Below are 72,089 nucleotides of genomic sequence, written 5' to 3'. Positions count from 1 at the left end.
GAGATCAGGGAACTCTCGGACTGAGTTTTGAGAACGCAAAGGGACGGTCTCCAGAAGAAAACAGAAGCTCTGGTTTTAGGGTTTCTTGAAAGAGTAATGGCGTGTGTAAAAAGAAAAAGGGAACTTCAGAGATGTTATATATAAGTTTGTCTGTGGCATTAAAAGGGATTAATCATCAGTTTCCCCTTTTTCGAAGTATGGGGAAGCGGGATAGCCGTCAAATTATTACTGGGGAAACGAAAAGTCATGATTAGACAAGAGTAGGTTTCTTTTTCCAAGAACACACGAAGGGTTCTGACACATATGGCGGGGTCACCGAAGGGTCGTTTCCTCAAAAGTTTATTTATTGCTCGTAATAAATAAACTTGGGGGGCAAATGTTATCCAAAAAACTGGCATAGATGACGTGGCAAGTGATTCCTGGACACGTGGCTGACACTTGAAGGAACTCTGCTAGGATATCGACCAGAAGGCACATTATAAGCAGTAGGCGGCCTAGTCTTACCTGCGACCAGTCTGGTCGATGGTTCCGCATGCAACATGACGTTTCCATAAAGATCTTTGTAAATCCCGAAATTGACTCCCACAATCTCCTGAATATCCGATTATTTAGGAGAGAATATCTGTAACAAACTCATGTAATCCCCCTTGAGCCTATAAATAGAGAAAGATAGCTCAAGGAAGGGACTTTTGGCTTTCGAATCATTTGAGACTAGAGTAATCATATTTGAGATATTGTATTGTTCTTCGGAGGTTAGTTAAACTCATTGAACCCTAGTTCTTTGATCACTCCTTTGATCCTCACATCAATAACAATCTAAGTGGACGTAGGTTATTACCAGATTCTGGGGCCGAACCACTATAAAATATCGTGTTCTTATTATTTTTGTCATCACATTCTTTTCAACGCATTCATCCACGTCAAGCGTATTTTGACTCCGTGTCAGTTGACCAAAATCAGGGTCAGCATAAGAAATACCCTGTAAAAGAATACCAAGCATATAGCAATAATATTGACTGGTGGAGCAGAAGGATTTTAACCTTTGAACCACCTAAAAACGTAATTGTGTCACCAGCCCATTTCTCAAAAGATCATTCATCTATTTCGATTCAACATAAGCACTAAGCCCTTCCTCTTATTTTCTTAATTACCTGTTGGCGAAGAACCGCGTCAACAGTTTGGTGCAAACATCCAACTATGGTAACCACTCGATCCAGGCACGGTAACGAGACAGAATAGCATGATGGGCAGGAGGCTCATCATATCGCCATCCCCAGTGAACAAATTCTTGAGGTCCAGCAGCGGCCGAACAAGCAGCCGGCGGGCCAAGATGACACTGGAAGTTCGGCGCCCCGGCCACATAATCCAAACCCAGATTTTTACATTGCGGTAGAGATGGAAAACGCTCAGCTGAGGAGCCAACTAGCGAAAGCTAACCAGCAGATCAAGAATATGTTGGCCCGACTACCCCCTCTTACAACCGACGTTAACTTCGGAAAGAGGCAAGGTGAGACTCATAAGTCCCGCCGGGGTAATCGGTCCAGGCCTAGCCGCTCGGACAGACCTCCGGCAGCCAACTCTATTCCCTCATCGCACCGTCGAAAGGCAAACTTCGAAGAAATTCCTAGAGCCGAACAACAGCAGTACAGCCGTTCGGTCCGAACTTCAACTCCCAGCTCCCAACCAGCCTCGAGCGCGCCCAGGAGAGCTTGAGGAAATTCCAGAAGGAGATCCGGGGAGGGCTCACAGCATCAGCCCGTCCCCACCAGCCGTCCTGCGCCTCGTCCAGATCGCCAGGCGCGGGACCCGCAGGTTGGCAGGGCCGCAAGGCCCCCACCTAACTTGATCCGCCCTGATGGAACCAGGATCGCATCTCCGGTCAGGAATCCTCCCTCACCAATAAGATATCCATCTCCACCTCGGCCCATCCGAGATATCCCAGCCTACGGAAGCAGTAGGAGAAACCCGCCGTCCGTAGAACCTTCCCGACGTAGCAGGGCGCCGAGAGAAAGCCCGGATCCTCACCCCCAAAGGCGGACTCCGAGCCTCTCTAATAGGAGCTACTGGACCGGCAGTCGCCAGAGTGACTTTTCTGGTGGAGACCTGCGTCAGCGTTTAAGTTCGGCACAAAGTCCTCAAACCACCCAGGGGGGCGACCTGTGAGATCGCCTTAACTCTCATAGAGGGGAACCAGTAGGAGGTGACAGCCATGCTCGCTCAGGGGGAGACCTGTCCGAAATACGTAACGGCGGGAATGCCCCAAATAACCTATCTCAAGATAGGAGGGGCAATAACCCACCAAATATGTACAATGGATCCGGAGCTGTTGAGCAGCCCCGGAATAACCAAGGAAATCAGGACAAAACCCTCGAGCGCTTGGCTCAGATGGAGGAGCTGATGAGGAAGCTCCTGTCGGAGAAAGAGAAAGATGAATATGATTCGGGGGACAAGATGGAGCTCTTCGCCCCCAGCATAGCAGCAACGGCTTACCCACCCGGTTTCCGTATGCCGCACCTGTCCAAATTCAATGGAGACGGAGATCTGTCGGATCACCTGGGGATGTTCAACACCCTGATGATGGCCCACAACATCGGCCCCGAGCTGAGGTGTCTAATATTTCCCTCCACACTGACTGGACCAGCCAGGCAGTGGTTCAAGCAAAGAAAAAGACAATCAATCAGCTCTTGAAAGACTTTCTCGGCTGACTTTGAAAGGGCATTCCGAGCCTCCCAGGCTGCCTGCGTCAAGGTCGATTCTCTGGCTAACGTGAGGCAGCAGCCCGACAAACCTCTGAAGGCTTACCTAGGCAGGTTCGCGAGCGTCGCTGCTTGGGCCAGAGATGCGGATGATAGCTCCAAGCTCATGGCCTTGAGGACTAGGATCCTCGTCGGAGGGGGACTCTGGAAAGATATACAAATGAAGGGAGTTAGCTCGGTGAATGAGTTCCTAAATAGGGCCCAGGAATGGATAAACTTGGAGGAGGTCGAATCCTCAGCTGCAGGGACCAGCCAGGCCCCTGAGCAGCCCGCTGGAGTGGGGACGGAGGTCGCGACAGCGACCCAAAACATCACACAGAACAACCAGCTCGGTGGAGGCAAAAGAAAGGGGAACGACGAGGGCAGCCAGCACGGCCCAAAGAAGAATAAGTCCGTAGACAAGTTCAAGCTGGTCTATGTGACTTATACAGAGCTCACCCACTCTAGGGAGAACATCTTCCTAGCTAACTCTACTCGCCTCCCCTGGAAGAGGCCGGAGCCATTGAAGCACCAAAAGGGGAAGAGAGACACCTCCAAGTTTTGCCGTTTTCACAACGATGTTTGCCACAATACCGATGATTGCAGGCATTTGAAAGATGAGATCGAGACTCTCATCCGAGCCAGCCCCTTGGCCCAGTACGCGCGAAACAGGGTTCCAGTAAGTCGACCTGCTCCAGAAATCCTGGTCAGTTAGCCCGGGTCTCGGGTAGATCAGGATGTCCCTCCTCCCGTGATAGGAGGAGAGATATCCACAATCTCTGGAGGTCTGCATTTAGCTGGCGTGAGCAGGGGTGCCCAGAAGAGGTACGTAAACGAACTCAAGGCGCATAATGGAATAGAGTTCGTCCCAGAACAGCGTCTGCCAAAGCAGCAGCGATTGGAGAGGCCATCGATCATTTTTACGGAAGAAGATGCGGGCCATGTCCAGCTCCCTCACAACGACCCTATGGTCGTAGCAATTCAGCTCGCTAATCGAAGAGTTAGGAGGGTGCTGATCGACAATGGTAGCTCGGTAAACCTTCTATTCCGATCCACATTGGAGAAGATGGGTTTGACTATCGCCGAGCTGAAGGCGACCTCCATGATGCTGCATGGTTTTTCAGGAGAAGGATCAGCGGCTATAGGGACTATCGAGCTGGTGATCACCCTAGGAGAAGGACCTCGGACTGTCTCCAAACTCCTCGAGTTTATGGTCATCGACTGCTCCGCTGCGTACAACGCAATTTTGGGACGACCCACGCTCATAGCTTTTGAGGCCATCACTTCCATTCGCCACCTCGCGAAGAAATTCTCTACTTCCACGGGAATATGCACTGCCCGTGGCGATCAGCTCGCTGCCAGGGAATGCTACAGCATTTCCATGAAGGGAAAATCGAAACCCGGGCAGCTAGCAATGGCCATCCAAGGTGGTGGAGAGGAATCTCAGGAACCCTTAGCGGATCCTGAGATTGAAAAACCTCAGAGCGCCAAAGGGGAAAATATCGTCTTAAGTGAGGATATTGACCCCCGAATAGGCGAGGACAGGTCCAAGCTCCAGGCTATCGAGGAGCTCGAGGAAGTAAACATCGATCCGCAGAACCCTTCACAGATGGTCAAGCTCGGGAAAAACCTCTGTAGCAAGAGGAAGGCGGAGCTGACTAAATTTCTGCAGGACAACCTGGATGTGTTCGCATGGTCCCACAAGGATATGGTGGGAATTAGCCCGAGTGTCATCATGCACACCCTTCATCTGGATAAAAGCGTTCCTGCAAAGTCCCAGAAGCAAAGGCGCCTTGGAACAACCCAGGCTGAGTCCTTAGAGGAAGAAATAGCCCGGCTCAAGAAATGCGGCTTTATTCGTGAAGCAAAGTTTCCGATTTGGGTGGCCAACCCCGTGCTGGTCCCGAAGCCCAACGGGAAGTGGAGGACCTGCATCGACTTCTCCGACCTGAATAAAGCCTGCCCCAAGGATTGTTTTCCATCGCCAAGGATTGACCAATTGGTGGATGCCACGGCGGGGCACGAGCTCATGTCCTTTATGGACGCGTACTCAGGCTACAATCAGATCGCCATGAATTCGGCGGACCAGGAGCACACCAGCTTCATGACCCCGACTAACGTTTATTGTTACAAGGTCATGCCATTCGGGCTGAAGAACGCCGGTGCTACATACCAAAGGTTAGTAAACAGAATGTTCGCAAACCAGATCGGGAAGAACATGGAAGTGTACGTTGATGACATGCTAGTCAAGTCAAAGACCGCCGATAACCATGTTTCTGACCTGGAAGAATGCTTCAAGATACTACGGGAGTATGGCATGAGGCTTAATCCGTAGAATTGCACTTTTGGAGTCGCATCGGGAAAATTCCTGGGTTTCATCGTCAATACCCGAGGAATCGAGGCAAACCCCGACAAGATCAGGTCATTGCTCGAGCTTCCCTCACCCAGGTCGCGCAAAGACGTCCAAGGCCTGACAGGAAGGGTGGCTGTAATGACCCAAATTTCCTAATAAGGTTTAGGACCTTGATTAGGAGGCCGGGAGGGCCATAATTGATTTATTATGATATTTAATGATTATATGCATGTCTATGTGAATTATATTATTATATGATGGTGAATGCATGCATATGGGCTCATATTTTAAATGCAAGGGCATTTTGGTAATTTGGCCACTGTGGGCATAATTGTATATTTTGGGTGCATGGTTGAGATTAATTATAATTTTACCACATTGTATGTGGATCGTTTCAAGCTTTTCGACATGAGACGATCATGAGATGTAAGTGTTTGGTCTAGTCATAACGGGCTTAAGTTCGGGGCTCGGGGTGAGTCTCGGGGTGATATTAATGATTAGAGCATTATCGGGAATTAAAGGGTAATGGGATGTGATTTATTGGTATTTGAGAATATGGAGATTAGTGGGAATCGGGAAGCGTTAATTATGATTAACGGGATAGGCGGAAAGTACCAATTTTACCCTTGAAATGGTTTAGAGGCTTTTGTTGGCTTAAGGGTATTTTGGTCATTTTGGGTTTTGGATATATATAACATAGGAAGGCTATGGAAAACAGAACAGAAACAGAGTTTATCTTCATCCTTCTCCCTTCCTTCCCGTACAAGTCTTCCTTCACCCTTTTCTTTGAGTTTTGAGAGCCTATCTTGAGGAAGCAAGCTAGGGGGTCAATCTTGGGGAGGTTTAGCTTGAGTACAGCCATTGGGAAGGATTCAAATCGTGTTGGAGGTAAGTTTCTAGCATTAATTTCTGGTGCATACTCTGTTTTGATACTAGTTTTCAGCTTGTGTTTTTATGGAGGGTTGTTGGAATTGATGGAGGTTTTAATTAGGGTTTGTCTTGGGTTTTGCTAAGGGTGTGATATAGAAAAAGTTTAAGGATTGAATTGGAGGTTTGAGTGGTGTTTAAACTGGGTTTGATGGATTGGTTCCAAGAGAAATCGTAGGGGAAGAAAAACAGGGGTTTTGGCTGAACTGGGGGTTGCGCCGCGGCATGGCCAGGGAGAGCCGCGGCCCTTGGTGTAAACTGGGTTTGGGCGCCTCTGTCTGAGGGGCGGGCCGCGCCATGGCCAAGGAGGGCCGCGGCCCTTAAGGTCATTTTTGCCAGAATGGGGTTTTTAGCTTGGGGATTCAAGCCTTGGGCCTCGGGGTTGAACCTACTACCTGGTTTAGTAGTATTTGAGGTCCCGGAGGTTAGGTTTTGGTTTGGGAACATTTTATTATTCATTTTATTAATGGTACTCTATATGATTGGTTATGACTAGGTGACCGCTAAAGGACTAAAAGCTGATCGTTCTCAAAGGTCGTTTCTTTTATTAATTCTCGCTCGGACCCAAGGTAAGAAAACTGCACCTCGTGTGTGACATGCATGGCTATGATTGATGCATGTTGGATGTTTAAATGTAAACATTGATAGCATAATGAATGCTGGGCGATCTTGCCCATTTGCATATGATTATTGTTGAGGCATGCTGGGTGATTAAGTGTGATGCATGTAATGCACGAGAAACATGTGATTAGGGCATGCCATGAATGATGAATATGAGATTGGTCAGGGCTTGAGTCTCTGAGTTTGTGCATGATCATGATTATGCTAGAAACTGTTTAGTAAGCATGCTGAATGCCCTATTCTTGGATAACTGGCATATGATACATATTGATAGCATTGCTTACTTGTGTATGGTACTGACTAATTAGTCAGATTGACAAAAGTGTTAGTATCAGCTGTGAAGCTGTGACTTATTTGTCAGGTTCGGCAGTGATACTGGACACAGGTCAGGTAGCGCTGACTTATTTTTCATAACGGTCTTAGCGTGGTTCACGCAAGCCAACGGAGATTAGATCTAATCGACTATTAGCATTGAATGACTCAAGGAGCATTAATGCCTGACCGACCCTGAGGGTTGATGAACAAAACAAAGCTTGGAGGTTGGTGGCTTACCTATCAGCCACTCTCTCGCTACAAAACAGAGCTTGAAGGCTAGTGGCTTACCTATCAGCCACTCTCTCGCTAGAAAACAGAGCCTGGAGGCTAGTGGCTTACCTATCAGCCACTCTCCCGCTAGAAAAGAGAGCTTGGAGGCTAGTGGCTTATTTAACATCCACTCTCCCGCTAGAATCATGTGATGTGCACCCATTGGTTTGAAAGCTTTATGTTCAGTGTGATTATAATGATAATCATTTGATAATGTTTATGAAAAGTGTTATGTTTTCTTGCTGGGCTTCGGCTCACGGGTGCTATGTGGTGCAGGTAAAGGCAAGAGGAAGCTGGACCATCCTTGAGTTGGAGAGCTTAGGTGATGACGTGTACATATGCAGCTGCTCGACCGCCACGGCCGAGGTTTAAAGTGGAACTAGGGTTGAACCCTGTTTTGCCGCTTAGAACGACTTGTAGTAAATATTTTCTGTAATAAACTCTGAAATTTATATTTTTGGGATCCCAATGTATATATTAAACGTTCTAATGAAACGTTACATCATAACCAAAGTGTTTAAAACCCTAAACCGCTAATCATACTTAGATCACATTTTGGTCAAATGACTCGATTAGCGAGTTTAGCACTGTTTACAAGGCACACCGTAACGGTCCCAGGAGTTGGGGCGTTACAGTGGCAGCCCTCAATCAGTTTATTTCAAAATCCACCGATAAGTGCTTGCCATTCTACAACCTGCTCCGAGGAAATAAGAAGTTCGAATGGACAGAAGAGTGCGAAAGCGCTTTCCTCGACCTGAAGGCACATCTGGCTGAGCCACCCGTATTATCCAAACCAAAAGCAGGAGAGCCTCTTTTTCTCTACTTAGCCGTCAGAGAGGATGCAGCTAGTGTCGTATTGGTCCGAGAAGAAGACCGGGTTCAGAGACATGTCTACTACATCAGCAAGAGACTTCTCGGAGCTGAGTCCCGGTACCCGTTGATGGAGAAATTGGCATTCTGCTTTATCACAGCCTCTCGAAAGCTCAGGCCGTACTTCCAATCCCACTCAATACACGTCATAACCGATCAGCCTTTAAGGCAGGTTTTACAAAAACCTGAAGCATCGGCCCAGGCGTCGTGGAGGATCTTCGTGGATGGTTCATCCAATGAGAACGGTTGCGGGGCTGGAATCATTTTAATATCCCCTGAGGGGCATAGATTCCACTCGGCGCTGAGATTCGGATTCAAGGCCTCCAACAACGAGGCCAAATACGAAGCTTTGCTGGCCGGGCTAAGAATAGCCCAGGAGCTGAAGGCGAGCTCCGTTCAGTGCTTCAGTGACTCCCAGCTCGTGGTAAACCATGTTCTGGGCGAATATCAGGCACGAGGACCTAAGATGGCTACCTACCTAGGAAAGGTAAAAGTGGAACTGTTCGCGTTTGGGCGAGGCTCAATCGAGCAGATACCTCGGGAACAGAACGCTAACGCAGATGCTCTTGCCAAACTCGCCACCTCCGGGGAGACGAAGGCTCTGGGGTTAGTTCCGGTAGAGTTCTTGGAAAAACCAAGTATAGAAGAAGCCCGGGTGGAGGTCGAGATGATCGATGCTAGGCCGACCTGGATGACCCCCATCCTTGAGTATCTCACCGAGGGGAAGCTACCTGAAGGGCGTAATGATGAGCGGCGGGTACTGTACCAGGCCCCAAGGTTTACGGTGGTAGACGGGGTGCTATACCGACGTGGGCACTCCCTACCTCTCCTACGATGTGTTCTTCCAGGCGAAGCAAAAGCCATCTTGCAGGAAGTGCATGAGGGTTTTTGCAGAGATCACACTGGGGGGCAAAGCTTGGCCCTAAAGGTCCTGAGGCAAGGATATTACTGGCCCACTCTGTCCAAGGATTCGATCTCGTATGTCAAGAAGTGCGACAAGTGCCAGCGATTCGCTGCAGTTGCCTGAGCTCCCCCAATCGAGCTGAAGATGATCTCTTCCCCATGGCCGTTTGTAGTTTGGGGGATCAACTTGGTTGGCGCCCTCCCTACTGGAAAAGGCGGGGTCCGCTACACCGTGGTGGCCATCGACTACTTTACGAAGTGGGCTGAGGCAGAACCTTTGGCAATGATAACTTCCAAAAAAGTCCTCGACTTTGTGGTTAAGAGCATTATCTGCCGATTCAGGCTACCCAAGAAAATCGTTTCCGACAATGGGACTCAGTTCGACAGCGACCTCTTCACCGAATTTTGCGAAAGGTACGAAATTGTGAAAAGTTTCTCCTCCGTGGCCTATCCCCAGGCGAATGGCCAGGTCGAGGCCGTCAACAAGACGTTGAAGGCGAGCCTCAAGAAGAGACTAAACGAAGCGAAGGGGGTTTGGCCAGAACAGCTCCCCCAGGTTCTGTGGGCATACCGGACCTCGCATCGGACTCCTACGGGTCATACTCCTTTCTCCCTGACCTTTGGGAGTGAGGCAGTCCTCCCTGTGGAGATTAAGATACTTTCTCATAGGGTCCAAGCATATGACCAGGACCGCAACCACGAGCTACTTTGCACTTCCCTTGACTTTGTTGATGAAAGACGAGAAGATTCGCAACTCCAGCTCGCACATTACCAGAAAAAAAATGACTCGTTATTTCAACTCAAAAGTCAAAAAGCGCGCCTTTAGCATTGGCGACCTGGTCCTCAGGAGGGTTTTCTTAGCCGGTAAGGATCCCAAAGATGGAGTATTGGGACCGAACTGGGAAGGGCCATATCAAATCATCGAGGTCATTAAAGAAGGAACTTACAAATTAGCTTGGCTTAATGGAGGGGCAGTCCCACAAACTTGGAACGCCATCCATTTGAAGAGATATTATCAATGATTCCCTTGTAAGGCCTAAAAGGCCATTTTTTATGTATTACACAACGAGAATTAACTTTTCGTTTATGATTGTACATATTTACAAGTTTAATCTAAAGTAACCACGAAAGACCCTTTCCCAGTTACTTGGGGGGCATATGGTACCTGGACATAACCAGGTCGCCTTAAAGACTTAGAAGTTGATTCATATCGATTGATCGTTGTTTTTCTTAAAAAATGCGAGATATTGATAAGGGATTAACGCGAACTAAGTCATATCCTGGATTTAACCAGGTCATAAAACTTGGAAGTTAATTTAAATCGATTGATCGTTGTTTTTTTTTAAAAGAGCACGAGATATTGATAAAAATTGACACGAACTAAGTTTTCAAATTAAGTTCCTGGACATAACCAGGTCATAAAACTTGGAAGTTAATTTAAATCGATTGATCGTTGTTTTTCTTAAAGAGCACGAGATATTGATAAAAATTAACACGAACTAAGTTTTCAAATTAAGTTCCTGGACATAACCAGGTCATAAAACTTAGAAGTTAATTTAAATCGATTGATCGTTGTTTTTCTTAAAGAGCACGAGATATTGATAAAAATTAACACGAACTAAGTTTTCAAATTAAGTTCCTGGACATAACCAGGTCATAAAACTTAGAAGTTAATTTAAATCGATTGATCGTTGTTTTTCTTAAAAAGCACGAGATATTGATAAAAATTAACACGAACTAAGTTTTCAAATTAAGTTCCTGGACATAATCAGGTCATAAAACTTAGAAGTTAATTTAAATCAATTGATCGTTGTTTTTCTTAAAAAGCACGAGATATTGATAAAAATTAACACGAACTAAGTTTTCAAATTAAGTTCCTGGACATAACTAGGTCATAAAGCTTAGAAGTTAATTTAAATCGATTGATCGTTGTCTTTCTTAAAAAGCACGAGATATTGATAAAAATTAACGCGAACTAAGTTTTTCAAAATAGTAACTAAAGTGCGTAAAGACAAAAGGAAATAAATCGATTAAAAATAAAATTGATAGTTAGATGTCTCGAGGTGAAAAACCTCATGCAAAGTTACAAAAAAAAAAAATAAGAATAATAAAAGAGTGGGAGCAAAATGGAAAGGCCCTAGGCTCCACCAGTCGGCCCCATGGAGGTCGCCGTCTCGCCCTCCTGCTCAACTGCGCCGGAGACTTCCCCGGTCTTGGAAGGTGCTTCTTTCTCGAGGCGAGCTTTAAACCCCTCCAGCAAGGGCTCCCAGACGTCCGCTCCCAAGAAGGAGAAATCACCGTCAAAGTTGTAGACCCAGCAATGGTAGAGCATGTCCTCCATGGCGGTGCTGGAGGCTGCCTTCTCGGCTTCCAGGGCGGCCTTGGCCTCCTCGGCCCCAGCCTTCGCAGTGTCTAGCTCTGCCTGAGCAGCGGCGAGGGCGACTTTGGTAGCCTCGACCTCTTGAAGCTTGGGACGGGCTTCTTCCAGCTCCGTCTGCAAGGAAGTCTGGTGGGCGGCCACAACCGCCTGATGCTCGCCCCTCATATCCTCGAGTTGGGCCTTGGTCCTGGCTATGCTCCGGTGAAGGGTCAAGGCGCTCTGCAAAAACGGAGAGGCAACTGCCTTAGAAAAAAAAGAAGGGAGAAAGGAAAAACAGGGCAAGGCACGATAATCAAAAATCATAAAAGGGTGAGGTCAGATTGCCGTTAGCGCCATGCCCAATGAAGATTCCAGTACGCCCACCGGGCTCCTTGTTTCGATGGCTCTGAGCTCCCTCTCGTTGAAGCGGTAGAAGTGGCTGACGGCGTAGTTCGCCGTCTCATACACCGTCCCCCAAAAGACGTCTGGAATCTTCTCCAGGTCCTGGGGGTCAACCGGGATGCGCACCTCGGGAGGCACAATCGCCGAAGCCCCGGGCTCCGCCCCTGTGTCTCGGATGAAGGCCGGAGCTCGCGGAGGGGGTGGGGGCATGCTCCCCCCTGCAGCAGGAGGTGCAGTTTCCTCGACCTGGGCGGCTAAGGGCTGCTCTTTCTCCTTTGCAGGAGACTTAGTTGGGGTCCCAGCGGCTTTCTTCGCCATCCGGAGCTTCTTCATTTTGGGCCCAGAGGCCCCAGCTGAGGAGTTCCCCCCGGTGAACACAGCCCGCAGATTTTTTCCCCCAGGCTGAGACATCTCCTCTGGCAAAACAAAGATATGGTTAGTACACAAGTTAGCAGTCATGCAAAAACAAAAACAAAGGGGAAAAAACGAAATTCAAGTATATATATATATACTAAAGGGAATCCTACCCCCCGAGCTAGAAGAAGAATCTATGGTTACGACCATCAGCCCCGGAGCTTCCGCGGAGTAATCTAAGGCAATTATTTCTCGAGCTGGCGCAGGTTCTGGATCCGAGGCTGTCTCAGGACTAGACTCTTCTACGTATTGCCTAAGACCTAAAGCTACGGTACCCTCCCGGAGTGATGGCCATGACCGAAGGTTAGTCCCATACTCCTCGAATAGGACCGACCTAAAAGCTAGGGTGTTGTCTACAACTATGGTACCCCTAGGGCGGCTACTTTCGTAGTCCAGCACGAGCTGGTCGACGCAGTGGAGCAGGGTTTCATCTAAGTCTGGGTCACTTCGATGGCGTTGGACGATCTGTCTGGGATTGAACCTAGCTAGCTGGGGGTCTGCAGTGGCCCTATCTAAGTTCCTAAACATATAAGGGTTACCTTGGCCGGAGGGACCTGCAGCTGCTCCGGACCGGATCCTCTCCTCATCCGTTCTTTGGGCAACCTCCAACGCCCGCTTCCTCATCCTCACGAGGGGCACCTCGTCCTCCTCGTCCTCCTCATCCTCATCCCCTGCGACCTCCTCCACGATGATAGGCCTCATATCGCGGGCTGGGGGAGGCACCCGGGGCCTCCTCAGGTTCAGAGTCTGGCCTGGGGAGATCAGCTTACATGCCAGCATCGTCTCGTCTGTCACGAGCTGGTGATAGTCCTTTTCACTCGGGGGCAAGCCCGCCAATGTCTCGTACTGGCTCCCGAGGATCACAGACTTCTCTGTCCTCGTGAAGATAGCTGCAGAATTATTCTAAGTCAGAAATGGATATAGGGGGAGCTAACCGATACTTAACTTACGAGCTAAGGTTGAAAGGCACTTACGAGAACGGTTGAAGTAGTGCAGCTCGCAGTTTCGGAACTCCGTCGACATAAAGAATTGATCTTTGAAGTCGTTGGGGTGGCTGGGCAGCTCGATGACCGCAGCCGTGTTGGGGAACCGGGTTAAGTAATAGAACCTGTCACCTCGCCCCCGCTGCTCCGGGCTGGCCTTGAGGCAGAAGAAATACAGAATGTCTGCAGGAGTGGGGACCTCCCACTCTTGTTTCAAGAACAAGTATCTTAACCCCGCCAACAAATGATAAGAGTTGGGGGGGAGCTAGAATGGGGCCAACCTCACGTAGTTGAGGAAATCGGCGAAGTACCGGTCCAACGGGAGGAAGGCCCCCGCCTTGAAATGTTTGTCGCTCCAGGCCGAGAACACCTCATCAAGCGGCGCACAGCTCCGCTCGCCTTCTAAGGGAGGTCGAGCAATCATGGTTCCTCTCCCCAGCTCGATGTTGTGGGAGAGGAATATTTTGTTTACCCTCACCTGGTCAGTGATCTTCGAGACGATCCTCTCCGCCTCAAAGAATGCGTCGGGGGCCACCTCGAGCTCCCGTTCCACTGCTGGCCCGAAGTTGGGAATCGGGGATTCAGCCATCACCTCCTTTCCCTTGTTTTGTTGGGAGGACGAGCTTCCTACGAACTTCTTGGGAGCGTTCTTCTTGGGTCCCATCTGGTCACCTAGCGAACAAAAAGAAGAAATTTTAGAAAAAGGCGACCTAAAATGGAGAAGAATCTGAATGTGTTTCCTTGAAACGAATTGAGGTAAGCCCAGCCCGTGGAGAGTGAGACCACGCGGTTCTATGAACACGCGCCTGTGCTCCCAACAGATCCCCGATTACTCAGAATTCGTGTGTCAGGAGGGTCAGGATAGAATTTTCCTTGGAAGGAAAGTTTCAATAGGCGAGAAAGGCAAAACCGCCTGTGAAGCGTGTCCCCTAAGCTACCCGATTTTGCACCCAAAATACTGGGTACCTTAAACCAGCATACCTAAAATCCTACCCAGAAAATTTCCCCAGAAAACGCACTCTATAAACAATGCTCCTAAATGGTTTTCTACTGCAAACGATACCCTAACCTAAAAGGATTTCACTCTTCATGCCCACAAAAAACCAACAAAACCTTGCATGTGGCTACAGTAAATATTTACCTAAGCTACAGTGAAAAACAATTTCAAAACATGCACAGTCAGGAGACTTACAGAATGTTCTGGTTGAGAAGAAGATGAAGGGATCGCCTGGGTTGGGGCTTCGTCGGAGTAGTTGATTCCAAAGCTTCGAAGGAGCCCTTACACCTGAACTTCTTGAGTGCTGGGAATGGCAGCCGGAAAGAAGAGGGTTTTTTCTTTTGAAAATGAAGAGAGAAGAAGAAGAAAATTTTTGAAGAATTTCAAATGAACGGGTGGCCCATGCGTAAGGTGGCCACCCCTTTTATATACGTGAAGGGCCACGTGAGGAGGGCCATTGGATTGCCCTGATGTGGGATCCAAGGCTCTCCACTCAAAAGATGAAACGACGGCTGAGTATAGGCTAGGCCATTAAATGCGGTTCTCGGAAGACGTACCGTCACCAACCACGATGTTCCACGTATTCGGCACCTGCGTAAAATGTGGAATATGAAGAGTTCATAGGGAAGACTAAAAGCCCCTACTGTGGCCCTATGCGACGTCGTGTACCACGAGCAGGGGCTTGGGGGGCAAATGTACGCCCTGGTTTTCCCACGGGCTATTAGCAAGCTGAGATATGACCTAATCATGAGATACGACCTAATCATGTCTACCACGTGGACATCCCCAAGACCGGAGCTACCACTCGAAAGATCCTACCTCCTCAGCTCGAGGTAACCTAAGGGTTCGCCAAGATTAGACTGAGTTTGGACTTTGAAGGCCACAGGTCGAGGGAATTATCCAGCTCATGGTATGAGCTAGAGTTGGAAGTTGTGACCTTTTATAAAGTCAACCACGCAAGGTAAACGTGCATATATCAGACATCACGTGTCTGATATATCCCTGACTTCTCGGACACGCAGCATGAACGTGCGCATTCTGGCACCCACGACTGGGTTGGGCCGTGCGGCCCATTATCCCCTTACCTATTTATTAGACCACACTTCATGTGTCAGGTTTTAGGAATGAATCATGAATGTCACAGAGTTGACATGATAGGTAAGAAGGTCACAGGAAGACCTTCTTACCAACTCCCAGGTGCCCTCTCCTATAAATATGGAGACCCTGGGAGTTGCAAAGGGTTGGATTCTGTATTGTAAGAAATACCCTGTAAAAGAATACCAAGCATATAGCAATAATATTGACTGGTGGAGTAGAAGGATTTTAACATTTGAACCACCTAAAAACGTAATTGTGTCACCAGCCCATTTCTCAAAAGATCATTCATCTATTTCGGTTCAACATAAGCACTAATCCCTTCCTCTTATTTTCTTAATTACCTGTTGGCGAAGAACCGCGTCAACACCTTGTAAGTAATGTTCTTTGATTTTTTTTTTCATTAGATTGATTCACACTAAATACTTTGAAATTATAATTTTAAAAGTGAAGATAAATTCTATATTTATATGATAACTTGAGCTTAAATAGAAAATCTAGTTTGAAGAAGTGATAGTTTGATTAATTTTTTCTATCAATAAAACTTGAGAATCAATATACTTATAAATATTATTAAGCTTATATTTTGTGGATTCTATTATCTTAATAATCTTCCTATTACAACTTATTTGCAAATCATAATTGGTTTATTTCTCTTCTCTTAAATAACTTTGTTTTCAATCTTTTATTTTATTTTCTTGACATTAAATCTTATCAATCTTTGGAGCTAGGTTAGAATTTATTTAATTTTGGTTCAAAATAGTTTCTTTTTTATTTTAGACAACTCCTTTCGGTTCGACATCCTTGCTTACACGAACTCTATACTATATATACGATTCACGTGCTTGCAATTTACATATTTAAAACATACCCATTTAGGGTCCATGAAAGGTCCACCTGTTATTTGTGTGTATATTTTTGGGGGTAATTGGTTACCTTCCCGTTCTTTGTGTGTATATTTCTGGGGGTAATTGGTTACATTCACGTTCTGATGTGTGTGTATATTTATGGGTTCTTTATGGTAACTGGTTACCTTCATGTTCTAAGGTAACAATTATCACAGACTTGAAGATAGAAAAAAAAAAATAGATCCACCCTCTTTCTCTCTCTCCCATCTTCTTCTCTTCCTTCATCAAGAACCATAGCCGTCGCCTGCCTCTCATTGCCGACCCTCCACTCCGACCACCTCCTTGCATCACCTCGAAAATAGAAAAAATATTCAGATCTGAAAATGCCCGGCAGTCAGGGCTGGGACTCGCTTGGGTGCGACAAGGATAGGGTGGAGCTTTCGGGTTCTTGGCTCTCGGCTTGGAGTGCTGGGTTCGGGGTCAGGTTGTAGAGGGGTGGCAATGGATCTCAGGATCGACGATAGAGATGGAGATGAGGAGGGTGGTTCGCTTCTAGGTGTGGGTTGTCGTGGGGATGGGCTCGGAGTTACGCCACGGAGGAGGTGCAAATTCGCACCTAGGTTTGAATGGTGGGGCTCAGGCGGAGCTGGGGTCTCAAACGGTTGGGGCTCTCGAACGAAGGGTCGTCGGAGCTGGAGGGGATGGTGTGACTGGGTTTTGGAGAGAATGGGTTTGTGTGGATGAGTTTGGAGATAGAAATGGTTTGTGTGGCTGGAGTTTGAGAGAGAGAATAGTGGAATGCTAATTTTACAATAGTACACTTGTTTGAATGATATGTTTTGGTTTTAAATTTAGCTTCCATATTTAGTTAGCTTGTAATTGTGTTTCCATAGTTTGTTTTTTTCTTTAATAAATTTTCCCATATAAATTATCAAAAGTATAATCCCCATATTTTTGTACAGTGATGACATAAAAGTTATATTTTTGAAAAATTCTTTATTTTTTAAAAAAAAAAAAGTTCATTTATGTTATTTACCATTTTCTAAGAATGAGTTCTGGTTCAAGAATGATTTAAAACCATTTACAAAACTTAAAACACAAGACTTATGCTAAAAATCACTTTTAAAAAATGTCTACTTTGTAAAAGACATCATTTCTATGAGAGATGGGCAAAAATTGAAAATTTTAAAGAGTACTAGTTACCACGAAAAATTATTAGCATGATTCAGCTTTTATCGTTTACAGTTAATAATTATTTAGTATAAATCCATAAAAAGATGGTATGATTATATGGTAAGGCCACCATTAATTTCATTTTATTTAGACAATCTTCAAAAATAGATTTGCCATATGAATGGTGAGAAATCACTTTCCAAACATACATTACCTCTTTTTATAATAATAATATTCGAGGATTTTTAGCGAATTTTTGCCAGTTAGAAGGCACAGTTTTCTTTCAAGGCAGCCTCCTGGAAATGTCAATATTAAATATTTCATATCTAACAACTAATCGGTATAGTGAACATATATTCTACTCTTTTTGTCCATTTTATGGTATAATCACACGCTGCTCTTTACTCTTAATTGTCACTTTATCTCGTTTTGGGCAGGTTCCATAACCCTTTCTCTAATCAAATCTAAACGTACTTTTCACTTCACTCCCCGATATTGTTTCCCCTTTAAGTTTAAACAAGGAAATGCTATCCTTATCTAATTTGATTCGACTTTTCCCCACTTTTTATACCATTTCATTTGGGCTAATCTGATCTTTAGTCTTTACCACACATGTAATTGAGTGAGAAGCACAACATTATGCTTCCCCCAGTGATTTCAATAGGTACGTAAAACATTGAAACCATGGAAACTTGAAAAGATAAGGCCTACTTATACTCTTAAAATATACACATTGAGTTCTTTCCTACTTGCGAAATTAAACAACACATTCACCGCATCCTTTCCCACTCTAACCAACCCCTCCAACCCAACCAAACATCTTTAACCAAGTGTAAATGTAGAGGTAACCACACTTCAGAGAGTTTCATCTTGCGTCACTTCCATAGTTCCATGCATCCATGTGTAGTTGCTACTCATAGTCTGCAGAGGCTGCAAAATGCAGTCAAGACATGACAAAAGGATTAGACAGATAACCATATTTTCCAGTTAGATATTCAGAGAATGAGGGGATACCGAAATGTCTGCCAACAGAACCCGAGTCCATGTTACCCAGCAAACTGAGCTAGTGGCGTAGAGTCCTACGCAGGCTTGTCCTTCGTCACCAGAGTCGGTGTAACTGAGACAAGTCCTATGAGGAACAAAGTGGCAATTGAATTGAAATCATAGAGATCACCAATGGACTGCAGCTCTCCAAGTGCTATTCCAGCCTGCAGATAGATACCAGTATAGTCAACTATAATAAGTAGTAGCATTTCAATAACATATACGAGCAAATGCACGAGCCATTCAACATTGACAAAGAAAGTGTAATACCTTCACGGTAACATAAGCAGCAGGTATGAGACCAATTAAAGTTCCGAAGAAGAATATATGATAAGGCACATCGACAATTGGAGAAGCAACATTGATAAAAGTATTAGGCAAAGTTGGTGTCAGTCTCAGGAAAAGCATGTAGTTCAACAGCCGTTCTCTTCTTTTAGCCACCTGAGAGTAATCAAAAATAGTTTTAACCATTTTGCATGACTAATTAAACCAGAGACAAACAGGCCGAGTGTGCAATTCACCTGTGCTTGGAAGAAATTCAATTTGTCAGGCCAAAGTGAGAAGACTAGGGGACGACCAATCATCTTTGACAAGAAATAGCAAGAAGAAGCACCGGCAGTGGCAGTAAAAACAACAAGAGCCACGCCTCTGAAGACTCCAAAAAGGGATCCGGCAAGCAGAGACATGAACACAGTTCCTGGAATCATGAAAGTCTGCATGAAAATGTATACCAAGCAATAACCCACCAGGACCTGGGCAGTGTAGTCACTTGTGTAGCTTTCAAGGTTATCTCTGCACAAAAAAAGGAGAAAAGCCAATGAACATCTCAAATGACCTTAGTACATTTTATATGAATCTCATTCCTTTTAAGTCTTCCTTAAATCACGCATAAAAGAGAAAAGAAAGAGTCCCACTCAACTCAAGTTAATAAATGTTCTGAGAAGTAAGCAACGAAGTTCTGGTGTATTTAAATTGAACTTCACACCATCCTAGATACTCTCAAATTTGCTTGAGCTCCAATGACTGATTTTTACCTTTTACCTATGGATATATTTCCAGAATTTTCAAACTTTAGGTCGCTATAGATTAAATGAAACATAACTACCCACTTTTGTATGCTATAAATATATATGTAAAAGGTGCCAAGTTTAATATTTTTATTTTGCTAATTATTATTTTATTTTTTTTCCATTTTAGAACAAACAGAGCAGCGACCCAAGAAAAATATTTCGAAAATACAAGCTGATTTGGTAATATAATCGAAAACCCATATCAACCTTAAATCTGGAACCAAACAAGGTAGAAGTAGAACAACAAAACAACTCTCATTTATTCGATTCAAACTTGAAACCCAAATCCTTTCTCGCCAAAACCAATCATCTTAAAACCCAATTGCAGCATCTAGAAAATCGACGATTATATAAACCTTAAAATGATTACACATTACGATAACAAAAATTAAACATGCATGAATATATTATCACCCCCAAAAAAAAAACAAAAATAGAATAACGAAAAACATACATGCAAACCATAAAAAAAATGAAAAAGGAGAAGGGAGGGAAAAAAAAACTACCTGAGTATTTGAAGATCTTCAAGGCTGCGAGGGAGCTTGAGGAAGCTGTAGTCAGAAGAGGGCATGGTTAGGTAAACCCCAAGAAGACCAGCAATGAATCCCAATACCACAGACGAAGCCACGGCCACCTCCCAAAAGCTCAATGGAAACTTATTATTATCGTTGATATTGTTAGATCCCAACCCAACAACCTTCGCATCTCCCTCATTATCATCAGTCATCATTCTGTCTCTCTTTCTCCCTTCTAAATTTTGCCTTCGATTTCCTTGGGTTTCTCGGGAAAACAGAGAGAAAAGGGTAGAAAGATAATGAAAGCCCCAATTCCCTCTTCTTTCCTTTAGAGGCACTTCTTCCTCCGTTGTCTTCTTTCTTTCCTTTGTTTTCTTTCTTATTTCTCTCTAAGATTAGAGAGATAAATTAAACCAAGGGATGAGGAATATTCGCACTTCTGATATTAACTCCAAAAAGCAACTGCTTTCTTCAAAAATAAGGTTAATATATAATAAATAATTAAAAAAATGTGACATAATAATCCAATAAATATTGAAAATTTATTATTTTAAATATTATTAATTATGATGATAATTATTTTATTTTAAATGGACCCAACAAGTGTCGTGTCATCGTCCGTTACCTTCCTTCTGTCGTACAATCCGAAAAATGGTTATATTTGAGATATTTTGTCGTTTGAACAAAATTATAATTTTAGATATAAAAATCAAAGTAAAACTATGTGAAAATATATAAATTTAATTTATAGGTAACACTTTTGTTTTTTGAAATGTAACACTTTTTTCTTGAAAATCGGATTTTGTTATTTTTTTAAAAAATAATATTTTTCATAGTTAATTTTTTTATTTTTGAAAAATATGATATTAATTGCATTTAAAAAAAAAAATTGCTAAAGAGTATATTAGTGGCCAACACTATAAAAATATGATATATTACTATTAGTGTAATCTAATATTAAATTTTATATACTTAAATTTAATAAATATTATTAAGTATCACCAACTAATTGTAAAGTTACACTTTATGTAGTATTGAGCACGTCTGGACACTTATCAACACTTAAAATCACTCTTTAGAAAAATAAGAATGCCAAATAAGCCACGATACTTAAGATTGCCCAGATATTTTTAAGAATGCCCTGCGTCAACCCTTGCATGTGCGCCGCACTCTTGTCTAGCTTAAACTACTATGTAGTTATAGTGCTCCACCTCACCACAATTTTATTAGTGCCAAACCCTAAAATTCCTATTTCACCCTATTGTCTTTTCTTCACTTCAATTTGTTTTTGTCATTTAGCCACTTTATGCTTGAAATGAGACTACTTTCATTTAATATTCTTGCTCTTTCTCTAAGATTTTATTTCTTATCAAAAAATAAAAAATGATTTAAAAATAAATAAGTAAATAAATATATTTTTATTTTGAATTTTTGTAGGTGAAAAAAAATAAATAATAATATATATATTTTGAATTCTTGAATCATAATTAACAATTTTTTTCTTTGGAAATTGAATTAATTTTGTTACTTATTGAGTTTGAGATTTTTTTATTATTATTATTGTTATGTATTTTGTCACTCCTCTAATTCTATGACAATTTTTCTTTGTTTAATAAATTGATATTTTGTGAGAAGATAACTTGATTGTAAATTAATATTTTTCTAAATGTTTAATTCAACTATTTACAACTTCACAAGTTTATTAATTTGGAAGAAATAAATGTGTCATTCTCCCATTAAAAAAAATAATAACTACCTTGCAAATCAATAAATTATAAATATAATTATTCTTGAAATCTCCAATGAAGTGTAAAAGAAAACTTAAATGAGGAGATTTAATAGAAATAGAAAAAAAAAACTAACACACTTATTACATTAAGTAGTTTTTTTTTTTTTAAAAAACTAACTATATACATTAGAAAAACTTCATAATAATATATTGGAAAGAAAACACCAAGTAAAATATCAAAAGAAAACTAACACACTTATCACACCGATGTAATATGTAAAGAATATATTTCTGTAAAATCTTTTTTTGGCTAAACTTTAATTTAGACAAAATATTTTAATTGTTTAAAGAAAAATCAGTAACATATCTCCATATTGATTTTCGGTTTTATTAGCAATATTTTCAGCTGATTTTGTAATGTGAAAAGATCTTTAAGTGTGAATATATTTGTTGTCTTATTTATCTCAAATAATCAATTTTTGGTAAAAATATATTGTGCAAATATCTTAAGATTATTTTCAGGGATTATGTGGGATTATGTCTATTCTGGAATTAAGTTGGTGTCGAAAATGAACATGGTAAAAAGAAATGACCATGTTCGTTCTGCCAGATGAGACTGACTACGTTGCTGACTCATCAGTTTCCTTTTCTGTCGACACAGAATGTATCTGGCTGGCTGATTTCCTAAATCAAAGGAATTTGCAAATTGATTTCAAAGATACCAGAAAATGATGGCCTTGGACGATTTCCCTGCCTATAAATATCTTGCCAAGGCCTTTGGAATTTTCACCTCTTCCATTTTGAATATTTATAAACATTACGTTATTTTGAAGAGTGTGTTTATTTGTAGAGATTAAGTTTGTTCACCTTAATCTTTGTGAGAGTGCTGAGTGTACTTGTGGATATCTATCTAGTCCATTGTAATCAGATAGTGTCTATTTTGAACGTGTTCATAAGGATCTTCGGGAGAGGATTCTATCTAAGTCTCACTTCGGGAGGAAGTGTGCACTCGCTATTCTTTGAAGGGAGTTCAAGAGAATCATCGTTTCATCAAACCAGATTCGTAGAGAAGAGTACAACAAGATTGCGGCAATAGTTTAAGAGGGAGTCTTCATTGTTTAAGTCAATGCTTTTGTACACTTTGTTTCTTTACTAATTGGTTAATTCTCTGGGCGTGGCCCCAAGGAGTAGGTTATCCGAAAGGGTTTCTGAACCTTGTAAAAATTTGTTGTGTTCTTTAATTTTTGCACTGTCTATTTATTGTGTTCAGTTCTGTCGGGACAAGTTCGGATTCTGTTCCGACAGATCTGCTATCTGTGTAAACAATTAATTACCATTTCACATTTTAATTAATTCATGGTTTAATTAATTTGGTAATTACTAAAAACGGAATTTCAATTGGTATCAGAGAAGGTCACTAAACTCTTAGTGCGATCTTGTATTTTTTCATTTGTTTTGTGCCTTGTGAAATGTCTTTCTTTGGAGAAGGTGGATCTATAAATCGTCCTCCTTTGTTGAATGATTCCAACTATCCTCATTGGAAGGTTAGGATGAGAGCCTTTATTAAATCTCAAGAAGAAAAGGCGTGGAGATCAATCTTAACCGGTTGGACACCTCCATCCGAATCCGATGATGTCACAAAGGTAAAATATGAAATTAACTGGACTGATGCTGAAGATAAATTATACAGTTATAACAACAAAGCCTTGCATGCTATCTTTAATGGCGTTGGTGAAGGTTACATAAAATTAATATCTTCCTGTGAATCTGCCAAAGAAGCTTGGGAAATCCTTCAAACTCAATTTGAAGGAACTGCTGATGTAAAACGCTCAAGGCTTGTTATGTTAACTACTAGATTTGAAAATCTTAGAATGACAGAGACTGAGTCTCTCACGAAATTCTATGAAAGACTGTCTAATATAGCTAATGAATATTTTGCATTGGGAGAAAAATTGGAAAATAATGTGTTATTCGAAAAAAATTAATGTGCTTCCTGACAGGTTTCAAACAAAGCTCACAGCTCGACACAATGAAAGTAGAGGAATTGATGGGTTCATTGCGAACGTTTGAACTCAATCAACAAATTCGCGAAAAGGAAAATCCAAGTGCTCCCAAAGAAAAATCAGTTGCTCTCAAATCATCAAAAATAAAAGATTCTGAAAAAAATGATGGTGAAGACGAAATGGCCTTGTTAACCAAAATTTTTCAAAAATACATGAAAAAGATTGGTAACAAAAAATCCTCGTTCAATAACAATAAAAGAGGCGTGCAATGCAGGGAATGTGAAGGATTTGGTCACATTCAATCTGAATGTACCAACACACTGAAGAAAAATAAAAAGGTAATGGCAGCTACTTGGAGTGATCAGGACTCTGAAAGTAGTGATGAGGAAGATAACCTGAATCTTGCCTTAACCTTTGTTGTTTCTGGATTAACATTGAATTTGTAGGATAATAAAAGGGTTGTTTGTCTGAACAACCCTATACAGGAAGATAATTCTGATTGTGAATCCAGTGAGTCTGATCTAGATGAGGATTCCCTGAAAGAATCATACAAAGATATGTATGATTAATGGTTAAGGGTTTGTTCTGATAATCGCTTAATGGCAAGCAATAATAAATTCTTACAGGAAAAGAATGATGATCTTGTAAACACTGTGAAGAATCTTGAAGAAAAAATTATTGCAAAAGATTGTGAAATTAAGAGATTAGCAAATAAAATTAATCATGTGATTAAAGGTGTTAAAATGCTTAATCCAAATTCCAGGATTTTGGATGATGTTATTGATGCAGGTCAAAAAGCTGGTAATTTTTCTAGATTAGGATCTGATGGTTTTAAATTAAAAGGAAAAACCATTTTTGTGAAATCTGGAATACATTCTGTTGCACCCGCTAACGTTTCTGCAGGTACATCTCAAACAGTTGATTCGACAAAAAGCAAATCTGTTTCCATATCTGTTAAACAGATCAATTTTCTCAAAAGAACCAACACAGATCATTTCATTCCAATATGTCATTTTTGTGGAGTGAAAGGGCTCATCCGGCCCAGATGTTTTACTATGATGAATTTTTTCAAAAACAATTATTTAAATCATTATAGTAAAACAAAACATGTTGTCATAAAACCTTCAAAATGTGTTTGGGTTGAAAAAGCAAGAAAAACCTGTCTTGCTGCTTTTACTTGTCATAAATCTCGTGCCTCTAATTCTTGGTATTTTGATAGTGGATGCTCTAGACATATGACAGGTGATGCAAATATACTCACCAATTTCAAATCTATGAAATGTGGTGGAGTAACCTTTGGTGATGGTATGTCAGGTAATATTATTGGAAAAGGCACTCTAAGTCTTGATGGTTTACCAAAATTGAGAAATGTTTTACTTGTTGAAGGACTTAAGGCTAATTTAATTAGTATAAGTCAAATTTGTGATCAAGGCTTCATAGTAAATTTTTCTCGTGATGATTGCAATGTTGTTGATCAAAATGGCGTAAGTATATTGAAAGAATATAGATCCATTGATAATTGCTATACTCTTTCGCCAACTCTCACATGTCACTCGGCTATAAGTAATACCACTGATTTATGGGATGAAAAACTGGGTCATATAAATTTCAAAAGTTTAAAAAAGATTGCAAGTGCAGGATTAGTTCGTGGGTTACCCAAGTTGGGTAGAGAATCTGCAGGTAAATATGAACCATGTCAGTTAGGGAAACAATTAAAAAACTCCCACACAACTGTCACGGGAATAAATACTTCAAAAGTTCTTGAACTTTTGCACATGGATCTCATGGGTCCCATTCAAGTTGAAAGTATTAATGGAAAAAGGTATATCTTTGTGTGTGTTGATGATTTTTCTCGTTTTACTTGGGTTGACTTCTTAAGGGAAAAATCAGACACGTTTGATGCCTTCAAAAATCTGTGCATTAAATTGAGAGTTGAAAAAGATTGCAATATAGGCAAGATTGTGAGAATTAGAAGTGATCATGGTAAAGAATTTGAGAATGCTGTTTATGATGATTTCTGTAAATCTCTAGGGATCTCTCATGAGTTCTCAGCTCCCAAGAGTTCTGAACAAAATGGGGTTGTTGAGAGAAAAAATAGAACCTTGCAGGAGATGGCCAGAGTAATGCTAAACAGTAAAAAACTCTCCAAACGATTGTGGGCAGAAGCAATATTCACTGCTTGCTACACAATCAATCGAGTTTTTCTTAGGCCAGGTACTTTCAAAACTCCCTACGAAATTTGGAAAGGTAAAAAGCCCAATGTAAGTTATTTTCATATTTTTTGATGCATATGCTATATTCTTAGAGATCGTGAGAATATTGGAAAATTTGATTCAAAAAGTGATATAGGAGTGTTTCTTGGATATTCTATGAATAGTAGAGCTTATCGTGTTTTTAACATGAGAACTCAAACTTTAATGGAATCATCTAATGTTGTTGTTGATGATTTAAAAGATTTTTTTGAATATTCCAATGAAGAAGAAATTGATAGGTTTATTGCAGAAACCTCTCAGACAGAATCTCCTGCAATGAAAATAGATGATGTTGTGCCCTCTCATACCGAATCTGTTACAACAGAAGCTGAATCTGTTCCAACATCATTCGATCGATCAACAAAGGAAGGGCTAGAAATCATCACAGATTCAATATAGAGAGAACTTTCTGCCAGAATAAAAAAGAATCATCCTTCAAATCTCATTCTTGGTGATATTGAAGAAAGCATGGTAACAAGGAAAAGGTATGTGAATTTGGTTCAATTCGTTTGCTTTACATCCAACTTTGAACCAAAAAATGTGAAAGAAGCCTTGAATGATGAGTCATGGATAAAAGCAATGTAAGAAGAATTGGAACAATTCACAAGAAATAAGGTATGGACTCTTGTTCCTAGGCCAATTCATACAAATGTTATTGGTACCAAATGGATTTTCAAAAATAAAACCGATGAATTTGGTACTGTTAACCGAGTTTTTCGGCAACTATCTTAAAGAAGGATATTTACTGATTATAATAAAGAGAATAGAGGATCGACACAAGATTTTTACGTGGTTGGGGCATTAACTAGCCTTAGTCCACGAGTCTGTATATAAGTCTGTATTAGAGCTAGAATAAGCTTTTACAATGGAGTTGTTTAACTGTATTTGAGCAGAGTTTCTGCCTTCTCTCCCCTTTCTACGGTGCATTACAACTTATATTTATAGAATGAGGGGAACATCAGGTTTGGGCCGGGCCTGACCCGGGCCCATTTGGAATATGTGTACAGGGGGCCTTCCTAGTAGAGGCCCGAGCTAAAAAGATATATAGTACATCAAACCCAAACCAGCTCAGGCCCAATTAATTACCCTGAGATGCAAGCATTCTCCCGACAAAACGGCACTTTGGCTCTGACCACTTCGAATCACGAGGCAGATTCAGGGGACAAGACCGGTCAGAGTACTTGGCTGCGCAGTCCTGACACGCCAGCAGACAATCCCAAGGAGACCCTTTCTGCAGGTGAAAAGTGGGGGGACAAGACCCACGCGAAATGAGGCGGCTTCAGTGTCCTGGACGCCTGGCCCATAGCCTGGGGATGAAGCGGTCCAGGTTCGTTTACCTTGGGCCCGCTGCGTTTACTTCGGGCCCGGACCATTCTGGGCCCGGGAGCGGGACGCGATGGCCGCGATGGTCCGGGGCACTCCGGACAGTGCCGGGACCGTTCGAGCCGAATCATGAACCTGGAGGTACTTCCCAGACCCTTCTACACAGGCCCAGTCCGTAGTCCGCGGATTGGGCCCAAATACCGAACCGGCCCCTCTGACCGTGGGCCAGGGCGAGGGCCCAAAACCCTGAGAGGAAATGGGGATAACATTTACCCCCCAAGCCTTCATCCCGGTTATCCGGGTGGAGGGTTGCACCACCCTCGCGGTTCTTGCCAAGTTGCCTCCACAATTTCTGCCAGGGCCAGGAGGCTCGCGGGAAGGCAGTGGCTGGGCCAGGTTACCCAGCCCGGACCATTTGATGTACCCCGGGGACGTTTACCCTTGGCCTGCTTCAAGAATAGCGACACGTGTCGCCATGTGATTGTTGCGAGGGCCTCGAAGAGTTGCCTAGCCTCTTAAAGTCTGCTAGGCCTGGGCTAGGGTGTCAGCGCACGTCACGAGGCGTCTCATCCGCACGGGGAGAGTCATCATTGATTTCCTTGGAAAGGGGCGGACCGTAGGATGGGGCGTCCTTTGAAATCCATCACTCCTGGACCGTCGGATCGGAGGTGCTGAGGATCCAGACCACAAAAGAGCTCATAAATGTCCTCTGCGTGATCCTCGGCCGTCGGATGAAGAGGCATCTGACCGTTGGATCGGGGGCCAGCATTTGAGGGCTGATATAAAGACTCAGACTACAGGCATTCGGCATTTTTCCATTTCCGACCCAACTTAAGAGAAAGAAAAACCAGAACGCTCGCAGAGCTTTGCATGTCCAACCTCGCTGACGAAATACTTCGCCGTTTACTAGTTCTGCGCCACCGCCTGTTTCCTAGGGCCTCAACTTTCGTTCTGCAACCTGACGGTGCTTCTCGGACTTGCCCCGCCGACGAACTGCTACACCGGCTGTGCCACTTCAAGAACGAGGTTTTGCCGTCCTTACGATCGGACAACCGCCAGCTTCAGCCGTCGACACCACACAGTAAGTATTTTATGATTCTGTTGTCAATTTTGTGAAGCTAGGCTCTCTAGACGCAGGCACCTAGGCTCCGTGCTTTAGATTTTGCTAGGAAGGCTGCCCAGTTTGGGCGGCACCGTTTCGGATGATCCCTGGATAAGGGATGGACCGTAGTAGCCTTTCCTCCCGATCAGGGTCCCGGGGCTTTTCGGGGTCCCGGGCCTGATCCGTCGGGACTCCGAGCAGTCCTTAGGAGGCTCCCTGTACCTCGACCGACTTTATTGGGTTCAGGTACTGACTGCTTGGCCTTTCTTTCTTTGTTCCCAGATCGTCACTCATGGCTACGGGCGTCACACTTCACTCCGAAGAGGAGGTTAATAGGGCCCCTGTAGTCGTTCCCAGCTCCAAGACGCCCAAAGGCAACAGGTGGGAGATGGACGTAACGCCCAACCTGTTCCGGAACTACTGGATGATGCAGCTCCTGGAGACGAGGCTGGGCATCGAATCGACTCCGGGCCTATTTCACAATCGTATGCCCAGGTTAGAGGAGCGGGCGCATACGTCCGTGGATGGATTCGGGGCCTGGAGTGCCGGCCACATCAGCGTGGGAGCTACGCTTCCGCTTCATGACTACTTCCTGCGGTTCCTGACGTATGTGGGGATCGCACCATTCCAACTGCTGCCACAAGCATACCGTCTACTCGCTGGGTGGAAGGTGTTTTGTGTCGCGAAAGAGATCGCGGATCCTACCCCGGCGGAAGTCCTGTACTTCTACAAGCTGGTGCCGCAGGTCAACGCCAAAGACAAGAGCCAGGACGGCTTTTACAGGCTGCAGCCGCGGAGTGGCTATCCGGCACCTACCAGTACCTGGAAGCACCCCCCGGATGTCAGGCATTACTGGTTTATGACATCCGGGTTCCTTATTGACGAGAATCCCACGATGCTGCTAGACTTCCAGCGAGTGGGTAAGTACTTCCCCGGACCCTCTATTTCACTCCCCTTTCGTTTTCCATCTCTCATCGTATTTTCCGGGTCGCAAGTCCCTTCCTCCAAACCCCCCTCACCACCTTTCTCCTGGAAAGGAGGAGGTTCTACGCCAAGCTGACCGCGGAGGAGCTGGACGTAGGGGGCTATGTCAATGACAAAAACCTCCGGCTAGTAGGGTTACTCGCGGCCACCCAGACCATTGTAGTCCCTAGCTTCCGGGGCATCCCGTTTGAGAAGAACGTCGAGGTCCGGGAGCAACTAGCCCTTGACCACATCGCTGGGGTGGTGAGAGCGGCGCGGGCCACCGCAGCCCAGCGTAAGAAGAATCAACCCCCGGTGGAAGAGGCCACCTCGGAAGAGCTAGAAGAGCTTTTCGAAGATGCCCTACCAAACGTTGGGACTCCCGGGGCTAGCGTATCGGGGCGAGGTAACTCCCTTTTAGTCTTAATTTATGCCCCTCAAGTTGGGGATTTGGCTAGGGATAGGCTAGAGCTGCCGGGCCCCGCGTTTGGGGCTGATGGGGAGATGAGGCCCTCGTCTCCCATCCCTGTAGGATCAGAAACCCTAATGTTCCTGTCCGGGTTCCTCCAGTATGGGGGGTTTCTAATCCCGGACAACGTAGGAGACCGGATACACTCATTTGCTTTAAGGGAATTGAGTCTCGCCCGGGGCCTAGACGAGGGTTTGTCCCGGGCTTATACTTTCTTCTTACTGTTGTGCTTTCCCGTTCGGCTTATCATACTAACTTTGTTTTTCTGTATTTTTGCAGAGGATTCCAACATGTCTGACCCGGCCAGCGAGATGAGGAGGCTTATCAAGGAAAGATCAGTCTTGAAGGCTGCCAGGAGGCCAAATGTCGTGGCCGGCGCGGAGCTCCCCCCAACCAGTGAAAAACCCGGGACAACGCCCGGCCCAGGCGAGGCACTGGCCGTTGTACCGTTCCGGGCCATGGAGCCGGCCGCAGACGGTCTCCCGGACCAGCCCCCGGTAATCGATTTGGAAGCGGGCGAAGCCACAAGCCAGAGCTCTGGGAAGAGAGGCCCCGGAGATGATGCCCGGGAGGGCAGACTCGGGAAGAGGCCTCGGACGACGTTGTCAGAGACAGCCGAGGAGTCACACGGGGAGAGCAGGCTAACCGCGAAGGAGATCCCTGCTCCGCCTGTCCTTCCCCTCCGCCCAACCCTTCTCAAGGAGGGGGAGTCCGCCCTGCGGGACGAGCAGTCCCGGTTGGTCAACCGGACCTGGGAGAGCGGCCGATGCTGGAGAGACGACGCTTACAAGGCCCTGATGATTCGTCGCCAGGTCGAGTTTTCAGATCGTCCCGCCGAGTTCAGCGCTCCTCAGCCGATCGTAGATCGGCTAGCTGCTGAGGTGGGCTTCCGCCCCAAGCTGGGCCAGGACATTGCCCCCATGGCCGCTGATCTACTCGATCAGGTCGGGAGCACTATGTCTAACCTCCAGCTGAAGAGGTACGCCACGATAGCCAATCCGGACGGGCTGTTCATTTCTCAGGCTCTCCGCCATCAGGCTATCGCGGTAATTTTCAACTCATGTCCTTCAGTCATTCGTTGGTGGTGACTCTTTTTTCTAACTTTCGTTTGTTCCAGGTTGCCTTGTTATCTCAGAGGAGTGCCGATTTGATGGCCGAGCTTGCCCTCAAGATGGAGACGGCCAGGCTGGAATTAGAGGCGGCCGAGAACCAGAGGGAGATCGCCAAGGAAAATCTCAGCAAGGAAACGGCCCGCCTCCAAGAAGAGCTGGCCCGCGCGAAGGCGAAGCGCGAGGAAATTAGCCGTGCCAAGACCGGGGTGGAAGAGGAGTTGTCCCGGACGACGAAGGTTGCTGACGAAAGGGCGACTCTCTTGGAGATGGCTGCGGCACAGTCCGCCCAGGACAAGGAGGAGATCCGGGTCCTGAAAGCCCGTGTTCTTGAGCTGGGTGACTCCCTTCTTCAGGAGAAGGCGGCACACGACACCACCCGTCGGGAGAAGGAGGAGGCCGACAACTTAGTGGATGTCACCTTTAACGAGGCCATTTATATGGCCTGGTGCAAGGACAAGAACATGAACCTCCTTATCTTCCCCGATCCCGACTCGAAGCGTGCCGAGTATGAGGCCAAGGAGAGGGAGGATGCGGACCTCCGGGCGGACGCGCTGTAGGCCCTTGTCTCGGCCTCGTTTTTTTTTGTTAATTAGTTTAGCTTGTAATTTAATTTCAAACACTGCTTCTTCCTTTGATTTTTAAAAGATTTCTCCTTTCACCATTCAGTAAGAAGTTGATGTCGCGACTAACCGATTGCAGGGGGTTTTGTCCCGGTTCCAACGGCCGGGACTGAACCCAACGACTAGTCTTTGCTCTGTTCGGGGCCCTTGGGGCTTTGTTTAACCCGGAGTGTGCTTTCCCTGGAATTTTAGGTCCTGGGTTTGTTCCGGGGTTGACCTGGTGCTTCTGTGCTCCGAGGATCAACAAGTCCGGGTCGGACGGACTTTATACCCCCAGACGGTGCTCGTCCGGGTGGGACCGGCCTTGGGCTCGGTTCCCTTTCATTTTTATATTCCCGAACATCGCTCGTCCGGGGTGGGACCGGCCTTGGGCTCGGTTCCCTTTATTTATACCCCCAGACGTCGTTCATCCGGGGTGGGACCGGCCTTGGGCTCGGTTCCCTTTATTTATACCCCCGGACGTCGTTCGTCCGGGGTGGGACCGGCCTTGGGCTCGGTCCTCTTATTTTTATACTCCCGGACATCGTTCGTCCGGGGTGGGACCGGCCTTGGGCTCGGTTCCCTTTATTTATACCCCCGGACGTCGTTCGTCTGGGGTGGGACCGGCCTTGGGCTCGGTCCTCTTATTTTTATACTCCCGGACATCGTTCGTCCGGGGTGGGACCGGCCTTGGGCTCGGTTCCCTTTATTTATACCCCCGGACGTCGTTCGTCCGGGGAGGGACCGGCCTTGGGCTCGGTCCTCTTATTTTTATACTCCCGGACATCGTTCGTCCGGGGTGGGACCGGCCTTGGGCTCGGTTCCCTTTATTTATACCCCCGGACATCGTTCGTCCGGGGTGGGACCAGCCTTGGGCTCGGTTCCCTTTATTTATACCCCCAGACGTCGTTCGTCCGGGGTGGGACCGGCCTTGGGCTCGGTCCTCTTATTTTTATACTCCCGGACATCGTTCGTCCGGGGTGGGACCGGCCTTGGGCTCGGTTCCCTTTATTTATACCCCCGGACGTCGTTCGTCCGGGGTGGGACCGGCCTTGGGCTCGATCCTCTTATTTTTATACTCCCGGACATTGTTCGTCCGGGGTGGGACCGGCCTTGGGCTCGGTCCTCTTATTTTTATACTCCCGGACATCGTTCGTCCGGGGTGGGACCGGCCTTGGGCTCGGTTCCCTTTATTTATACCCCCGGACGTCGTTCGTCCGGGGTGGGACCGGCCTTGGGCTCGGTCCTCTTTATTTATACCCCCGGACGTCGTTCGTCCGGGGTGGGACCGGCCTTGGGCTCGGTCCTCTTATTTTTATACTCCCGGACATCGTTCTTCCGGGGTGGGACCGGCCTTGGGCTCGGTTCCCTTTATTTATACCCCCGGACGTCGTTCGTCCGGGGTGGGACCGGCCTTGGGCTCGGTCCTCTTATTTTTATACTCCCGGACATCGTTCGTCCGGGGTGGGACCGGCCTTGGGCTCGGTTCCCTTTATTTATACCACCGGACGTCGTTCGTCCGGGGTGGGACCGGCCTTGGGCTCGGTCCTCTTATTTTTATACTCCCGGACATCGTTCGTCCGGGGTGGGGCCGGCCTTGGGCTCGGTTCCCTTTATTTATACCCTCGGATGTCGTTCGTCTGGGGTGGGACCGGCCTTGGGCTCGGTCCTCTTATTTTTATTTTTATGCCTGGGATGACACCCCCCGCAAGTGAGCAGAGACTGGTCTATGGTCACTTGAGATAATAGCCCTGAGGCACACATTTTCATGGAAATAATAGCCCTTTATGACGTTTTGCACACGTCATTTTCATTGTTCTACAAAAGGGAATTAGCCCTGAGGCGCACATGTTATAGCGTAAACATTAAACTCGGACAAGCCCTTAGGCTACTGGTAGTATTTACGGAGGTGTTCTGCGTTCCAGGCTCGTGGAACCTCGGAACCATCGAGCCGCTTCAAGCGGTACGTCCCGGGGCAGATCTCTTGTTGGATCTCATACGGCCCTTCCCAATTGGGGCCCAGAACCCCTACCCCCGGATCCTGAGTGGCCGGGAAGACCCTCCGCAGGACCAGATCGCCGGTTTCGAACTTACGGCTCTTGACTCTGGAGTTGAAGTGCCGAGAGATCTTGCCCTGGTACATCTTTAACTGCACTTGCGACTCTTCCCGGATTTCCTCGATAAGGTCCAGAGATTCTTGGAGTAAGGCATGGTTCTGGGTGGGATCATACGTGTCGCGACGATGGGACGGGATGGTCATTTCGATTGGGATGACGGCTTCGCATCCGTACGTCATTGAGTATGGGGTGTGCCCGGTTGATGTCCGTTCGGTTGTCCGATAGGCCCACAACACGCGGGGGAGCTCTTCGGGCCACTTGCTCTTACAGGCCTGAAGCTTTTTCTTCAGTGTCCCTTTCAGGATTTTGTTCACAGCTTCGGCCTGTCCGTTCGCCTGGGGCCTGGCCACGGCGGAGAAACTCTTCACTATACCGTGCCTCTCGCAGAAATCCGTGAAGTGATGGCTGTCAAATTGTTTCCCGTTGTCAGACACGATTTTGTAGGGGAGGCCATACCGACACACTATGTTGTTAACGACGAAATCTAAGGCCTTCTTGGACGTGATCGTGTTCATAGGCTCCGCCTCAACCTATTTCGTGAAATAGTCTACCGCCACAATGGCATACTTCACCCCTCCTCTCCCGGTTGGGAGGGATCCCACAAGATCGATCCCCCACACTGCAAAGGGCCAGGGACTGTTCATCAAGGTTATCTCTGTTGGGGGGGCCCGAGGGATCTTCGCGTACCTCTGGCATTGTTCGCACCTGCGGACGTAGTCTATGCAATCCCTTTTCATGGTGGGCCAGAAGTATCCTTGGCGCAGAATCTTCTTGGACAAACTGGGTCCGGCTGTGTGGTCTCCGCAAAAGCCTCCGTGGACCTCATGCATGATGGCGCCCAGCTCAGTCCCGGACACGCACCTGAGGTAAGGCATGGACAGTCCCCGGCGATAAAGTTTCCCGTCCATCATGACGTATCGGTGGGCCTGGTACAAAAGCTTCCTGGCCGCGGCTCACTCGTTCGGAACCTCCCCGGTGGACAGGTAGCGGATCAGCGGCCCCATCCATGAATTGGAGTGATCGACGGCATGGACGGTCGGAGTCCCTATGCTTGGGACGGGGAGATGGTTGACGGGGACCAGCCCGGCCAACTCGGCCTCTGCGTCGGTTGCTAACTTCGCTAATGTGTCCGCAAAGACGTTCTTCTCCCGGGGTATCTGGCGGATGGAATGCGCTGCGAACGCTTGGAGCATCTCCCTCGCTTGGGTTACGTACGCCGCCATTCGCTCTCCCTTGGTCTGATACTCCCCCGAAATCTGTCTGACTACCAGCTGAGAATCGCTGTATATTTCGAGGTTCGCCGCCCCTACTTCTCGGGCCAGACGCAAACCGGCTATGACGGCCTCATGCTCCGCCTCGTTGTTCGACGCTTTGAACTGGAAACGGAGAGCGTTTTGTAGCTGATGCCCCTGCGGGGATACCAGGATGATCCCGGCGCCGGCCCCGTTCTCGTTCGATGCTCCGTCCACGAAGACTTTCCAAACGGGAGAAATGCAGGCCGCGGGGGCACTCTCTTCTGGGGTGACCCCGGAACATTCGACGATGAAGTCGGCCAGGGCCTGTCCCTTAATGGCCACCCAGGGCACGTAAGATATATCAAATTGGCTCAGTTCCATGGCCCATTTCAGGAGTCTCCCCGACGCCTCAGGTTTTTGCAACACCTGCCGCAGGGGGTGGTTGGTTAAGACCTTTATCGTGTGGGCCTGGAAATAAGGCCGAAGCTTCCGGGATGCCGTCAGCAGACAGAAAGTCAGCTTCTCGATTAGTGGGTATCTAGATTCGGCGTCTAGTAATCGCTTGCTCACGTAGTACACCGGGAGTTGAGTCCTCTCCTCTTCGCGTACCAACGCGGCGCTGATGGCGTGTTCGGTTACGGCCAGGTATAAGTACAAAAGTTCTCCTTCGACTGGCTTCGCCAGGATGGGGGCCTTGGCCAAGTGCTCTTTCAGGTTCTGGAAGGCTTCTTCGCACTCGGGTGACCATTCGAACCGCTGGCTTCCCCGGAGGACGTTGAAAAAAGGGACGCACTTGTCCGTGGCCTTGGAGACAAAACGGCTTAGGGCGGCCACTCGCCCCGTCAGGCTTTGAACGTCCTTGTACTTCCGGGGAGAGGCCATGTTGATCAGGGCCTTGATCTTCTCGGGGTTGGCTTCAATTCCTCGGAAACTCACGATAAAGCCCAGGAACTTCCCGGATGCGACGCCGAAGGTGCACTTCTTAGGGTTCAGCTTCATCTCGTACTTCCGGATAACCGCGAAGGCCTCCGCCAAATCGCTCGAATGTTCCCGCGACGTCTTGGATTTGACCAGCATATCGTCAATGTATACCTCCATGTTTCGACCCAGCTGGGCCCTAAACATTCAATTGACGAGCCTCTGGTAGGTTGCTCCGGCATTCTTGAGTCCGAAAGGCATGACGACATAGCAGTAGATGCCCTTGTCAGTTTGGAAACTGGTGTGCTCCTGATCTGCCACGTGCATGGAGATCTGGTTGTAGCCTGAGTAGGCGTCCATGAAACTCAAGATCTCGTAACCGGACGTAGCATCCACCATTTGGTCTATTCGGGGGAGCGGGAAACAGTCCTTCGGACACGCTTTGTTGAGGTCCGTGAAGTCGATGCAGGTCCTCCACGTCCCGTTAGGTTTCAGTACTAAGACCGGGTTGGCCAGCCATACGGGGTACACGACTTCACGGATGAAGTTAATGGAAGACAGCTTCTCTACCTCCAGCTTGAGGGCCTCGGCCCTCTCCGTCCCCAAAGGTCTGCGCTTCTGGCGGACCGGGGTCGCGTTTGGGTCAATACTCAGCGCGTGGCATATGATGTTACGGTCGATCCCGGTCATATCGGAGTGGGACCATGCCAGAAGATCCTGGTTTTTCTTGACTTGGGCGATAATGGCGGCCCGAATGTCTTCCTGCAGGCTTTTTCCCACTTGGATGACCCTGGCAGGGTCGGACTCGCTGATGCATACCTCTTCTATTTCGTCCATTGGCTCAAGAGTGCGTTCCTCTCCCAACCGTGGGTCCAGATCGTCTTCGTCCTGGATAGCTTGCTCGGGCGAGCGGAGTGCCGGCCCGACGGGCTCATCCCGGACCATACAAACAGGACGGGCAGAGATATGGTAACACTTCCGCGCGCTTTTCTGGTCTCCGCGGACCGTCCCAATCCCTCCGTTGCTGCACGGGAACTTCATGCATAGATGGCAGATGGAGGTGATGGCCCCGAACTCGACCAGGGCGGGCCGGCCAAAGATGGCGTTGTAAGCGGTTGGGCAATCCACCACCACAAAGGTGCAGAACTTGAACGATTGCTGCAACGCGTCTCCCAGAGTAACAGGCAGCTGGACCTTTCCCATGGGGAGGAGTGCGTCTCCGTTGAAGCCGTAGATTTGGGTCGGACACGACGCCAGATCAGCCTCCGTCAGGCCAATGGCGGCAAAGGCGGATTTGAACAACAAGTTGACGGAGCTTCCGTCATCCACCAACACTCGGGACACCATCTTGTTGGCAATTTGAGCATCTATGACCAGTGGGTCGTGGTGCGGGAAATGGACGTTACGGGCGTCGTCTTCCGTGAACGTGATGGGGAGGTTCATCAGTTTGGGGCGCTGAGCAGGGGCCTGGACGAGGGCGCAGACTTCTTGGTCATGGTCCAGCTCGCTCAGATAGCGCTTTTGATCATTCTTCGAAGGGCCTCCTAGGTGGGGTCCGCCTGAAATGGTCGACACGTGCCCGTCCACTCGAGGGGGCACTGCCCCGGAAGGATAGGGCATCCCAGGACCGGGGGCCTGCGTGGCGACAGCCCCCTGAGGGGTCTGTGCCGGGAGCCCTTGCGCGTACCCTCCCTGGGGCGGGTATGCACGGGTCGTTGCCGGCGCCGCGGACTGCGCGGGATTTGCTGTCATGCCCGGGACGCCTATGGGCATCCTTACCCACTGATGGAGGTGTCCCAGCTTGATGAGGTTTTCAATTTCATCTTTGAGCTGCCGACACTCGTCGGTGGTGTAGCCCACATCTTTGTGATAGGCGCACCGTTTGCTGGTGTCTCTGGGGTTCCTCCCCCCCCTAAACATGGGGCTAGGTTTCCGGTAATGGACCGCTCTTTCCGTAGCCAGGTAGATGTTTTCCCGGGTATCCATCAAGTTAGTGTATTCCGAGTATTGGGGCTCATAGCCCCTCTTCCCTTTTTTGGCCGATTCCGGCCCGCTTACTCCGGGAGGGATTCACGCTTGCCTCGGTTACCCCGGTCTGCGATTGCTGGGCCACGACGGGGGCCATGCTGTGCCCCGCTGGCGCGACACCATACCCGGAGAAGGGCGTTGATTGGGCCGGGGCGTACCCCGAAACGGCAGGACCGTACACCGTAGGCGTGAACTAATGCCGGGCGCGACTACCCCCCCCGGGACGATGGGGGGCGATGCATAGGACTGCGCGGGGAAATGTCCCGCACCTCCCGGAATCGTCTGAGGGACTGGGTGAGGGGCCGAGGGCCACCCGAAGGCCTGGATCTGGGCCTCCTCCCAGTTGATGAATCCTTGGGCCCTCCTAATAAATTCTTCTAGGGTGGCGGCTTTACTATGCTGCATGTCGTCCCAGAGCGGGGACCCGGCCCGGATTCCAGACTGTAGTGCCACCAGGCGCTGTCCGTCGTCGACCTTTGTCTTGGAGGCTTCTTCAGTGAAACGCTGGATGTAGGCCCTCAATGTTTCTGCGGGCATTTGCTTAATATTGGCGAGGGCACTGATTTGCATGTGCATCCTCATGGCGGCCACGAATTGCTTCCGAAAAGCCGACTGTAGCCCGGACCATGTTTGGATGGACCCCGGTTTAAGCCTTTTCCACCACTCTTCGGCGGGACCGCCCAACGTGATGGAGAAGCAGAGGCATATTCCGCTGTCGCTGACGTGAGCCACGGTCATGAGTCGGTTGTACCGGGACAGATGATCCCTAGGGTCCGTGCTTCCAGTGTAGGCGGTGAGATTTGGCATCTTGAACCGCTTAGGCAACACGGCGTCTAAGATATGTCTCGCGCACGGCTCCTTGTCCTCTTCGTCAGAGTCAGTGTCCGCGCCCTCTTGCTTGCGGACCAAGCGGTCGGTGACCTTTTTTAATGCTGCCATTTGCTCCATGAGCTGCCTGGCCGCGCTGTCCTCCAGGGGGATTCTCTCGTTCCGCCTGTCGTTTACGTCGTTCCTGAGGTCGCCGTTTCGAGGAAGGATTTTTTTCTTGCGGGCCCGCTCTTTCCGGGCATTCAGTCCGTCACGTAAATCTACCCGGGAAGTGTCGTCCCCGGAGCTGAGAGCGTCACGATCCTCGCGGCGGGGTCGTTCCCGATGGTTCTTGTTGACCGAGGCACTCGGGTGCAAAGACTTTTCCCTCCCGTTCGCCCTTGGGGCGGGCCGGGGCTGACCTTCCTGCGGCCGTACCCCCTGCGGATCGATTGGGTGGCCTCGTCCTGGGACGGGGCACACCTTCTCTTTCCTAGGTAACGGTCGTGAACGTGCCCCGGCTTTACTGACGGGGGTAGTCTTTTTCCGAGTCGTCCGTCGCTCCTTGTCCGGGACTTTCGGAGCTGTGTCGGGGGGAGGCTCTGGGAAACGGATCGGGCTGGCCCCCCTGGGGCCCTCGGTTTGCGCTTGGGGAGCGGGATGTTGCGTTTCTGGGTGCGGGCCAACTGCGGGGTTGGCCGCCGGGCCCTGCGCGGCCATCAGCGCTTGCAGGGCATGGAGAGACTCTTGCACCCGGCGGTGCGCCTTCGCCTGCTCAGCCATCCTGGCTTCCTGATCCTGGATCTGCTGCCTCAGTCTAGTCACCTCCGGGTCTTGCTGATCGTCGCGAGGGACCTCGGGATCCGCGGCTTCATCATGATTCTCCCCCTCGTTCTCCTCCTCATAGTACTCTTCTTCGTTTCCTACTTTGTACTCCGTTTCATCCTCGTAGTCTTGCAACTCGTCTTGGTGAGATGTCTGAGGAGGCACGTCTTCAGGAAGGTTCTGAGGGATGCGCTGAGAAGGCAGTGGGTTTTCGTTGCCCTGCTCCGGGTTGGCAAGGTCGAAGGTGGTGTTACGAGTGTTCACCATCGTAGTAAAGGCCTGACGTTGGCGCTAGCTTCCTTCAGCTCTCAATGAAAGCACCAAACTGTTAACCGAGTTTTTCGGCAACTATCTTAAAGAAGGATATTTACTGATTATAATAAAGAGAATAGAGGATCGACACAATATTTTTACGTGGTTGGGGCATTAACTAGCCTTAGTCCACGAGTTTGTATATAAGTCTGTATTAGAGCTAGAATAAGCTTTTACAATGGAGTTGTTTAACTGTATTTGAGCAGAGTTTCTGCCTTCTCTCCCCTTTCTACGGTGCATTACAACTTATATTTATAGAATGAGGGGGACATCAGGTTTGGGCCGGGCCTGACCCGGGCCCATTTGGAATATGTGTACAGGGGGCCTTCCTAGTAGAGGCCCGAGCTAAAAAGATATATAGTACATCAAACCCAAACCAGCTCAGGCCCAATTAATTACCCTGAGATGCAAGCATTCTCCCGACAAAACGAAACTTTGGCTCTGACCACTTCAAATCACGAGGCAGATTCAGGGGACAAGATCGGTCAGAGTACTTGGCTGCGCAGTCCTGACACGCCAGCAGACAATCTCAAGGAGACCCTTTCTGCAGGTGAAAAGTGGGGGGACAAGACCCACGCGAAATGAGGCGGCTTCAGTGTCCTGGACGCCTGGCCCATAGCCTGGGGATGAAGCGGTCTAGGTTCGTTTACCTTGGGCCCGCTGCGTTTACTTCGGGCCCGGACCATTCTGGGCCCGGGAGCGGGACGCGATGGTCCGGGGCACTCCGGACAGTGCCGGGACCGTTCAAGTCGAATCATGAACCCGGAGGTACTTCCCGGACCCTTCTACACAGGCCCAGTCCGTAGTCCGCGGATTGGGCCCAAATACCGAACCGGCCCCTCTGACCGTGGGCCGGGGCGAGGGCCCAAAACCCTGAGAGGAAATGGGGATAACAGGTACAATAATAAGAAATAAAGCTAGGCTAGTTGCGCAGGGGCATACTCAAATTGAAGGAGTTGATTTTGATGAAACTTTTTCCCCTGTCGCAAGACTTGAGTCAATAAGATTGCTATTGGCTGTTGCTTGTGTTGTTGGATTCAAACTTTTTCAAATGGATGTTAAATTTGCATTTTTAAATGGAAATTTGAATGAGGAAGCATTTTTTGAACAACCAAAAGGATTTTTAGATCCACATAATCCTAATCATGTTTTTCAACTTAAAAAGGCTCTCTATAGCCTGAAACAGGCTCCTAGAGCTTGGTATGAAAGATTGACTCAATTCCTTGTTTCAAATGGGTATAAAAGAGGAGGAGTAGATAAAACTCTTTTCATAAAAAATGTTGATTCTAATATTGTTATTGCTCAAATCTATGTTGATGATATTGTTTTTTACTCTACTTCTAACACTTTAGTGCAGGAATTTGTCAAACAAATGACGAATGAGTTTGAAATAAGCATGGTAGGTGAGTTAACCTATTTTCTAGGTTTGCAAGTCAAACAATCAGAAGATGGAACCTTCATTTCTCAAATTAAGTATGCAAAAAATCTGGTCAAGAAATTTGGGATGGAGTCTGCCAAACACGCCAAAACACCAATGGGAACCACAATCAAACTAACCAAGGATGAAAATGGTGTTAAAGTAGATCCAACATTGTACATAAGCATGATTGGAAGTCTTCTGTATCTCACAGCCAGTCGTCCTGATATAAGCTACAGTGTGGGGGTATGTGCTCGATATCAAGGCGATCCTATGGAATCACATGTGATAGCTGTAAAGCGAATCATTCGTTATGTAAATGGTACTCAGGAATATGGAATTTGGTACTCAAAGGAAACAAACTCCAACCTTGTTTGTTTTAGTGATGCTAGTTGGGCAGGCAATGCAGATAACCGAAAAAGTACAAGTGGTGGATGTTTTTATCTGGGAAACAATCTGGTTTCTTGGCATAGCAAGAAACAAAATTCAATCTCTTTGTCTACTGCTGAGGCCGAGTACATAGCTGCAGGAAGCTGTTGTACGCAATTATTGTGGATGAAACAAATGATGACAGATTATGGGTTTGATCTTAAAACTTTGACTATTTTCTGTGATAACACTAGTGCTATTAATATCTCAAAATATCCTGTTCAACACTCTCGCACTAAACACATTGACATTCGTCATCATTTTATTAGGGAACTCGTTGAAAATAAAACTTTGATCTTAGAATATATTGAGACTGACAAACAGATTGCATATATTTTTACAAAAGCCCTTGATACAGTCATGTTTGATTCCCTCAGGAAATCCTTGGGGGTTTGTCCCAATTAATTTGGTTTGTGCTGTACCTTATCCCTGTGCTTGAAAAAATTGTGTGATGTCTCCTTGTCCTTGCTCACCGAAAAAGTCCCAATCATTATGTCAAAATATATTTTTACTTCAGGTTAGAAATTATAGTTAATATATTTCATGCTATTTTTCTTTAAAATAAAATTCAAAAAACAAATAGTCCCTCCAATTAATATTCCTTCAATTCAATCTATGTTTTTGTGTGTGAGCATTTGATCCTTGAAAAGTATTTCAAGCTCCATCTTAGAATAGAGCTACCTACACTGTTGTGTAAATTGCTTAACCTTAAGTAAGTTGGAACTATGTAACTAACAATTATGTAGAAGATACTCTACCACTGTTAAAAACAGCCTTCAGTGTAGTGTGAAAGCGTCTAATTTGGGTACTCATTGAGAAAAATGCTAAAAATTGCCACATAGGGTAATGTCCCTGGAAAAAGGCTAAAAATTGCCATACAGGGCAATGATCTCTGCTTTCACAATCACACACAAATGCTTAAGATATACTATTGGACAAAATTTGTAAGTCTCATACACATTGATTGATTTGAGTGAAATATTTTTTGTGCTTGGAGTAAATGTTTTGTGATATTTTAGTTCGAAAAATAAAAGCATGATTTATATTAAATATATTTTTTAAACCTTATAGTAAAGATGTGTTTTGATATAATGATTGTTTCTTTCTCCACATGCAAGGGCACGAAGACAATGAACACTAATAAAAAATGGGATTTTTTTTTTGGTACATTCGGTTATATTACTTAATATAATATAAAAAAAATAATACTAATATATATATTTCTTTTTGAGGGAAATCAAATCTAAGTGTGTCAAAAAGGGAATGTTGTATCTTGATTGTTTTTGTCCTTATCTCATATTTTATTAAGATCAAAAGTTTCCATTTTTGGCTTGTTTCCCAATTTTGTGTCGTGCACTATTGTTGGCAGTTATTATTGAGATATTTGTTTGGTACTTTCCAAAAGTGTTTATCCCTTTTAATATTCAAATAAAGGAATTAAGAATCAAATCCCTACCTTCTTTATTTATTCAGATATCCTTGGGCCCAATTCTTCAACCGTCTCCATCCTTCACTTTTTCTGGTTTCTTATTTTTCCTTGTCAGTTTTTCATCCGCGTGCAACCATGGTGAGAACCAGAGGAAGTGGCTCTCGGTCTGTCAAGACAGTGGCTGGTTCGATGACTGCTTCTCCATCCCTCACCAAGAATAAGGCTCGGAAGAGTACCTTGTCTCATCCCATCCACATTGACGGTTCCATCACCACGAGCAAAGCCATGGTCATTCCAGACCTTGAAGCTCCCAAAGTTCCGTCTGAACCTCCATCATCGGCGGCTCCGCTCGCCTCTGTCCCTGGGTCTTCCAAAAGGAGCCGAGCTTCTCCATCAGAGGATGTCTCTGATCATGACCGTGATCCTGCCAAACCCCATTCTGATTCCTCAGAGTCACCTGATGTGCTTGCACCCAAGAAGAAAAGCAAAGGTTGTTTCCAGGTCTCTTCTTCTCGAAAATCTCCTCGTTCCAAAGGGCATAATCCTTCTGATTCCACGCCAAAAGCTTCGTCTCTCGTGGGTTCCACTCCACGTTCCAAGTTTCGGTCGAAGGTAAAGAAAATTCCTCCACCTTGTTCTTCTTCTGAAACTGACCCTTCTTCAGATTGTGTTCCCTCTGATGACGACCCCTCTCTTGAAGAAAATGTTGGCTCTGAAGAAGAATCTGACCCATCAGAGGACCCTCCTGTTTCACCAAAGGGCAAGAAATCTGTGAAAATTCCTGAGATTTGCACCACTTCTCCTTTGGGTCCCAAAGTCTCTCCAGGTTCTTCCTTTAAGGCTCACTCCTTGAATTTTTGTTTCAATGACAATGAGAAAAATATGAAGCATTATGTGCATCGTGATTTTATCTATGAGAAATTTTTTTCGTTTTCTGCCCATCGAGTGTTTGGGGTCATTAAAAATATTGAGGATCGGGGGTGGTTAGGTTCTTTAACCGGGCTGGATGGTTTTGTTCCTAGAGTTGTTCAAGAATTCTATGCCAATCTCAATGATGATCTGTTTGATAGGAAGTCTTTTATGTTTGGACAAGTTTATGTCCGAGGGAATTGGTATTTGTTTAGTACTGCTGAAATTGCCAAGGTTCTCAATTTTCCACCTTCTGTTGACAATGTTGCTATGGATTTCAACAAAGATAAGGTGCTTTCGGAGTTGGTAGGACAGAATATGGTTTGGGAACCTCACTCGGTTCTCAAAGTAACCGACCTTACTCATTACTATGCCGTGCTTCACAAATTTGCCACCAACAACTGGATTCCCACTACTCATACCTCCACCATTACTTTTGACACGACCTTCTTTCTGTACAAAGTTGGAACTGGTCTCCAAGTTGATCTTGCCTCTCTCATTTTTTATCAGATCACTGCCTTAGGAAATGCCAAAAAGAAAGGTCAATATTTGGTGTTTCCTCATTTGATCTACAAGTTGCTTGATTCCCAAAAGTCTCTTCGATTGGAATATGAAATCTTGACTCCTCCCACTGCCGGTGCAGACTACAAACTCAAGAAGGAACCATCATCCGTTAAGGCAACTAAAGGAATTGCTCTCAAGGGTGGCGATGCTGATTCTGTTGCTACTGAACTCGCTGGTGTCAAGGCCACTCTGGAATCTGTTCAAACAGAAGTGTTCAGCCTCAAGAGTTGTCTCTCAACCATAATGTCTCACTTTGCAGCGGGTCCTTCCAACTAAGTCCATTTGGTTTTATTTTCTTTTGCTCTTTTTTCGTTTTCAATAAATTGTAAAAGAACACTGATTTAGTGTCTTTTTGTTTTTGTTACTCCTTTGGCTTATTGCTAGACAACAAGGGGGAGTAATTGGTTCATTTTGGTCAGTTTATCCTGTTTTAAGCTGTTGATTCTTGTTACATTTGAGATGCTTTTCGCAGGGGGAGTCATGCTATAATTTTTTATCCTTGTTACATTTGTGATCATTTTTGCAGGGGGAGCAATCTATTGCTATTTGCTCTAACCTGTTTTGTCTTTGCAGGTTTTTTCAAAATAAACACTTAAAATATTCTTGTCTATCAAGTTGCCAAAAGGGGAGATTGTAAAATCATTTTTTGGCTAAAATTTAATTTAGAAAAAATATTTTAATTGTTTAAAGAAAAATCAGTAGCATATCTCCATATTGATTTTCGGTTTTATTAGCAATATTTTCAGCTGATTTTGTAATGTGAAAAGATCTTTAAGTGTGAATATATTTGTTGCTTTATTTATCTCAAATAATCAATTTTTGGTAAAAATATATTGTGCAAATATCTTAAGATTATTTTCAGGGATTATGTCTATTCTGGAATTAAGTTGGTGTCGAAAATGAACATGGTAAAAAGAAATGACTATGTTCGTTCTGCCAGATGAGACTGACTACGTTGTTGACTCATCAGTTTCCTTTTCTGTCGACACAGAATGCATCTGGCTGGCTGATTTCCTAAATCAAAGGAATTCACAAATTGATTTCAAAGATACCAGAAAATGATGGCATTGGACAATTTCCCTGCCTATAAATATCTTGCCAAGGCCTTTGGAATTTTCACCTCTTCCATTTTGAATATTTGTAAACATTACGTTATTTTGAAGAGTGTGTTTATTTGTAGAGATTAAGTTTGTTCACCTTAATATTTGTGAGAGTGTTGAGTGTACTTGTGGATATCTATCTAGTCCATTGTAATAAGATAGTGTCTATTTTGAACGTGTTCATAAGGATCTTCGGGAGAGGATTCTATCTAAGTCTCACTTCGGGAGGAAGTGTGCACTCGTTATTCTTTGAAAGGAGTTCAAGAGAATCAGTGTTTCATCAAACCAAATTCGTAGAGAAGAGTACAACAAGATTGCGACAATAGTTTAAGAGGGAGTCTTACATTGTTTAAGTCAATGCTTTTGTACACTTTGTTTCTTTACTAATTGGTTTGTTTTCTGGGCGTGGCCCCAAGGAGTAGGTTATCCAAAAGGGTTTCTGAACCTTGTAAAAATTTGTTGTGTTCTTTAATTTTTGCATTGTCTATTTATTGTGTTCAGTTCTGTCGGGACAAGTTCGGATTCTGTTCCGACAGATCTGCTATCTATGTAAACAATTAATTACCATTCCGCATTTTAATTAATTCATGATTTAATTAATTTGGTAATTACTAAAAACGGAATTTCAATTTCAAATTAATTTAGATATATGTCTATTAAGCATAATTAATGGAAATAGATTTTTTTAAAAATATATATTTTATTTGATAATTTTACAAAGTTAATATACACATACAATAACATAGCAAAAGTTAATACATATACATAGTTTTAATAATGTAAAAACAATTAAATTAAAAGAAAAAGAAAACTCTTTTCTTTTACTGAAATGTATATTTAAATCTTAGATAAATAGATGTTTATATATAATAGAAGTATCATATTATGTTTTTAATAAAATAGAAAGAAATATTAGTGATGTTTGGACTAATATATATAAATATATAAAAGTTTAATTCATAAATCTTCAATAGTACGTCTAATCTTTTATTATTAGAAGCCTAAAAATATATTTTTTTTAATGAAGAAACTATTCATTTAGGGATGAAATCCAACTATTTAAAAAAAAAATGGTGATACTATATATTTTTACAATAATTAAGATACTATAATATATCAAACTAACTGAAAAAAACATAAAAAAGTATGATCGTATCAAAGAAATGATACTTCTAAAATAAAAATGTCAAAGACTTTAATCCCAACAAATTATTATTATTATTTTATTATTATATGAGTAATATATTTTTTTTTTTTGCTGAATATATGAATAGCAATGTTTAATGTTTAAAGTATTCTATGTATGTTCCTACAATTGTATTGACTTATTTACTTAGATGTGGCAGAAATAAGGAGAAAACGTAAGTGATGACACTAAATACTTAAGTGAAACTTATTCAAATTTGACCACACAGTAAATAATAATAAGCCATTATATTAAATAATTAATTTAATAAAAAAATAAAATGAACTAAATCAATTGAAGAATTATAAAAAGTATTGAATTTTAAACAATAGAAAGAATAAGAACATGCATATGAATAAAGACAAAAAAAACTTATACTCAACATTTTATCACATACATATAACAATATAAAGAGAATAAGAGATGTATCAGTCGTTGCAATTAATAGATATATAGGGAATAAAAGGACAAAAAAAGATGGCGCAGCTTATTGATTTGAAGCTTGATACGCAGGCGATGAAACAAAAAAAAGAACAAAATGACAAAAAAAGAAGTATCAGCTGCAAGTTATCCATTTATATATAGTAGCTAATTTATTAGATTCAAATTACAATATAATATAATATCATAACTTAATAATTTATATATAAAACTAGTCAATATAATCGCGCCTCGCGCGCAGTGTTTATAATAATTAGTATTATAATTATTTTTTGGAAAATAAGATTTTGTTTTTTTTTTTTGTAAAAATTTTAGGTTTTATATATATATATATATTTAGAATTTATAACTTAAAGAATTGTTAATATTTTCACTAAATGAGTAACATAGTATGAATCATGACCTTTTGATGTTTGAAAATCATTTATATATTTATACATATATATTTGTTGATTCATTTTAGACTAACAATGAATATTATATTTAGTAAATAAATAAAAGAGTTAATGTAATTCACGATTTGGGGAAAAAAATCATATGTAGTATTATTTTGATTAGATAAGTTGTGAAACAAATAAGGTAATGAATAATATTGAAATTAGTTAATACTCATATTTTTTTTACTATTATGTTTGTGTAATGAAGTTGATATTGTAATTTACAATAATATAAACACATGTAGCTTCAAAATATATATATTGCTAAAGATAGAATTGAACTATGTACAATAGCAATAATGGAGAATTTATTTTATTAAAACCAGTAAAATTTATACCTTATAAGGTAAGAATTTGAAGGACATGAATAAGGAGACTATATCATTTTCTAGAATAAATAGATTTTTTATGAGTGAGTATTTTGAAATACTTCTTTGTAAACAATATTTTTTATTAAGGTTGGGTCTCCCACTTCATCATCATCATTTAGTATGATCAATCCTTCTCTGGTGGTAACTCGGGACACAACAACATATAATTGACCGTGGGTGAATACTTGCTTAGGGAGGTACAAGCCAACATGTTTAAGAGATTGTCCTTGGCTTTTGTTGATTGTCATGGCAAAACATGGTGCCAAGGGAAGTTGTCGTCTATTAAGCTTGAATGGCCATCTTGATTCATTGGGAGACATGATAATTCTTGGAATTGTGACATTTTCACCAATATTTGTTCCAGAAATGATGTTGCCTCTAATGGACCATTTACCAAGATGCCTGATAATCAATCTTGTGCCATTGCATAGGCCTTCTGTTTGATTTAGATTTCTAAGGAGCATTACAGGAGCACCTTCCTTAAGTCGCATCTCAAGATTAGGGATGCCATTAAATTTCAAACCATGCAAAAATTCAGCTGGATACAAAAGATCTTCATCATTTGTCTTTACACTTGCTTTGCATATACTGTCTGAGCTAAAATATGCTCTCCCTTCACCTGGTATAATATTCATAATCATCTCATTTAGTTCATAGACCATTTCATTTTTTGGTGTTAATATTGCTCTTTCTGTCAAATATGTAGGATCGTTGTACTTTTGTAAAAGTGATGGGTAGATAACTTTAATTATGGATTTCATTGGATCTTGAGATGAATTTATGGCGATATCAGAAGGAAGCTTAATTAATTGTCTATCAATGTCATCATATAATGAACCATCTCCAATCTGCAACATCCATTTGTCAAAAGAAGCTATTTTAGCAGCCTCAAAACCAGTCAAGCTTCCATTATATAGCCTCATATTTTGGTTGAGCTCATATATTTTGAAAAATGGCCACAAATATGACGAGTTAAGAGAAGCATCAACAATATCAGCTCTTGTACCTTTTGGGACAACTGGTAATATTTGTCAGAAATCACCACCACACACTATTGTAAGTCCTCCAAAAGGTTTGTTAGAGCTATTTTCAAACCTTGTTCTTAGAATATCTCTTAAGGTCTTATCCAAAGCTTCAAAGCAGAACTTATTTGCCATAGGTGCTTCATCCCAAATGATCAAATAAGTTTTCATAAGAAGTCCAGCTAGTAGGGTGCCTTGTCGAATTTCACAAGTCGACTCTACTGTAACATTCAAGGGAATATGAAATCGTGAATGAGCTGTCCTACCATTAGGCAATAACAAAGCAGCTATGCCTGAAGTTGCTACAGGCAAGACTATTTTTTATTGTGATCTGAGCTTTGCAGTTATTGTATTCCATAAAAATGTTTTACCAGTACCACAATGTCCATTGATAAAAAATAAATTGCCTTGTTCATTCTCTACTGAATATACTATTGCTTTATAAGCTAATTTTTGGCAAGGATTTAGAGCAGCAAATGATTTCTCATGCAATATCTTTAATTGATCTCGGTCACAATCAAGCTCTTCATTAACCAATCTATTACCCGAGTCTCTTATCAAAGATGGATTAGGCAGGGGCATTCCATCTATATCTTTCAAACTTTTTCCCATCTTCAGCATGATACTTTCAATCTCGAACAATGTGTATGCTTCAACTTGTTGTTCAATTAACTTAAGATCATTCATTCTAAATCTCTTCCTTTGCAATGAAGTTATGTCTTCTGACAATGCAATATAATTAGATTTCCAAATTTGTGACGCATCAGAAACCTGACAGTGAATGAGTATCGTGACGAAAAGATGTCTTAATTCTTTTCCAGTTGCCCATATTGCAGCTTCAGTCAAGCAATCTATCCACTCTTTATCATCGTCTAACAATCCCAAAGCATAGCATGCGCCTTTAAAATTAGGATATGTCACCCCATTTATTGTTCTAATACTTTCATAAGAAGTGCTCCCTTTGACAAAATTTAACAACATTCTCAAATAGAAGCGTTCTCCAGTCGAAGGATGCGCGAAGTAAATTCTTCCAATTGCCAATCCATTTTTTCTCCTAGTCCATGTTTTCTCCTTTGAATTCCAAACCCAACTTATAGGGAAATCCGAATAAGTTAGCTCTCGTGCATCATCATAATTCTTGTTTGCCTCCAACCATTGAGTGAACTTTGTTTTTTCTATTCCAGGCATGCAAACAACATTTTCAACACATTTGTTTTCTTCGAATATTACTGTGTGCTCTCCAAGTAAATGGAATGGTAATCTTTCAACTGCTGGCTGTCTGTAATGTATGTCAAATTGGAATATTCTCCAACAAGCTTCAGTTGCCGAGATATATCTGCAATCCAAATATGTTTTTATCTCATCTATTTCTTTGGTAGTGTCAATAGATTCCATTGTTGCAGTAGTTCTGTCAGACCCTTTATGAACATATTTGAAAAGGTATTTGACTAATCTAGAGTAATTGCAAACCTCGACATTAATATGTGCATCAAATTTGACAACCAAATTCCTGTGATAAGGGACTACATATTGATTATCTAAAATGACACCTTTTTTTTCAACATGAATACCTATATTTCTCCTTTTGTAGACTGGAAAGCCATCTGTGTCGATGGTGGTTTGATCATTGAATTTTTTTGGAAAATGTTTTGTGCACCTATCTTGCATCATACATGGAGAGTTTGAATTAAGTTTTCCACAAGGTCCATGAATCATAAATTTATTGACGGCATTATAACCATCAGGATCAACATTTAAGTTCGGGATTTCCGCGCTTATTATATTATCAATATGGTCTGCTGAAGGATTTTTCAATGTCGAATGCAAGAAAAGTAGTAAGTGTGCATGAGGCAGTCCTCTTTTTTGGAACTCAATTGTGTATATACCTGCGACAACATAGATAAAAACTTAAAATTTAGAAATTTTGGTGGGACTTGTGAAATTATTGTTGGTAAAAACATTTTTTATAAACAATTGAGTTGAGTTCGTTGTGGATACAAATGTGAAATAAACTTACATGCGATTATCTTTCCAAACGGTTGTTCTTTTTTCAGATCGTGCATTAGTTGGAATAGCTTTCCTCAAGAGTAGTCTTATTCATATTAGAACTTGCAATAGTTTTCACACTATTAGAGATGGTGGAAAATCTTTCGATTAATGATGTTACATAATCTATTTGAAGATTTATGTAAATTTTACTTGCACTTGTGGTAGAGAAGCTAACTTCACCTATTTATGATAAATGTAAATTAACATATATATATATATATAATTTTTAAATATTAAACATTGGGATCTAAATAAATAATTACTTCGAAATTTTTTAATGGTTGTAGAAGTTACTATCACAATAAATGGACCATCATCTTTATTGTACAAATCTGGATTGAACGTCTCCCCCAAGTTTCACCACAAAGTAATCTTTGATGTGACCGAACTATACATAAAATTTTACAAAAGTTAAAAATGCAATAAATAGAAAAAAAAACTACAATAACAAACATATATATTTGTAATATTACTTTTATGCATTAACTTATACTTACTAATTTGTTAAAACTCTGATATCTCTTTTTTTCCAACCACCTCCAACAATCTCAACATCTCTACCATTGTTTAAGTTGGAAAGAAAAGAATACTTCATTATGAAAATTATTGAATGAGTTTAGAGAGAAGAAGAGAAAAAAAAAATAGAGTAGAAGAAAATATGAGTTATAGAGAAGGTGTAGAATATATATATATATAAAATCATGAAGAGATATTTATATATAATATTATTAATTTATATAATAATTAAATGGTATAAAAATCAACATATGGTTACACCATAATAATATCATGTACTTCATATTTTTATATAATAATATATAGAGGGGGTCTACGTTAATTGCCTGCTATAAGCTTATGCTATTTCTTAAATGTAAGTTAAAGTAATTTATTATTTATTTAGTCTAAAATATATATTACAAATTTAAAAAAAATCAATGTGTGTAACCGATAATAAGGTCACTCTAATCAAATTATATAAATATCTCTCCATAGCTCATTTAGTTTATAATTAAATTACTGTAATTGAAATGATAAGGTCACCCTAATCAAAGATATTTTTCAATCTACCGAATTACTTAAATTAAATTACGCATTTTTAATTAATAATATTACAAATTAGTAACAAATTACCCATTCAAGGCACTATTTCTATTCTTTGTTAATAATAATAACTCAAAAATTATCTTATATAAATATCTTATTTAAAATTTTGTAAGTTTATTATCTTATTTAAATTTTTGTAAGTTTATTAGGTGTTAAAATCAAAGATAATGTATATGAATTTAAAAATTAAAAAAAAAAGATAATGAATTTTGTAAATGAATTAAAAAAATAAATTAATGGAGAAAAAAATTAGTGCTTTGAAGATATTGTAGATTAATGGAGAAAATAGAAAAATGGATTTTGTAAATGAATTAAAAAATTAGTTTAATGGAGAAAATAGAATTATTGCTTTGAATAGATTGTAGAATGCCACATAATCTTTGTAAATGAATTGAAAAAATAGATTAATGGAGAAAAAGAATTAGTGCTTTGAAGATATTGTAGAGAGATAATGTATATAAATTTAAAAATTAAAAAAAAAAATAATGGATTTTGTAAATGAATTAAAAAATTAGATTAATGGAGAAAATATAATTATTGGGTTAAAGAGATTGCAGAATGCCATATAATATTATTAATTTATATAATAATATTGTAGTATTTGACAAACTCTATAATGATTTGTTGATATAAATTTACTAAAATAAAAAATTTTCTTTAAAACATCTGATAAATATAAAAATATTTAAAAAAAAATAAAATATATCAAATATTTTTTTAGAAAAAAATATAATTCATTTTTAATTTTTATTATTATATTAATTTATCTTAAATCTTTTTATTTTGAATAATATTTATAATAAATAAGTAAATATATAAAATAATTATATATTTTTCTATAATCTAAAATTTGAAGTTGGGTTGTACTAGATTTAGATTCTAAATGAGTATGCAATGCCATATATTATAAAAGAATAATATAAACATATGAAAAAAAAAATAACTAAAATATTGTCTATGATTTAAAAATAAATAAAAAATAAAATAATTTTTTATTTCTTAAAGAAAATAAAAAATAGTTACACTAAGAATACATATTTTTTATATATAAAAATAAAGATATATAAAAAAAAGTTGCATAATTGAGGATAGATTGAGACAGGGAGTATTGTCTGCACCCCACACTAACCCCACATAAAAATGTGAAAATATTTATACATTTATTACAAATAAAATATAAATAGGGCTAGAATTGACAAAAGAAAGTTTATTAATTTTCTCTCCAATTTAGTTTATTTAAATCAATAAAGGCCACCTTAGATCTAAACTTATTCCTTTTTGTATATTCATCACATTTAATTTTCTTTATTGTTTTATTATTTCATGTCTTTTCACGAATTCCGTATTACCTATCTTGCACATTGAATTTAAATTTGAAAGAATTTTGTGATTTTCTAAAAATAAAATTGCCTATAACCGCCAGTAAAACATAAAAATAAAACCCAAAGTTGACCATAGAAAAAAAGTTGATGTGATATTTGACCCACTTGTTGTGATTTTGTCCACTTGTTTGGAGTCCAAAGTTGTACTTTATTCTTATTATGATTTTTGTAGTTTTAATTGAGATGATCATTTTATTATTATTTTCACTCTATATACTAATGTGTTGTAACTATTTGTTTGCAATTTGCCATTGGAAAATTTTATGCTTTATGCATGATAACAGACATTAATTCAAAAATATGAAGTTATGCCCCTCTCATAAACACTTCTCTTTCTCCATTCCTCTATCTATACTATGGCGACACCACCACCACAACTACCACCACCGCTACCTCACCATTGAAGCACTTTTTCTCACTCAAAAATCATTTCTCTCTATCATTTCTCCATCGGATCTCTACCCATGACCATCTTTTGGATTGAAACACCATTGAAGCACCTACCCCCATTAACACCACCATTAAAGTACCTATTGAAGGACTCGTCAAAATTATGTGTTCTACATACAAATTTTAAGTTTTTACATGGTCTAATCTTGTAGATCTTGAAAAATACCAAAATTAAAAAATAAATCATTTGAGTGAAAAGATATGAACCTCCAAAGTTTTTATCAAATTTCAGTGCAAAGTATCGAAATTGCATCGTTTTGGCCAAAAATAAAGTTTTTATAATTGCATCGCAAGAGCATCGAAACAATATCGATTTTGTATCGAAATATTGATTTTGCATAAAAAAATATCGTTTTGGCCAAAAATCAAGTTTTCATGATTGCATCGCAAGAGCATCAAAACAACGTCGATTTTGTTAGGAAAAAAACATCGATTTTGCATAAAAAAGAATCGTTTTGACCAAAAATCAAGTTTTCATGATTGCATCGTGTTATCCCTTAAAATTCAAGAGATGACGCGGTGAATGAGAAAGTGGCACGTGACATCACAAGTCATGGAAAAAAAGACAAAGTATTGAAAAAGATCAATGAAGAAAGATGGATAGGTCTAGGACCTATTCGGAAGTCAACCAGGCCTAAACCCCCTTGGGGTGGTTGTGTTGGAAAAATATTCAGAGCACGCAGCGAAATTAGCGTGGTGGGCCCATTGATATAGGAACAACAACAATAATTTTTTTTCATTAATCATATAAACAATTTATATGACCAAGAAAACAATCCAGAAACATTAACATACAATATTATTAATCATGCAACAAATATATAAATATACAATATATTTATATATAACATATACACACACAAAATTTAAGTACATATACAATTACCTCTTGAAGCCTATCAAGTGTCCTTGAGTTATTTCGTATATTTTTCGATCTTCCTTTCCAAAGCTTTAAGCACTCAAACCACGATTTTCTAGAGTGTTCTCTATACCTCAAGATGTGTGTGGGCACATAGAGAACATGTGTTTGTATTTTTAGGAATCACAAGCATTTATTAATACATGAGAACTTGGATTATGGTTTGAGAATGACTAGAATAAAGAAGAAGAAAGAAATAGTTTTTGTCTAACAAAAATTCTAAGAACTTTTCTGAATTGTATCTGATATGTGTAGTGTATTGTGTTCTCTTCTTTTCTCTTTATTCTATATCATATATATAGATATATTTCTATTACCTTATTATTCCTAATAATAATAGTAATATAATAAAATATCATAACTGTTGACCCTGATTTTGGTCAACTGACACGGAGTCAAAATACGCTTGACGTGGATGAATGCGTTGAAAAGAACGTGATAACGAAAATAATAAGAACACGATATTTTATAGTGGTTCGGCCCCAGGATCTGGTAATAACCTACGTCCACTTAGATTGTTATTGATATGAGAATCAAATGAGTGATCAAAGAACTACGGTTCAATGAGTTTCACTAACCTCTGAAGAACAATACAATATCTCAAATAGAATTACTCTAGTCTCAAATAATTCGAAAGCAAAAAGTCCATTCCTTGAGCTATCTTTCTCTATTTATAGGCTCAAGGGGGATTACATCAATCTGTTACAGATATTCTCTCCTAAATAATCGGATACTCAAGAGATTGTGGGAGTCAATTTCGGGATTTACAAAGATCTTTATAAAAACGTCATGAAGCATGCGGAACCTGCGACCAAGCTGGTCGCAGGTAACCTTCGGCTGCTTACATGCTTATAATTTGTCTTCTGGTCGATACCCTAGTAGAGTTCCTCCAAGTGTCAGTCACGTGTCCGGGAATCACTTGCCACGTCATCTACGCCAGTTTTTTGGATAACAATAATGATGATAGGATTTGATTTAGGTAAATATCTAACTTACCAATTTTGAAAAAGCCATTTTCAAATTATTAAATAATTAAATAAATAAAATATAAACCACATTGATACAATATCAGTATATGTGATACATGCATGGCACAATCTCTGGACTGTGTCATGCGTGACCCATTATTCCCTTTTCAAGGATTTTTACATTTTTCTCTTATTTAATTATTTAATTAAAATCAATAGGCCTAGCATCTAGAAGATCAACATGCTAACACCCATAAGATCAACAGGCCTAGCACCCAAGCTCTAAAGGGTCATTGGGCCTAGCACCTAAGTCTCATGGACCAACCAAGACTTAGTGTTTTCCCGAAGGTTTCAATCGTGCTTGGTCAACCACGATCCAAAGAAACGATGAGAAGATCCACAATCTCATAATCATGGGAAGGTGGACACGTATCTCCACTCCCAATGATCGTGTACCAAACCACGATCCCCAGTCTTGCTGATCATGTAACAATCCCTGGGTACTATAAATAAAGGACCCAGGGCTTCATTTGAGGGGGGATTTTTTGGGAGAGACTTTTGGATCGATCATTTGATTAACTTATGGGCAGGCTTGTGACAAGTGAACTTGTAACGCCCTCCTAATCAGGACCATTATAGTGTGTACTTAAAATTTTGTCAGACCTGCTAATCAGGTCATTTGGCTTAAATTGTGTAACTAAGGTTAGTGACAAGGGTTAGGGTTAAAATTTTTGGTCAAAGAACCATTGACTTTTATTTCAAAAGTGTTATACAACATGGGACCCCAAAATATTACAACACAACTGTTTAAAAGGATAAATACATAACAAAAGTTACATCAGCCAGCCTAAGCGGAAAAATAGGGCTATAACCCTAGTTCCTCTGAAATAACCCCGGTCGTGATGGTCGAGCAGCCGCATATGTACACGCTGCCACCAAAGCTCTCCAACTCATGGTTGGTCAAGCTTTCCCTTTCCCTTACCTACACCACAAAGCACCCGTGAGCCGAGGCTTAGCAAGAAAACATAACGTATGATAATAGAGAATATAACTTAAAATTACTACTCAACAAAATCAGCAACATCAATTCATAACCAATATTATATAAGTTCAATCAAGTGATCATTGGATCAACCTGGGGCCATCGCCCTATTTAGTTGGCTTTTAAGCCAACTCTCGGGCCTATGTCCTAGCTCCGTGACCATAGAGTCACCAGGGGCCTCACCTTTAGCTCTGTCTCACTAGCCATAGAGCTAGCCCAACCCCCGTGGTTCACCTTCGACATTAGAGTCGATCAACGTAATAATACGTTGCTGGTTTAGGCCAATGTCTTTCGACCAGCGCACAGCGCGCTATTATCATCCTTGACTCATTAGTCAAGCCCTGATCCAGGATTTCATACCTTACTTATTAGAAACATATGTGGATAGGCACATCCCGAAAAATCAAGCACACAATCATGCTAATCACACAATCCCATTGGATAACCATTTTCATAATACTAAACATATTCACTTAATGGGGCCACATGCCCTAACCATAGAATTCATGTAATGAATATAAGCAATTTAAGCATTTATCAACAAACATTTAGAACAATAGCCTAACATATCAAATCCTGCGGCCCAATCCCTAATCATATTAATATACAACAGACGGACCATGTAACGCCCAGGTTACCCCAGAACAGTTACGGTGAACGGTGAACCAGAAATTTAACTCGTTACCCGACTCCTTTGGTTAAAAACGTGCTTCTAGTGTTATTAACAAGCTAAGGTGGAAAACCAATCAAAAGGAAATGATATATTTTATTTAATGCATAAAACTGTTCATGGGCCCATAAAAATATTTACAAGTTATTTACAACTCAAAATGGTCATTACTGTTTCAAATTTACAACCCGCCGTCCTAAGCGGCAAAAATAGGGTAAATCCCCTAGTTCCTCTGAGAACTCCTTGGTCGTGGTGGTCAAGCGGCCGCATATGTACACAACACCACCTAAGCTCTCCATTCAAGGCTGGGTGAGCTTTTCTTTCCCTATACCTGCACCACATAGCACCCATGAGCCAAAGCCCAACAAGAAAAATACAATATAACATGAATATAATATCAACAATGATCATAATAATCATTCAGGACTTTCAGTCCAAAACAGATGAGTGACCATTGGAAAAGTCACTAAAGTGGGTTCAGCTCCCTTTAGCCATGTAAGGATAGGGTCACCGGGGCTTTACAAATAAGTGATCCTTTCACTAGCTTCACAAGATAGGTGCTCGATGAACTGGTCACCAATATAACCTATCACATGACCATAGAGTCATAACTGTGGGATTCTGCTCCCTAGCCACGTGACAAGCACCTAGGCCTTAGGCCCTGGCTCTAAGTAACTAGTCCTAGACTAGTCAAGCGCTTATAATTTTCATCGACCTTAGGGTCGGTCCAGCATTAATGCTCCTAGAGTCATTCAATGCTGATATCGATTAGATCTAATCTTTTAATCGGCCCTGCATTCATGACGCTTATGCCGTTGCTGACTCTCAGGTCAGTAATATGCGACCAGTGCCGTCCTTGACTAATCAGTGCCATACACAATTAAGAAAGCTCAGCTAAGCATTTAATATCAATGTCCACATTTACCAACCAACATGCCTCAACAACAATCAAGCATGTCACATATGGGGTGCAGTTTTCTTATCTCTGGTTCGAGCGAGAAATAGAACAAGAACAACTCCTGGGAACGATCGACCTTTTGGTTCCTTAGTGGTTACCTAATCATAACCAATTATAAGCTCCATTAATGAAAATCAACAATGAAAGAGTCTTAACCTAAACCCCACTCTTGGGATCTCGAAACGTGCCCACACGGTGAGTAGATTTGATCCCGGGCCTTAAGGATTGAAACCCCGAGCCAAAAACCCTTAAAAACACTCAAAACGGGATTCTGAAGGAACAGAGTAGCGCTACAGCGCTGCTCACTAGTGCCCCAGCGCTATACTCAGAACTCCAAACTGCCTAACACAACACTGGGTAGCGCTATAGCGCCCTCTAGTGGGCGCTGTAGCGCTACACCCAGCTAGAAACTCCCCTGAAACCTCTTCCTTCGACTCCTTCAATTCTAACTCAATTCCAATGCTTCCAAACCTCATTTTTGGTGCCAAATGAACCCAAAAACCAACCTCACATACCCTAAGCATCACGAACCCTAGCCAAAACTCCCAACAAAACCAATCATCCAACCTAGAAATCTCAGCTAAAAACCAAAGCTAAAACAGAGCAAACCAGGAAATTTAATGGCTAGAAACTTACCTCAAGCTCAGATTATGATGCTCTTCAATGGTGGAACACACTCCCAAGCTCTCAAGACTTACTTCCCAAGCTTGAATCCTCAAGTTAGGCTAAAAAATCCAAAGAGAAAATAAGGAAAAATAGGTACGGGAGAAGCATTGTTCTATGCTCTGTTTTCTCTTTCTTTCTACAGCCTTCAATGGTTTTAATCTATCCTAGGGGTGAAAAGACCAAAATACCCCTAGGTCAAATAAGGATTTCTAAAGGTTCCCAAGGGAAAAATTGACATTTCCCACCTATTTCGTTAATAATAATTAACGCTCTCCAATTCCCGCTATTCTCGATATCCTCAAACACCAACAATTCATATCCTGTTACCCTTTAATTCCCGACAACACTCTAATCATTAAAATCACTCCGAGACTCACCCCGAGCCTCGAACTTAAACCTGTTACGACTAAATCACTAATTAATATTCCAAGATCGTCTCATGCCAAATAGCTCGAACAAATCCACATTATAATGTGGTCTCAACAATATGTCACCAACATGCATACAAATATCACTACAAGAAATCTGATCTTTACCTACCAATATTTTACCTACCAATATATATTGGTAGGGAAAGTAATGTTTTGCCTACCAATATTTATTGGTAGATAATATTAGTAGGTAAATGCTAGTCCATTATATTATATTTCGGAACATAGCTTTACCTACCAATAATATCAGTAGGTAATGGTCTTTACCTACGTATATTATGGAGGGAAATTTTTTAACCATTCCCGCTCAATTTTCCCCCTGTTTTTTATTTTCATTATATTATTTTATTATTATAAATACTTATTTGGAAGCTTATGTGGAGTAAATAATTTGATTTTTTCAATTAAATAATAGTGATATATTTGTCTACATGATCAAAATATATCATATGTGGACTATATATGTCATGTCATTGTCTGACATGGCAATATTATTATAATTTTCTATTGACATTTTTACAATTTATATGATGATGTGTTATTATCCTATCAAACAAAAATTAATTTTTTTAAAACATAAACTTAGTACTGAAAACCTAAATTTATTACTTAAAAATTAAAATTAAAGATAATTTCTACCCTAAAACTTTAACCTAATCTTATAATCTCTCTCTCTAGTTCTATCAGCCGCACCCCCCTCCTACCCTCTCCATCGTTGTCTTCTCTCAGCCCCTCTTCTTCTCTCTCATCTTTGGCCTTGCGTCCCCCGGATCCACTCAACTCTCCCTTTCTTCTCTCTCGGCAATGGTGGTCTTCCTTCCGACGGCGCCGACAACAGAGTGGTGGTGGTGCGTGGCGTTGTTGGTGGTGCAACGGGGCTTGCCAATCCTCAACAACAATTGAGAGATTGGCAGAGGCGTCTCTGCCAAGAATGCCGCAACATGGAACACCAGATTAGAGGTTTCATTTCTTTGTTAGATTACTGTGTGTGTTTTTTAAATATATTCTGCCACTACTAATTTTGCAAAGGATATTTCATCTTGCAGCTAGAGCTTCTTAAATTGTGGTTCTCCCATATGCGGGAGGTGAAGCCTGGTATATATGTTATGTATAATGGTGATTTTTTTGACTGGCCTTTCCTGGAAAAAAGAGCAGCCCATCATGGATTCAAACTTAGTGATGTATGTAACTTCTGAGCTTTTACTTAAAAACCACATCTTGAGTTTGGAGTTTTAAATTGTTCTATATTTAGTCAATTCGAGTTATAATGTTATTTATCCTTTGGTGTGGACAGTTAATATTCTACATATTCATCTTACTTTATGAAATCCTGCTCATATTTATGAACACAAAAATACTCCGGATGGTACTAGAGTTAGCAGCTGCTTTATATTTGCTTATGGATTGGTTTCTAGTTTCCAGCATATCTATGTTTAAATATTTTTGTTTTGTTTGGTATTTTTATCAGGAGGTTGGATTTCAATGCGACTATAATCAAGGAGAATGTCGTGCTAAATTTGCTTGCCATCTTGATTGCTTTGCTTGGGGTCAAGCGTGATAGTTATCTCCCTCAGGGAAGCCAGGGCCTTAAGGTTTAAGATTTAATCAAAATTGCTTATTTGCTTATCGTTCTACTATTTCTGTTTTATAAGACATTAAACAGTATCTTCCATATGGTTATGTGTTTTATGTTTTGTTCTCTTGTGGTTGCGTCTGCATCTTTTGCTTTTCAGCTGTGTTTGTTTGGTGTGGAATATGTTTCTTATAATCACCCATTTTGGGTGTAGTTTTATTTTCTATGATATACAATATACTAGCCTATTTTATCAATGAAAAAGAAAAAGAAAAGAAAATTAACGTATTCTTTGGTATTATATTGGCAAGGAAACTACTGGGTGTAAACATGTATGAGAGTTTCTTTAAGCTTATTATTTAATCTAGTATAGATCCAGATGGTAGTCATATAATTGCTTCGAGTAATTAAACATTAATAGTATTGTACTTGGTTTTGTTTGTTATCCACAAATATGGATAGTTTGCCAATGCTTGTTTCTTTTTTATTTTTTTAAATTAATCTACTTGTCTAGAAAACTGATTTTCTCTCAAATAACTGTTAGTTTACAATTGAAATACTTTGAAAATTGAATTTGAAATACATGATACATTTTTTAAATAACAAAACTCAGATGTGAATAGTTTATTTATTTATTTTTTTAAAACTAGGCTCCCTGCCTAATCCTACAATATTTGGGGAACAGTAAACAATAGCAATTGCTATGTTGGTGCCAAGGAAGATGTGAATAGTTTATATTATATACTAGATTTTGATTGAATTTATTTTATCAGTAACTCACACACATATGTGTAGTTTAATGAATGTAGTAACTTCAGATATTGGCTAGTGCTGTTATCATATCTTTAGAGCCAGAATGATATATGTTTAGTCACTGGTGGTAATAATATTAGTGGTTTTGACAAAGTTTAAAGAGTTTTTGGAGTTTTGTGTCTCCTCTTTTGAAACCTACTCTGTGCTGGGAAAAAAATATATTGTTCAACAGCCTATACTTAATGAACTTGTTGTTTCCTGATAAAGAAAAAAGATCGACATTGTTCTTTCCCTTCTATTTTAAAATTCAGCTACTATTAGTGTTCTCACTACTAGAAAGTTTATAGTTATTGGTATTGTTTCAGGCTGTAACAAAGGCAAAGTTGGGATATGATCCCCTGGAAGTGAATCCTGAGGATATGGTTCGTTACGCAATGGAAAAGCCACAGGTAAGAGTTTAGTTTTTTTTTTTTCAGTTCCATTACACAATCTTTAGTGATTGTTGGTTTTTTTTTATCATTATCATTTGCTTTCAATCCATGTGTCTTGAATAGGAGATTTTAGTCTGCATTCTTTTAGTGCCTTTTCTTACAAATATTCTCTCATTCAATAAGTGATGAATTTGCTTACCTAGATTTTGAGCCTTTGGTATTTATTTTGGAAAGAAATCTCTCCACATCCCATTAAAGTGCAAGTTTCTGCGAGATTAGTTGCTGAAGAAAAGGTTTTAAACACTTAGTGGTGTGTTGCAAAGGTGGGGCCTAGTTTTTGTAACCTTCTTGGTTTATTAAAGCTGGAAGTGGAGAAGAAAAGAGATCAAAGCACTTCTGTTTTTGTTTTCATTCAAACTTTTTAAACAAAATAAAACTAGGGCCAAATATAGATAGACTCAGCAGAAAATAAATCAGTCTTACAAACTAGGAACAAAATTAGAGAAAAAATTTGAATTAAAAAAACTAAGTCTGAGATATACTATCTAAACCTACAGATAAATTTGACAGCCTTAGAATCCTAAGGCTGCTCTCTCTGGAATCTCTCAGGTGATATCATATTATTTGTGTTTCCTTTTAGTTAGAATTCAATTTGTTTTTGTACATTATATGAGAAACATTTCTAATGTCTATGAAACTTGTTACATATGATGGCCTCATATTCTGTTTCTGATGCTCTGTTTCAACTTATTACTTGTATATGACCTATGTTCATCCGTTCATTTTCTCTCTTGCGACTATTATCCCGATGTCACCAGATGAGGTCCTGTGCAAGGGTAGTGGGACCCTCTGTGAAATGCTTCTAATGGTCCAGGTGTGTTTTTCCACTCATGCTCAACACTAGGTCTTTGTGCTTCCTTGTGTGGTGCATTCTTTCATATGTTTTTACTTCAAAGCATGTACTCAATCAAGGCAACTTTGCTTTTATTCCAGGCATACAAGGCAAATGTTATTTGCCCTAACAAACACCAATCTGAATCAGAGAAGTTTCATAATAACCGTCTTCTTGAAAGCAAGACATATATAGGTGGTCATGTGGAATGCCTTGAAAGTGGAGTTTTTAGATCTGATCTTTTAACTAGTTTTAAGCTTGATCCATCTGGATATCAGGTATGTCATCTCGGTCACAATTAATTGTTCTGGTGTAGTAATTTGTCATTATTATTTCTAGAATTTTGATTATCATGGTTTGACATGAATTGACAAGGACATAGTGAATGCTACCTTGGTCCAGTTTGTTTTTAATTGAGTGTTTCATCATCTATTTTTAATAGTATATGTAATTTGACACAAAAACATTGCAAACTTTGATTTCCAGCAACTGATTGACAACCTTGATCGTGATCTGTAATATGCTATAAGAGTTGAGGGTAAGATGGACTTGGATTCCGTATCTAATTATGATGAAGTGAGGAGTTCTATCTTTGAAAAGGTATTGCCTCTTTCATTTGCCTTGGATAATGTTCTGATTTGTTCCTGAGATCGTTAATTTTTTTGTTGGTAAGAGACATATTCTTTATTCATTGGAAACAGGTAATACAGAAAGAGTTTAAAGTTTTCTTATAAAGTAGAAATGGATAAAACATTAGAAAACTCCTTTAATTCTTCATGTTTGCTTACTTATATATATAAAAAACGATTTTTTGCTTTAATTTTAAATGTATGTTTTATACTTTTTCTATTTTCAGGCTGAGCTTTTCGACAAGTTTCTCAATGGCTCAACCTTAGTGGAATGCTATTCAGCTGTTGCTTCTGTTGCCAACCGCTGGCTTGATCTTCTTGATGTATGTCTTCCAATAGACTTTGCTTCTTATGCTATTCTGCTGTCTTCTGTGATCTTTGCAGATAATTTTTTCTTTATTCCTTTTCCCACAGAATCAAGGAAAGGATATTGCGGACAGTGAGTTGCTCGATTATATATCTGAATCAAGTACCATGAGTAAGTCTCTAGCAGACTACCAAAGTCATCATCGACATTCACAATAAGTTCAGGCAGAGAAAAGGAGGCTCTCATGCAATGATCCCAAAGTGAAGAATAGGAAGAATGTCAAGAAAAATGACATTATTGAGTTTTCAATGACCTAAAATAATGTATAGATATTTTTTATTTATGAAATGTGCTTCTTAATAAGCAATGAATATTGTATAATATATGTTTGTTTATTTTTTTTATTAAAGTTAAATAATTTATTTGATTAATAATGTTAAATATTTTTCAAATTAATTACTTTCATTTATTATTTATATTAAATAAAATTTATATATAATTCAAATTACCTACATAGAAATATTATATTTACTCACAAATAAATAAGTGTAGGTAAAAATAAGTATACTACAACATGTTACGTGGACCAATCATTTAGTGCCACATAACCGATAAAAAGGGGATAAGTAACACAATCATTTGAATTTCTTGTAGCACGTGGATAAATTATTGTCTGACACGTGGAGCAACCACAAGATGCCAAGTGGCGGTTTTGATGTATGCCATGTAGGATGCCACGTCATCAGACACATAAACTATGGAAACTATGTCAGCAGACATGTAGGATGCCACATCATCAAACACGTCATCTGCTGACTCATCAATTGATTTATAACTTAGTGGGGTCCACTAATTCTTTTACCTACCAGTATTAATAAGTGTAGGTAAAGACTCTTTCCCCACTAACATTTACCTACCAATCTCTACCAATTCAATATTGGTAGGTAAACCATATTACCCACCATTAGACTAGTTTTACCTACACTTACAATTGGTAGGTAAAGACCCCATTTTCTTGTAGTGTATACAGTTACGCCCTCAACGGGCCAAGTTACCAAAACACCCATGTAATGAAATGTGTACCCACATGCATGCATTTAACATCATATTATAATATAATTCACATAAACATGCATATAATCATTTAATGGCATAATTAAACAATTATGGCCCTCCCAGCCTACTAATCCAGCCATTAAACCGCATTAGGGATTCCGGGGCATTACAACTATCCCCTCCTTACAGAAATTTCATCCTCGAAATTTACCTGAACAGCTCGGGATACTGACTCTGCATATCTGATTCCAGCTCCCAGATCACTTCCTCGACCTTGCTGTTCCTCAACAATACCTTAACCAAAGGTATCGTCTTATTCCTGAGGACCTTATCTTTTCTGTCAAGAATCTGGACTGGCTGCTCCTCAAAGGAGAGATCTGCCTCAAGCTCCGGATCTTCATAACTTAAAATATGATTCACATCAGACACATACCTCCGAAGAGCTGAAACATGAAACACATTATGCACGGCTGACAATGCTGGAGGCAAAGCCAATTTGTAAGCCACTTGACCAACCCTTTCCAGGATCTCAAATGGACCTACAAATCTAGGGCTTAGCTTGCCCTTTTTCCCAAACCTTCTCACCCCCTTCCACGGCGAGACTCTAAGGAAGACATAGTCCCCCACTTGGAATTCCACGTTCTTACGCTTGGGATCTGCATAACTTTTCTGCCTACTCTAAGAAGAGAGCATTTGAGCTCTAATCTTCTCAATGGCCTCACTGGTCCTGTGAACTGCCTCAGGACTCAAGTATCTTCTTTCACCTGTCTCATCCCAATGAATGGGAGATTTGCACTTCCTACCATACAACATCTCATAAGGTGCAACTCCAATGATAGACTGATAACTGTTGTTGTAGGAAAACTCTATCAAAGGTAGATACTAACTCCAAGATCCACCAAAGTCCAGCACACATGCTCGCAGCATGTCTTCTAATATCTGGATCGTCCTCTCAGATTGCCCATCTGTCTGAGGATGATAAGAAGTACTAAACTTCAATTGTATCCCCATGGCCTTCTGTAAACTCCCCCAGAACTTGGAAGTAAAAGTAGGGTCTCGATCTAACACGATCGACCTAGGCACTCCATGGAGGCGCACGATCTCTCTCACAAAGAGATCTGCATACTGATCAACTGTATATGTAGTCCTCACTGGTAAGAAGTGAGCTGATTTGGTATAGCGATCCACTATCACCCAAATAGAATCATGCTGACCAACAGTCCTGGGTAAGCCCACCACGAAATCCATCATGATGTCTTCCCACTTCCACTCTGGGATATCTAGAGGCTGCAATAACCCTGCTGGCCTTTGATTCTCAGCCTTGACCTGCTGACATGTCAAGCACTTAGCCACATACTCTACTACATCTCTCTTCATCTCCGGCCACCAATACAACGATCTCACATCCTGATACATTTTCGTGGTGCCTGGATGCAAAGAGTAAGGTGTAGTATGAGATTCATCCAAAATCTCTTGCCTCAAAGCAGTGTCTAACGAAACACATATCCGCCCCTTGTATCTCAACAAGCCTAAATCAGACACTGTGTAATCTCTGGATGCTCCAGCCAAAACATCCTCTCTGATCCTGATCAGCTGTGGATCACTCAACTGACCCTCCTTGATTCTCTCCAACAGTGTAGACTGTAGCATAATATTAGCCAACTGGCCCTCCAGCAACTCTATACCATATGCTAACTCTCTGGCTATCAGCCTCATACCATAAATCTGTCCCGGACCCTTCCGGCTTAAAGCATCAGCTACCACGTTGGCTTTTCCTGGATGATACAGAATCTCACAGTCATAATCTTTTACTAACTCCAGCCAGCGCCTTTGTCTCATATTCAAATCTTTCTGGGTGAAGAAGTATTTCAGGCTCTTGTGGTCTGTATAGATCTCACACATCTCTCCATAAAGATAATGCCTCCATATATTTAAAGCAAAGACCACAGCCGCCAACTCCAAATCATGAGTGGGATATCTCTTTTCATACTCCTTCAACTGACGAGAAGCATAAGAAATTACCTTCTCTGACTGCATCAGATCACAACCCAAACCCTGATGAGAAGCATCACAATAAATCACAAACTTCTCCTGATCTATCAGAAGACTCAGAATCGGAGCTGTAATCAATCTCTGCTTCAGTTCCTGGAAGCTGTTCTCACATTTATCTGACCACACAAATTTCTGACTTTTGCGTGTCAGCTCAGTCAATGCAGTAGCTATCTTTGAGAACCCTTCCACGAAACACCTATAATAACCTGCCAATCCAAGGAAACTTCTAACCTCAGAAGCATTCTTTGTCCTTGGCAAATCTTTGATTGCTTCAATCTTTGCTGGATCTACCTTAATCCTCTCCTTAATGAAAATGTGCCCAACAAACGATACCTGAGATAACCAGAACTCACATTTCTTGAATTTGGAAAATAATCTGTGTTCCCCCAGTCTCTGTAGAACCAACCTCAGATGATGCTCATGCTCTGACTCAGACTGAGAATATACCAGAATATCATCGATGAAGATGATCACAAACTGGTCCAGATAATCCTTGAACACTCTGTTCATCAGATCCATAAAAGCAGCAGGGGCATTAGTCAATCCAAATGACATAACTAAGAACTCATAATGCCCATACCTGGTACGAAAAGCAGTCTTCGGTATATCTCCCTCCTTGACCCTCAACTGATGATAACCAGAACGAAGGTCGATCTTTGAGAAGACCGTCTTACCTTGCAACTGATTGAACAGATTATCTATCCTTGGCAAAGGATACTTATTCTTAATTGTCAACTTATTTAGTTCTCTGTAATCAATACACATCCTCAGGGAACCATCTTTCTTCTTTACAAACAGAACTGGCGCACCCCAAGGTGAGAAACTAGGTCTGACAAAACCCAAATCCAACAGTTCCTGCAACTGTACTTTCAACACTTTCAACTCAGATGGGGCCATTCTGTAAGGTGCTCTAGACACTGGCTCCATCCTTGGTACCAGTTCTAACATGAACTCAATCTCTCTGTGCGGTGGTAACCCTGTCAAATCTTCTGGAAACACATCCAGGAATTCACAAACAAGTCTGGTATCTTCTGGTCTCACTGGCACGACCTGAGTGGTGTCAACCACACTGGCTAAGAACCCAATGCCACCTCCTTGCAATAAATCCCTAGCCCTCAATACAAATTTCATAGGTATGCGAGGTCCATGCACATTACCAACAAACACAAAAGGATCCCCACCTTCAGGCTCAAAGGTGACCATCTTTCTTCTGCAATCAATGGTTGCCCCATACTTCGCCAACCAATCCATACCCAATATCATATCGAAGTCAATCATAACCAACTCTATCAAATCCACTGACAACTCTCTGCCTTCCACTGTCACTGGCAAAGATCTAACCCATATCCTGGATACCACTAACTCTCCAGTAGGTAACAAAGTTCCAAACCCCATAGCATAAAAATCACAGGGTCTACACAGTCTATCAATAATAGTACTAGCAACAAAAGAGTGTGTAGCACCATAATCAATCAGTACATTATAAGGGGTTCCAGCACCAGAAAGCTGACCTGTAACTACTGAGGGAGAAGCCTCAGCTTCTGCTTGTGTCAATGCGAACACTCGAGCTGGGGCCGAGTTGTCCGCTTTTCAGGGTTCTTCTTTTCTGGCCTTAGGGCAATCCTTTCTAAGATGACCCACTGCTCCACATGAGAAGCAGGCCCTTGCCCTACACTCTCCCAAATGACGTCTCTTTCATCTAGGGCATTCAGGATAAGAATTCTAGGCTTCATTACCACCTGGACGACCCATTGAAACACCATGGGGTCACCTATCAGGACCTGGAACTGGGAAGGTGTCAGGAACCTTCCTCTTCTGCTCACTGGGGCCTATACCCCTACCAGAACCCACAAATGGAGGACCTGTTCTCTTGAACTCATTTCTGGCTGCACTGTCTCGCCAGATCTTGTTCTCTGCACTCTCAGCTGTGAGTGCCTTCTCAACCACCTGTGCATAGGTAGTAACCCCAGCCACAGTGGTAATACGTACATCACGGGCTAATCTGGGTTGTAGCCCCTGAAGAAATATCTCTCTTCTGGTCCCATCAGTGGGCACCAGCTCCATGGAAAATTTCGCCAAACGATCAAATTTTAAGGCATACTTAGTGACTGACAAACTTCCCTGAAGTAGCCTAGTGAATTCCTCAACTTTTGCCGCCCTGATGGCATCATTATAATATTTCTCGTTGAACAGAGTCTGAAACTCTTCCCAACTCAGGGCATTAACATTATTGGTCTGGGTAATAACCTCCCACCAAATTCGGGCATCCTCCTGAAACATATAAGTGGCACAGGCCACCCTCTCATTACCAGTCACCCTCATGAAATCTAGGATAGTGGTAATCATACTCATCCACTGCTCTGCCTTGGCAGGATCTGCATTGCCCTAAAAAACTGGAGGTTGCTGCTTCCTGAACCTTTCATAAAGAGGTTCCGATTTATTTCCAACCTCAGGCAGCTGCTCTACTGCTAGTACCGACGCAGGAGGTGCCTCTGATACACTGGCCACTGCAGGTGCCTGCTGTTGTCTCAGGAGACGAAGTTCCTCTCCCTGTCTCAACACTATAGCTTGTAGATCACTAATCATTTGCTGCTAGTTTACAGGAGCTGACTGTGGAATCTGTCCTTGGTCATTCTCTTGACCCTGACTATTATTATTCTGGCCTTGATCACTCTGGCCAGCTGACATATTTGTCTGCCCTGGATTCATTATTATCACTGATACCTTGCTAAACAATGATCAATACGACCAGTCAGGTAGTAATAACTAAACCTCTTGCCGCCTTATGGTCCAAGAACAAACAGAAAATTATCATATTCCACAGTCATACAAATATACAACAAGACACATGTTTATAACATTTAGCACTTAGCATGTATTACATAGTAATTCACAATCAACAATACTAATAAGTATGTTCCATCAATCTCAGTACTATTTAGCACATAGTTGCTGAGGATATAATATTTCAGGGCATAGGTTTAACATGGTGTCTCATGCATACAGGTAAAGCATATATACTATATTTAAGCAGTTATACATATAACTGCATAAATAGTTACCAAACCATGCGTTGAACTTGACTTCAGTGATGTGTGTACATGCACATCTAGTCTACAGGAACCCTAAACTTGGCACGCTCTGATACCAAGTTGTAACGCCCTGGTTACCCCAGAACAGTTATGGTGAACGGTGAATCAAAAATTTAACTCGCTACCCGACTCCTTTGGTTAAAAACGTGCTTCTAGTGTTATTAACAGGCTAAGGTGGAAAACCAATCAAAAGGAAATGATATATTTTATTTAACGCATAAAACTGTTCATGGGCCCATAAAATATTTACAAGTTATTTACAACTCAAAATGGTCATTACTGTTTCAAATTTACAACCCGCTGTCCTAAGCGGCAAAAATAGGGTAAATCCCCTAGTTCCTCTGAGAACTCCTTGGTCGTGGTGGTCAAGCGGCCGCATATGTACACAGCACCACCTAAGCTCTCCATTCAAGGCTGGGTGAGCTTTTCTTTCCCTTTACCTGCACCACATAGCACCCATGAGCCAAAGCCCAACAAGAAAAATACAATATAACATGTATATAATATCAACAATGATCATAATAATCATTCAGGACTTTCAGTCCAAAAGAGATGAGTGACCATTGGAAAAGTCACTAAAGTGGGTTCAGCTCCCTTTAGCCATGTGAGGATAGGGTCACCGGGGCTTTACAAATAAATGATCCTTTCACTAGCTTATCAAGATAGGTGCTCGATGAACTGGTCACCAATATAACCTATCGCATGACCATAGAGTCATAACCGTGGGATTCCGCTCCCTAGCCATGTGACAAGTTGTCACCTAGGCCTTAGGCCCTGGCTCTAAGTAACTAGTCCTAGACTAGTCAAGCGCTTATAGTTTTCATCGACCTTAGGGTCGGTCCAGCATTAATGCTCCTAGAGTCATTCAATGGTGATATCGATTAGATCTAATCTTTTAATCGGCCCTGCGTTCAGGACGCTTATGCTGTTGATGACTCTCAGGTCAGTAATATGCGACCAGTGTTGTCCCCGACTAATCAGTGCCATACACATGTAAGCATGCTCTGCTAAGCATTTAATATGCAATCAATGCCCACATTTACCAACCAACATGCCTCAACAACAATCAAGCATGTCACATATGGGGTGCTGTTTTCTTACCTCTGGTTCGAGTGAGAAATAGTACAAGAACGACTCCTGAGAACGATCGACCTTTTGGTTCTTTAGCGGTTACCTAATCATAACCAATTATAAGCTCCATTAATGAAAATCAACATTGAAAGGGTATTAACCTAAACCCCACTCTCGGGACCTCGAAACGTGCCCACACGGTGAGTATATTCGATCCCGGGCCTTAAGGATTGAAACCCCGAGCCAAAATCCCTTAAAAACACTCAAAAACAGGATTCTAAAGGAATAGAGTAGTGTTACAGCGCTGCTCACTAGTGCCCCAGCGCTATACTCAGAACCCCAAACCGCCCAACAGAACACTGGGTAGCGCTATAGCGCCCTCTGGTGGGCGCTGTAGCGCTACACCCAGCTAGAAACTCCCCTGAAACCTCTTCCTTCGACTCCTTCAATTCCAATGCTTCCAAACCTCATTTTTGGTGCCAAATGAACCCAAAACCATCCTCACATACCCTAAGCATCACAACAACAAGAACCCTAGCCAAAACTCCCAACAAAACCAATCATCCAACCTAGAAATCTCAGCTGAAAACCAAAGCTAAAA

General features: G+C 42.0%; 4 protein-coding genes across 5 annotated transcripts; 1 reads left to right on the top strand and 3 right to left on the bottom strand.

Annotated features, from left to right (window-relative positions):
* Positions 1 to 17,954: 17,954 nt before the first annotated feature.
* On the bottom strand, positions 17,955 to 20,325 carry LOC133777844 (uncharacterized membrane protein At4g09580). The gene is made up of 5 exons (XM_062217595.1): positions 19,886 to 20,325; positions 18,831 to 19,101; positions 18,580 to 18,750; positions 18,280 to 18,473; positions 17,955 to 18,195 (listed from the first exon to the last, which is right to left on the bottom strand). Exons 1-4 carry the CDS (start codon positions 20,107 to 20,109, stop codon positions 18,345 to 18,347), a joined length of 795 nt encoding a protein of 264 aa, XP_062073579.1. The 5' UTR covers positions 20,110 to 20,325; the 3' UTR covers positions 17,955 to 18,195; positions 18,280 to 18,344.
* Positions 20,326 to 48,006: 27,681 nt separating this feature from the next.
* On the bottom strand, positions 48,007 to 48,894 carry LOC133779674 (uncharacterized). The gene has a single exon (XM_062219605.1). It carries the CDS (start codon positions 48,892 to 48,894, stop codon positions 48,007 to 48,009), a length of 888 nt encoding a protein of 295 aa, XP_062075589.1.
* Positions 48,895 to 49,002: 108 nt separating this feature from the next.
* On the bottom strand, positions 49,003 to 51,056 carry LOC133779672 (uncharacterized). Its single transcript, XM_062219604.1, has 3 exons — positions 51,011 to 51,056; positions 49,401 to 50,879; positions 49,003 to 49,307 (listed from the first exon to the last, which is right to left on the bottom strand). Exons 1-3 carry the CDS (start codon positions 51,054 to 51,056, stop codon positions 49,003 to 49,005), a joined length of 1,830 nt encoding a protein of 609 aa, XP_062075588.1.
* Positions 51,057 to 62,145: 11,089 nt separating this feature from the next.
* LOC133833833 (DNA polymerase epsilon catalytic subunit A-like) lies at positions 62,146 to 64,562 on the top strand. 2 transcript variants are annotated; one of them, XM_062263466.1, is made up of 5 exons: positions 62,146 to 63,263; positions 63,383 to 63,559; positions 63,768 to 63,881; positions 64,138 to 64,233; positions 64,325 to 64,561. In XM_062263466.1, exons 3-5 carry the CDS (start codon positions 63,825 to 63,827, stop codon positions 64,433 to 64,435), a joined length of 264 nt encoding a protein of 87 aa, XP_062119450.1. In that variant the 5' UTR covers positions 62,146 to 63,263; positions 63,383 to 63,559; positions 63,768 to 63,824; the 3' UTR covers positions 64,436 to 64,561. The 2 variants fall into 2 exon arrangements, with proteins under 2 accessions (XP_062119450.1, XP_062119449.1); XM_062263465.1 differs by lacking the exon at positions 62,146 to 63,263 and having other exon boundaries at positions 63,284 to 63,559; positions 64,138 to 64,562.
* Positions 64,563 to 72,089: the final 7,527 nt, after the last annotated feature.

This window comes from Humulus lupulus, chromosome 5 (assembly GCF_963169125.1).
Source record: "Humulus lupulus chromosome 5, drHumLupu1.1, whole genome shotgun sequence".
NCBI lineage: Eukaryota > Viridiplantae > Streptophyta > Magnoliopsida > Rosales > Cannabaceae > Humulus > Humulus lupulus.
The sequence above is the reverse complement of the archived record's forward strand: the minus strand, read 5'-3'. Positions and strand labels throughout refer to the sequence as shown.

Coding starts and splice junctions, on each gene's coding strand:
- LOC133777844 (XM_062217595.1), bottom strand. CDS start 20,109: ATGATGACTGATGATAATGAGGGAGATGCGAAGGTTGTTGGGTTGGGA. Junction 18,751..18,830: donor TGAATTTCTTCCAAGCACAG/GTGAATTGCACA, acceptor GATTACTCTCAG/GTGGCTAAAAGAAGAGAACG. Junction 18,474..18,579: donor CTGCTTATGTTACCGTGAAG/GTATTACACTTT, acceptor ATCTATCTGCAG/GCTGGAATAGCACTTGGAGA.
- LOC133779674 (XM_062219605.1), bottom strand. CDS start 48,894: ATGAGGCTATATAATGGAAGCTTGACTGGTTTTGAGGCTGCTAAAATA.
- LOC133779672 (XM_062219604.1), bottom strand. CDS start 51,056: ATGCACGATCTGAAAAAAGAACAACCGTTTGGAAAGATAATCGCAT. Junction 50,880..51,010: donor GTTTGGAAAGATAATCGCAT/GTAAGTTTATTT, acceptor ATGTTGTCGCAG/GTATATACACAATTGAGTTC. Junction 49,308..49,400: donor TTCAGTAGAGAATGAACAAG/GCAATTTATTTT, acceptor AATAAAAAATAG/TCTTGCCTGTAGCAACTTCA.
- LOC133833833 (XM_062263465.1), top strand. CDS start 63,825: ATGGACTTGGATTCCGTATCTAATTATGATGAAGTGAGGAGTTCTATC. Junction 63,882..64,137: donor GGAGTTCTATCTTTGAAAAG/GTATTGCCTCTT, acceptor TTCTATTTTCAG/GCTGAGCTTTTCGACAAGTT.